Source organism: Temnothorax americanus, unplaced genomic scaffold, assembly GCF_048541705.1.
Source record: "Temnothorax americanus isolate GAGA-0224 unplaced genomic scaffold, ASM4854170v1 Scaffold96, whole genome shotgun sequence".
Lineage (NCBI taxonomy): Eukaryota > Metazoa > Arthropoda > Insecta > Hymenoptera > Formicidae > Temnothorax > Temnothorax americanus.
In genome coordinates, this window is record NW_027509819.1 from 1 (window position 1) to 62500 (window position 62500).

At 36.5% G+C, this 62500-nt stretch overlaps 3 protein-coding genes and 1 long non-coding RNA gene across 5 annotated transcripts in view; 3 read left to right on the forward strand and 1 right to left on the reverse strand.

Annotated features, from left to right (window-relative positions):
• The first annotated feature begins 12585 nt into the window (after window positions 1-12585).
• Window positions 12586-16754, forward strand: LOC143908457 (uncharacterized). Its single transcript, XM_077426122.1, has 3 exons — window positions 12586-15016; window positions 15187-15338; window positions 15476-16754. The coding sequence occupies exons 1-3, from the start codon at window positions 14969-14971 to the stop codon at window positions 15732-15734; spliced, it is 459 nt and encodes a 152-aa protein (XP_077282248.1). The 5' UTR covers window positions 12586-14968; the 3' UTR covers window positions 15735-16754.
• Window positions 16755-30126: 13372 nt separating this feature from the next.
• Window positions 30127-31182, forward strand: LOC143908458 (uncharacterized). Its single transcript, XM_077426124.1, has one exon. It carries the CDS (start codon window positions 30127-30129, stop codon window positions 31180-31182), a length of 1056 nt encoding a protein of 351 aa, XP_077282250.1.
• A 294-nt stretch (window positions 31183-31476) lies between these two features.
• Window positions 31477-32130, forward strand: LOC143908459 (uncharacterized). Its single transcript, XM_077426125.1, has one exon. The coding sequence runs from the start codon at window positions 31477-31479 to the stop codon at window positions 32128-32130; it is 654 nt and encodes a 217-aa protein (XP_077282251.1).
• Window positions 32131-56952: 24822 nt separating this feature from the next.
• LOC143908473 (uncharacterized) overlaps window positions 56953-62500 on the reverse strand; it is a 191786-nt gene continuing 186238 nt past the window's right edge. For both annotated transcript variants that reach the window (XR_013260153.1, XR_013260154.1), the window contains 2 exons: window positions 57221-57418; window positions 56953-57020 (listed from right to left, as the gene is read on the reverse strand). This is a non-coding gene — a long non-coding RNA (uncharacterized LOC143908473). The remainder of the gene's footprint in view (window positions 57021-57220; window positions 57419-62500) is intronic.

Genomic DNA, 62500 nt, shown 5'->3' on the forward strand with positions numbered 1-62500 from the left:
TTTTAACAGTTTTTTGACAAAATCTCTATATAAAATTACAATCCCCAATATAAATGTAACTTTTTGAGAAAAAAAAACGAAAAATTCCCTTCTTTCAAATTTTCCGCCAAAATTTTTTAAAAAAATGGAAATTTTTTTTTTAAATTTTATTTTTTCAAAAATTTTAATTTTTTCCCCCCAAAAAAATATATGTCAATTTTTTTTAGTTTTTAAAATTTAAAAAAATTTTCAATTCTCAAAAATAAAGGATTTGGGGAAAATTGATGAAAAAAAAAACCAAAAAAAACTTATTTTAAAAAAAAAACCAACAAAAGAGAAGAAATCTAAAAAAAAATTTTATTTTTAAAAAAATTAAAAATTAATTACAATAAAAAAGATCGCTATCTAAAATTTAATTGGGGAAAAGCTGCCCCCGAAAAAAAAAACAATTTTTCAAAATAGGGGAAAAAACCCCCAAAAAAATCTTTTCCCGTTTTTTAAATTTTGGCAATTTTCCCTAATCTTTTTATTTTCAGTTTTTTTTTTCTTTATATTTTCTTTAAAAATATATGTACAAATTCTCAGAAATTTCAAATGTTGTTAAACCCCGGGGACCCAAATTTCCAATCAAATTTTAATAAATTTATATAGGGAAAAATGGGGGTGGGAAAAAAAACTAAAAAAATATAATAGATTTTTAAAAAATAAATGGGCTTTATCAGTTTTTTTACCCCCTTTTAAAATTTTATAATATCGGGGGGTTCAAATTTTATGAAAGGATTCTCCGAAATTTAAAAGGCCCGGGGGGTTCTAATTATGTACGGTTTCCCCAAAATTTTTAAACCCCCGCCCAAAAAAATCGAGAAAAATAAACCAAATTTAAATTTAATTAAAATTAAAAAAAAAAGGGGTAAAAAAAACGGGAAAAAATATGATAAAAATTAGAAAATTAGATCGTATCCCCAATTATTGAGAAAGTTTTTTTTAGCGTAAAAAATGAACGGTTTTCTCCGAAATTTAAAACGCCCTTTAACTCGAGAACAAAAAACCCAAAATTTTTAATTAATTATATAGGAAAAGGGGGGTTTGGGAAAAAACTGAAAAAATATAATAGAATTAAAAAAAAAAAAATTTCGCTATCTCAAATAATGAAAAAGTTTTGCACCGATAAAACCCCTTTTTTTTATAAAATAAAAATTGCAAAAAAAATCTTCCCGGGTCGACCGTTTAAATTTAAAAAAATTTGGGGGAGGAAGGGACTTTCTATGAAAACTCTATTTGTGTGAAAAAATTTAAAACCCGGTATCAAAAAAAATTGTAGAAGGAGATGCGTGTACAAAAAATCCGTACCCCACCAACAACACAACACACACCACACCCCCCAACACATACATACATTTCGGCCCATTTTCCCTAAACGATTTTTCGACATTTTGAACTTTTCTAAACCTTTTTCCTTTAAAAATCCCGAAAAAAAATTTTTTTGCAATCACAAAGCTTCCTTATGGGGAAAAGAAAATTAGATTGAGAATGGGTTTTCTTTGAAACCAATGACAAAGGGTTTGGTTTAAAAGATAGGAATAAAAAAATTTATCTAAAAAATTTTGCAATTATACCCAGGGACAAAAAAAAAATTTTCCAGCCCTTGGGCCCTTTTTAACGGAAAAAAATTGAGGTAAAATTTTTTGTTTCCCAAAAAAAAAAAAAAAAATTTTTGAAAGGAAAGAAATTCTCGAAAAAAAAAAAAATTGTAAATTTTCTGAAAAAATTTAAATTTGAACCCGGGACATAGAGATAAAAGATCGTGTCACCCTACAAAAATTTTATTTATGGTAAAAAAAAATTTGGGAAAAGATCAGTAATGTCAAAAAAAAATTTTTGCCTTAAGGAAAAGTTAAAAAAAATAAAATTTAAAAATCCCAAAAAAAATTAAAGTGGGGAATTTTTTAAATGATTCATCCGTGGGGGACGATGGATATAGTTTTTTAAAGACAATGGGTTCGTCACCATCAAAATTGGGAAAGCAAGAAGGAAGCATTTATTTGGGCCCTGATTGGGCCCAATTTGGAGTTCCAACATTGTTTTTTACTTTACCCGGGCATGTTGAACAAAAAAAAATCCTGATTTATTAAAAAATTTTATAAAATTTAAAAAGAAAAAAAAAAACATCAGTATTCATGATGCAAAAATTTTGGGTTATGGCAGGGGAAAAATAATTTGATCAGAAAAAGGCTCCGGGTTTTAAGTGGTACGATATAAAAGAAGAAAGTTTCAATAGATTATGACGATATTCCCAAAATGAAACATGGTCCATTTGGGGGAAAAATTACGTTTGAAAGAATTACTTTCGGGAGGAAAAAGAAATTCCAAGCTAGAGGATCAGTTCTTTACGCAAAATCTTTTAATTGTAAAAAGGGTCCAAATTTATGATGAAAAAAATGAAAACAAAAATAAAAAAATTAAATAAAAAGTGGTTTTAAAAAAAAAATTATAATTTGGGTCACTACGATGATAAAAAACCCTTTAAAGTTTGAAAATACATCGACTAACCCCGGAACATGTTACAAAGGTGAAGAAAAAAACCATTTGTGTAGTTTTAATTTTCCGATGTTTTGTTAAAAAAAAATTTACGTTGTTTTTAAAACCCCCTTAAGAAAAAAGAGAAAACTAAACATTAAAAATCAATTTTAAAAAAAAAAAATTAAAAGTTTTGATCAAAAATTTTTCGAAAAAAAAAATACTAATCTCTTTCGAGGAAATGTTAAAAGGGTTAGAAATGCCGAAAGAGATTAATTAAGGCAATCAAAAAGCACTTAAAAAAACAAAAAATTTTTTTTAAAAAGAAAAAGCAACGAATTTTGCCATTAATGGTACCAAAAAGTGATATTAAACTTCTTGAATCAAATATGGATATACAATTTGTTTTAGACCCTATATTTTGTGCTTCGTTTTTGTTTAATTATTTAAAAAAGTCGATGCAGGTTTATCAAGTTTATTAAGGAAAAAATCAAAAGTTTTGGGAAAAAAGGGAAAAATTTAGATATTGAGGGAAGGGTTTAAAAAGTTTGCTAACTTTTTTATAAACGGTAATATAGTCTGCACAAGAAGCTGTTATCAGTTCTCGGTTTACCATTTTTCCATTTTTTTTTTTTTTTAGAAACTTTTATTTTTTAATAAACATTTCCTCCGCAAAAGAGCGTGTACGAAGTTGAAAAAAAAAAAAACTTTTAGAAAAAATTGGGCGATTTTTTCAACGGATATCATTACAAAAATTTTTTATCGAAAATTACGAGAATGGGAAAATTATTCAAAATTTAAAAAGAGTTTGTCTGGCCTGATTTTGGGGGCAAATTTAAAACCAAAAATTTTATAAAAAAAAAAGGTGATGCGATGATGAATATAGTAAAGAGAGTGTTTTTTAAACAACGAAAGAACTTAAAAATTATTAGATTTAATCGAAAAATTTGCAACAAGATGATATAATTATTTTAGAGAACAAGTTTATTATTTTTTCCAGGGAAAAAAATGAAAAAATTTTTTTGGATTTTGGGGAGACAAAAGATTGGACCCAAATTTTATATAGAAAAATTTAAAAAATAGAGGAGAATAGAAAGAAATACTCAATTATGGGAGATGCAGAAAAAAACGGGCATTAGTCAAGCAAAAAGTTTCAGAAAGATATTAAAAGAGAAAAAAGGTAGAATTTTTTAGGGAAAAACCAATGTAGAAAAGGGGAAAAGAGTAGATTTTTTTTACTAAAAACGGGTTTTTAACAAGTGGTTCAAATAAAAAAAAAAGGAAAAATTAAGCAGTCCATTTTAACCTTTTACAAAAGAAAAAATAATGAATAATTTCGGAATTAAATATAAAAAGGGGGAAATTTCCCAGCAGTTTTTACATTTTTTTTAAGACTGGAAAGTTCCCAATTTTGGGATTTATTTATAAGGGATCTGGGGTGGGGGAAAAAAACCCTGTTGATTAATGAAAATTACGGGGTATTGCTAAATTTTATTTTATGATATGCCTGGTAAAATTTAATAATAAAGGGGAAAGTGTTTTTATGTGCCCCCTTGGCAAAGAAGATTTTAAAAGGGGAGAGGAAACGTTACACAATTTTGTTTTGGGCCAAGTAACCCCAATATGGAGGACAAATCCCCAGACTTGTCAGAAGATGTGGCTAAATATACGAGGGGGTTTTTTTTGAATTAAAATTTTTAATTATAGTGAAAATTCGATGGTGGGGGGGGTGTACGATTTTTAAAGTAGAATTGTTTACACGATTAAGAAAAATAAGGGGTCAAAAAAAAAAAGTTTTGGTGGGGTTTTTTGTTTAGGGTTGGGAGATTTTTATAAATTACCCCCGGTTAGGGAAATCTTCGATATTTTCCCCCCCCCAAAATTTCTTTGCATTTTTAAGCGGTTTTTCAAAAAAAGTTTTTATGGAAAAAATTTAAATTATTTAAATTTAAGGGAAAATTTAATGAGAAAAAAAAGAGATAAAAATTTTATTAAAAAAAAAAGGCCCAACCTTAAAACAATTTGCAGGGGAAAAACAATTTTAAAAAAACCAATATTGATTAATAAGATAAAGGGGAAAAAAAAAAAAAAAAATTTTAAAAAAAAAAAAGGACATTCCCCAAAGATGCTATAAGATTATATGCTGAAAAACCCGCTGGGGGAAATTTTTATAAAAAAATTGAGGAAATTTAAAAGATGGAATCGTTTTTATAAATTTTAAAAGCAATAGACTCAGTTTTAGGTAAGGTAAATAGAAAAAAACGAGAAAAAAAAACTACTTAACCCATTTTTTAAAAAAAAAAAAAAAGAACAGAATGCAGTGGTTTAGATTCTAAAATCACATTAAAAAATTGGAACAACTATATGATAACCCAAAAATTAGATATTGCGATTTTTCCCGTTAATTTGGGGCCCGTGGAATTTTGAAATATAAACAAATTTAAAACCCCGGGGGGAAAGGTAGAACCAGTTAAAATATGGCTAGATTTTTTATAATGATAAAGGGTTGGGGGTGAAAACAAAAACGACCGTACTTAAAATATTGAGTGAAAATTTTTATAGAAATGTGGTTTTGTTCCTTTATCCCGAACTTTGTTTTAATATTGAATGTTTAAGAAAAGAATGGGGGTGGGTACCCAAAATTTTTAAAAGGAACAGTTTTCCCCCTTACACCCCTGAAACTTTAAAAAATTTTATTAAAAACCAAAAGGGCAAACTTATGAGAAAGATGGCCTTTTATTTTAGGAAATAATTATGTATGCGGATCCCTGTTTGGACCCTGCATAAGTAGAGTAACTTAAAATTTTTTTCAAAAAAAATTTATACATTTTTGGGTCATTTTTCACCCCCAAAAAACCCTCCCAGGGAAAAAAACTTTGGAATTGGAAAAAAAAAGACTTAAAAGAGGAAAATTTAGAATTAGCGTACTTTAAAAATTAAAAAAAGGAAAAAATTTCTAAAAAAAAAATATACCGAACGTACGATCTTTTAATTTTTAAAAATTACCAAATAAATTGTGAAAAAATGGTTTTTAAACAAGCCGACTTTTTTTTTTTGGAAACAAAAAAATAGCAAAAAATTTTAATTTTTCATTTTGGGAAAGGGTTAATGTTATTTTCCCCTTTAGATAATTATGTAATCGAACAACAAGAGGAATAATAGTTTTTTAAGAAAAGGAAATAAACGGGGAAAAGTTTTAAAGGCAATTCCCAAAAAAATGAAAAAATAAAAAGGGGCAAAAATCGAATATTTAATTTAAAATTGCCCCAACTGTAAAAGAAATACAAACATTACAGTTATAAAAACACCATCCCGTAAATAAAAAAAGTATTTACCCAGAATTAAAAAAAAAAAATTTTGAGGGGAAAACATTAGATAAATAAAAAGATTATAAAAGGGTGATTTTTTTTAAAAAAAGTTCGTATAATGAGGGGGGGATTTTTGGAAAACCATTTTTTAAAAAAAAATTAAAATTTTTAAAAAAAAGCGCTTTCAAAACCCATGTTTCAACCAAAAATTTAATACGCAAATCGATGTAAATTTTAAAATCTGAAACCCAAAAATTTAATTACAAGGTGGAGTATACCCAAACATTTTTTTCCCGACCATAAAAAACCAAATTTTTTTGGATTTAAAGAACAAAGTAAGAACCCAAAAAAAAGTGTAATACTTTTTTTAAAGAAAATTTTATTTCTAAAAAGAAAAATAATAAATTTTGAAAAAAAGTTAAAAAAAATTAAGTTCCCGGGGAAAATAGTGAAAAAAAATCCCAAAAGTGCAAAAAAAAATTAAAAATAATGATTTTTTTTAAAATAGTAATCTTTTTTATTTCCCTGCCCAAAAAAAATGAAGGAAAGGTTTTTAAAAAAAAAATTCCCTGGTTTAGATTTATCGAACCCTTTAAAATTTAAATTATGATGATAATGAAAGAATATTTCTACATTTTTTCGGTTATGTTTTTTTCTTTTTTAATGAATTTTTAAAAGGGAAAGGGAAACCCAAACTTTTCTTCCCATGTTCAAATTGTTGGAGGTCAACATTTGTGGAAACCCCTTGGGCCGTATTTACTATGGGGGTTTAATGCCTTTTAAATATGATAGTTTTTTTGATACTCCCTTCCCTTTTTAAAAATTTGACATTATTTTTTTTAAAAAAAATAATTTAAAAAAAGATACCTAATCTGGAACAAAATAAAATTAAAATTTTGAAAGTTAAACCCAAACAGCCAGATCTTGCATTATGTGGAATATTTGCGAGCATTTGCCCGTATCAATAGCCCTTTGGAGAATCCTTTAAAAAAAAAATTCAACAAAATGTCCAAAAAAGCGTAGACCTTGTTTTGGAATCATAAAAGAAAAAAAAATTATTACCTTTCCCCAAGAATAAAAAAACAAAAAATTAAATAATGAAAAAAATTTATATTGATATTTTCACTGTTTAAAAAAATTGAAATTAAAAAATTAAAAAAAAAAAAACTAAATTTAATGTTACAGAAAAAGAAAATAAAAAAAACAACAAAAAGGGAAATTTAAAAAAATTTAATAATATGGAATTAAAATTTCACCCAAAACAAAAAAAAGTACCCAAACCCTTAATTTAAATTATAATTAAAACAAAGAGACAAAAATAATTTAAAAAAGAAATAAATATTTTGATCACTAAAAAAATTTAAAAAAATTTAAAAAGATCCCCGGGGGTTCCCATGTTTTAGGGGGAAATTTTTAAATGGAATGTTTCCTAAGGTTTTAATTGAATTTGGGGAAAGGACATTTTCCCCTTGATTTAAAAAGTGGAAATTGAAATTGGACATTGTTTCCCCTTGAGTTTTAAGTGTGAATTAAAAATTGGACATTGCTTCCTTGAGTTTTAAAGTTGAAATTTTTAAACTTGGACCTTGTTCTTTGAGTTTTTAAAAGGAAATTTGAAATTGGCATTGTTCCAGGTTTTTAATGTCAATTAAAAAACTTGCACTTCTTTTTTTTTTAAGTTTTAAAGGTGCGAGAGAAATTGATTTGGGTTAGTTTTTAAGGGCAAGTATTTTTTTTTTTTTTTTTAGTGAATAAAATTTTATACGGCCTAAAAGTTGGGGTTCGGTAAAAACCTGCAATTGTTGTTTGGGGTTTTTAAGTGTTTATTTAAATTTCGCACAAAGTTTCTCTATGGGAACCCCAAAAAAAATATAAAAAATTACATTGAAAAAATTAAAGTTAATAGGGGGAAGTTTTGGCAAGGTTTCTATTTTAAACACTTAAAACCCAAAAGCTGTGGGGTTTTACTCGAAACACCCCTTTGGCCGATACAAAATTTTTAAAATTACTAAAAAAAAAAAAAATATACTTTCCCCAAAAAAATGAACCAAATGGATTTCCCCCCATTTCGAAATTAAAAAATTCTTTAAGGGAAAAACCCGGGGGGTCCCCAAGTTTCAATTTGCCCCACTTAATAACCAAAAGGGAAACAATGTCCAAGTTTTTAAAATTTCCCAATTTAAAAAACCTAAGGAAGAAAACCCAAAAGTTTAACTTCAATTTAAAACCTAAAAAACAAGTCCAATTTTATTTACACTTAAAAACTCTAAGGAAGCCCCCCTCCCAAAAAGGGGTTTTCAATTTGCACACTTAATAATTTTGGGGAAGCAATGTGCAGTTTCATTTGCACATTTTTTTTTTTTATTTTTTTCAAAAATCGGCAGTTCTCGCCGGAGTTCTGCAAAATTTCCTAAGTCCCAAAAATTTTTTTTTTTTTTTTTTTTCAAAAATCGGCAGTTCTCGCCGGAGTTCTGCAAAATTTCCTAAGTCCCAAAAAATATTTTTTTTTTTTTTCAAAAATCGGCAGTTCTCGCCGGAGTTCTGCAAAATTTCCTAAGTCCCAAAAAATATTTTTTTTTTTTTTTTTTCAAAAATCGGCAGTTCTCGCCGGAGTTCTGCAAAATTTCCTAAGTCCCAAAAAATATTTTTTTTTTTTTTCAAAAATCGGCAGTTCTCGCCGGAGTTCTGCAAAATTTCCTAAGTCCCAAAAAATATTTTTTTTTTTTTTTTCAAAAATCGGCAGTTCTCGCCGGAGTTCTGCAAAATTTCCTAAGTCTCAAAATTATTATTTTTTTTTTTTTTCAAAAATCGGCAGTTCTCGCCGGAGTTCTGCAAAATTTCCTAAGTCCCAAAAAATATTTTTTTTTTTTTTTTCAAAAATCGGCAGTTCTCGCCGGAGTTCTGCAAAATTTCCTAAGTCCCAAAAAATATTTTTTTTTTTTTTCAAAAATCGGCAGTTCTCGCCGGAGTTCTGCAAAATTTCCTAAGTCCCAAAAAATATTTTTTTTTTTTTTTAAAAATCGGCAGTTCTCGCCGGAGTTCTGCAAAATTTCCTAAGTCCCAAAAAATTTTTTTTTTTTTTTTCAAAAATCGGCAGTTCTCGCCGGAGTTCTGCAAAATTTCCTAAGTCCCAAAAAATATTTTTTTTTTTTTTTCAAAAATCGGCAGTTCTCGCCGGAGTTCTGCAAAATTTCCTAAGTCCCAAAAATTTTTTTTTTTTTTTTTTTTTAAATCGGCAGTTCTCGCCGGAGTTCTGCAAAATTTCCTAAGTCCCAAAAAATATATTTTTTTTTTTTTTCAAAAATCGGCAGTTCTCGCCGGAGTTCTGCAAAATTTCCTAAGTCCCAAAAAATATTTTTTTTTTTTTTTTTAAAAATCGGCAGTTCTCGCCGGAGTTCTGCAAAATTTCCTAAGTCCCAAAAATTTTTTTTTTTTTTTTTTTCAAAAATCGGCAGTTCTCGCCGGAGTTCTGCAAAATTTCCTAAGTCCCAAAAAATATTTTTTTTTTTTTTTTCAAAAATCGGCAGTTCTCGCCGGAGTTCTGCAAAATTTCCTAAGTCCCAAAAAATATTTTTTTTTTTTTTTTTTTCAAAAATCGGCAGTTCTCGCCGGAGTTCTGCAAAATTTCCTAAGTCCCAAAAAATATATTTTTTTTTTTTTCAAAAATCGGCAGTTCTCGCCGGAGTTCTGCAAAATTTCCTAAGTCCCAAAAATTTTTTTTTTCTTTTTTTTAAATCGGCAGTTCTCGCCGGAGTTCTGCAAAATTTCCTAAGTCCCAAAAATTTTTTTTTTTTTTTTTTTTTTAAATCGGCAGTTCTCGCCGGAGTTCTGCAAAATTTCCTAAGTCCCAAAAAATTTTTTTTTTTTTTTTTTAAAAATCGGCAGTTCTCGCCGGAGTTCTGCAAAATTTCCTAAGTCCCAAAAAATATATTTTTTTTTTTTTGAAAATCGGCAGTTCTCGCCGGAGTTCTGCAAAATTTCCTAAGTCCCAAAAAATATATTTTTTTTTTTTTGAAAATCGGCAGTTCTCGCCGGAGTTCTGCAAAATTTCCTAAGTCCCAAAAAATATATTTTTTTTTTTTCAAAATCGGCAGTTCTCGCCGGAGTTCTGCAAAATTTCCTAAGTCCCAAAAATTTTTTTTTTTTTTTTTTCAAAAATCGGCAGTTCTCGCCGGAGTTCTGCAAAATTTCCTAAGTCCCAAAAAATATATTTTTTTTTTTTTGAAAATCGGCAGTTCTCGCCGGAGTTCTGCAAAATTTCCTAAGTCCCAAAAAATATTTTTTTTTTTTTTCAAAAATCGGCAGTTCTCGCCGGAGTTCTGCAAAATTTCCTAAGTCCCAAAAAATTTTTTTTTTTTTTTTCAAAAATCGGCAGTTCTCGCCGGAGTTCTGCAAAATTTCCTAAGTCCCAAAAATTTTTTTTTTTTTTTTTCAAAAATCGGCAGTTCTCGCCGGAGTTCTGCAAAATTTCCTAAGTCCCAAAAATTTTTTTTTTTTTTTTTTCAAAAATCGGCAGTTCTCGCCGGAGTTCTGCAAAATTTCCTAAGTCCCAAAAAAAATTTTTTTTTTTTTTTCAAAAAGGGAAGTTCTGTCCGGAGTTCTGCAAAATTTCCTAAGTCCCAAAAAAAAATTTTTTTTTTTTTTTAAATCGGCAGTTCTCGCCGGAGTTCTGCAAAATTTCCTAAGTCCCAAAAAATATTTTTTTTTTTTTTTCAAAAATCGGCAGTTCTCGCCGGAGTTCTGCAAAATTTCCTAAGTCCCAAAAAATATTTTTTTTTTTTTTTTAAAAATCGGCAGTTCTCGCCGGAGTTCTGCAAAATTTCCTAAGTCCCAAAAATTTTTTTTTTTTTTTTTTCAAAAATCGGCAGTTCTCGCCGGAGTTCTGCAAAATTTCCTAAGTCCCAAAAAATATTTTTTTTTTTTTTTTTCAAAAATCGGCAGTTCTCGCCGGAGTTCTGCAAAATTTCCTAAGTCCCAAAAATATTTTTTTTTTTTTTTCAAAAATCGGCAGTTCTCGCCGGAGTTCTGCAAAATTTCCTAAGTCCCAAAAAATATTTTTTTTTTTTTTCAAAAATCGGCAGTTCTCGCCGGAGTTCTGCAAAATTTCCTAAGTCCCAAAAATTTTTTTTTTTTTTTTTTCAAAAATCGGCAGTTCTCGCCGGAGTTCTGCAAAATTTCCTAAGTCCCAAAAAATATTTTTTTTTTTTTTTTAAAAATCGGCAGTTCTCGCCGGAGTTCTGCAAAATTTCCTAAGTCCCAAAAAATTTTTTTTTTTTTTTTTTTTTTAATTTTTTTTTTTTTCAAAAATCGGCAATTCTCGCCGGAATTCTGCAAAATTTCCTAAGTCCCAAAAAAATATATATATATAAATTTTTTTTTTTTTTTTTTTTTCAAAAATTGGCAGTTCTCGCCGGAGTTCTGCAAAATTTCCTAAGTCCCAAAAAATATTTTTTTTTTTTTTTTTTTTTTTTTTTTTTTTCAAAAATCGGCAGTTTCCCTCGCCGGATTTCTAGCAAAATTTCCTAAGTCCCAAAAATATATATATATATTTTTTTTTTTTTTAAAATAATTCGGGCAGTTCTCGCCGGAGTCTGGCAAATTCCATCCGATCTTAGTCCCAAAAAAATATTTTTTTTCTTCTTTTTCAAAATCGCAAGTTTCTCGCCGGAGTTCTGCAAAATTTTCTAAGTCCCAAAAAATATTTTTTTTTTTTTTTTTTTTTTTTTTTCAAAAATCGGCAGTTCTCGCCGGAGTTCTGCAAAATTTCCTAAGTCCCAAAAATATTTTTTTTTTTTTTTTTTTTTAAATCGGCAGTTTTCGCCGGAGTTCTGCAAAATTTCCTAAGTCCCAAAAAATTTTTTTTTTTTTTTTTTTAAAAATCGGCAGTTCTCGCCGGAGTTCTGCAAAATTTCCTAAGTCCCAAAAAATATTTTTTTTTTTTTTTTTTTCAAAAATCGGCAGTTCTCGCCGGAGTTCTGCAAAATTTCCTAAGTCCCAAAAATTTTTTTTTTTTTTTTTTTCAAAAATCGGCAGTTCTCGCCGGAGTTCTGCAAAATTTCCTAAGTCCCAAAAAATATTTTTTTTTTTTTTTCAAAAATCGGCAGTTTTCGCCGGAGTTCTGCAAAATTTCCTAAGTCCCAAAAAATATTTTTTTTTTTTTTTTCAAAAATCGGCAGTTTTCGCCGGAGTTCTGCAAAATTTCCTAAGTCCCAAAAAATATATTTTTTTTTTTTTTCAAAAATCGGCAGTTCTCGCCGGAGTTCTGCAAAATTTCCTAAGTCCCAAAAAATTTTTTTTTTTTTTTTTCAAAATCGGCAGTTCTCGCCGGAGTTCTGCAAAATTTCCTAAGTCCCAAAAATTTTTTTTTTTTTTTTTTTTTCAAAAATCGGCAGTTCTCGCCGGAGTTCTGCAAAATTTCCTAAGTCCCAAAAAATATTTTTTTTTTTTTTTTTTTCAAAAATCGGCAGTTCTCGCCGGAGTTCTGCAAAATTTCCTAAGTCCCAAAAAATATATTTTTTTTTTTCAAAAATCGGCAGTTCTTGCCGGAGTTCTGAAAATTTCCTAAGTCCCAAAAAATTTTTTTTTTTTTTTCAAAATCGGCAGTTCTCGCCGGAGTTCTGCAAAATATTCTAAGTCCCAAAAAATATTTATTTTTTTCTTATTTTTTTTTTTCAAAAATCGGCAGTTCTCGCCGGAGTTCTGCAAAATTTCCTAAGTCCCAAAAAATTTTTTTTTTTTTTTTTTCAAAAATTGGCAATTTTCCCCGGGGGTTTTCCAAAATTTCATAAATCCCAAAAAATTTTTTTTTTTTTTTTTTTCAAAAATCGGCAGTTCTCGCCGGAGTTCTGCAAAATTTCCTAAGTACCAAAAAAATTTTTTTTTTTTTTTTTTTTCAAAAATCGGCAGTTCTCGCCGGAGTTCAGCAAAATTTCCTAAGCCCCAAAAAATATATTTTTTTTTTTTCAAAAATCGGCAATTCTCGCCGGAGTTCTGCAAAATTTCCTAAGTCCCAAAAAATATATATATATATTTTTTTTTTCAAAAATCGGCAGTTCTCGCCGGAGTTCTGCAAAATTTCCTAAGTCCCAAAAATTTTTTTTTTTTTTTTTTCAAAAATCGGCAGTTCTCGCCGGAGTTCTGCAAAATTTTCTAAGTCCCAAAAAATATTTTTTTTTTTTTTCAAAAATCGGCAGTTCTCGCCGGAGTTCTGCAAAATTTCCTAAGTCCCAAAAAATATTTTTTTTTTTTTTTTTTCAAAAATCGGCAGTTCTCGCCGGAGTTCTGCAAAATTTCCTAAGTCCCAAAAAATATATTTTTTTTTTTTTTTCAAAAATCGGCAGTTCTCGCCGGAGTTCTGCAAAATTTCCTAAGTCCCAAAAAATATTTTTTTTTTTTTTTTCAAAAATCGGCAGTTCTCGCCGGAGTTCTGCAAAATTTCCTAAGTCTCAAAATTTTTTTTTTTTTTTTTTTTCAAAAATCGGCAGTTTTCGCCGGAGTTCTGCAAAATTTCCTAAGTCCCAAAAATTTTTTTTTTTTTTTTTTTTTAAAAAATCGGCAGTTCTCGCCGGAGTTCTGCAAAATTTCCTAAGTCCCAAAATTTTTTTTTTTTTTTTTTTCAAAAATCGGCAGTTTTCGCCGGAGTTCTGCAAAATTTCCTAAGTCCCAAAAAATATTTTTTTTTTTTTTTTTTAAATCGGCAGTTCTCGCCGGAGTTCTGCAAAATTTCCTAAGTCCCAAAAAAAATATATATATTTTTTTTTTTTCAAAAATCGGCAGTTCTCGCCGGAGTTCTGCAAAATTTCCTAAGTCCCAAAAAATTTTTTTTTTTTTTTTTCAAAAATCGGCAGTTCTCGCCGGAGTTCTGCAAAATTTCCTAAGTCCCAAAAAGTATTTTTTTTTTTTCAAAAATCGGCAGTTCTCGCCGGAGTTCTGCAAAATTTCCTAAGTCCCAAAAAATATTTTTTTTTTTTTTTCAAAAATCGGCAGTTCTCGCCGGAGTTCTGCAAAATTTCCTAAGTCCCAAAAAAATATATATATATATTTTTTTTTTTTCAAAAATCGGCAGTTCTCGCCGGAGTTCTGCAAAATTTCCTAAGTCCCCAAAAAAATATATATATATTTTTTTTTTTCAAAAATCGGCAGTTCTCGCCGGAGTTCTGCAAAATTTCCTAAGTCCCAAAAAATATATTTTTTTTTTTTTTTTTTTCAAAAATCGGCAGTTCTCGCCGGAGTTCTGCAAAATTTCCTAAGTCCCAAAATTTTTTTTTTTTTTTTTTTTTTTTCAAAAATCGGCAGTTCTCGCCGGAGTTCTGCAAAATTTCCTAAGTCCCAAAAAAATTTTTTTTTTCTTTTTTTTCAAAAATCGGCAGTTCTCGCCGGAGTTCTGCAAAATTTCCTAAGTCCCAAAAAATATATATATATATGTTTTTTGTTTCAAAAATCGGCAGTTTTCGCCGGAGTTCTGCAAAATTTCATTGTCCCAAAAAGTATTTTTTTTTCTTTTTTTTATTTTATTTTATTTTTTTTTTTTTAATTTTTTTTTTTTTTTTTTTTTTTTTTTTTTTTTTTTTTTTTTTTTTTAATTTTTTTTTTTTTTTTTTTTTTTTTTTTCAAAAATCGGCAGTTCTCGCCGGAGTTCTGCAAAATTTCCTAAGTCCCAAAAAATTTTTTTTTTTTTTTTTTTCAAAAATCGGCAGTTTTCGCCGGAGTTCTGCAAAATTTCCTAAGTCCCCCCAAAAAAAAATATATATATATGTTTTTTTTTTCAAAAATCGGCAGTTCTTGCCGGAGTTCTGCAAAATTTCCTAAATCCCAAAAAATATATATATATATATTTTTTTTTTTTTCAAAAATCGGCAGTTCTCGCCGGAGTTCTGCAAAATTTCCTAAGTCCCAAAAAAAAAATATATATATATAATGCGTCAGACGAGATAATTGATATAACATGTGAAACAAGTAATCCTGTAACAGTAAATGATACAAACAATATCACATCTGAAACAACTACTCTTAATATAATTGTGGAACGTGCAAGTGATACTGAGATAATTGATACTGTACAGGTTGAAAATATTAAAATAATTGTTGATAAAGAAAAGGGACTTGTTCAGTCAGATGAAGAGGAACATATCGAGCAGAAAGAAAACAAACTTATAGAATTTGAAATGTGCGAAATTGATGATTTTCAGCTTGCCAATGCTATTCGTCATCTGGTACGTATTTATGTTTAGTATATTATTTAGAATACTTGTTGTGCCTTTTTGGAATTATAAAAAAATAATTAAATATTTTAAATATATTATGTTAAAGAAAATATATTTCTATTAATAAAAAAGCGTTTATTTGTGTAAAGATATTAAAACTAATTTTTTCTTTTATATAGGATCTGAAAACATTTTTAAAAGAAACTAGCACCGGCTATATCATTTTAAGCCACTATGAAACGCATGGTCAATTAAATGCAGTAATGCGTAGAAAATTAGCAGATGTAGTAATGACACATTTGCCAATTGCTATCACCAAGAAACCATATCCGTAAGTATAATACAAAGCACAAATATATACACATAAGTAAATAAAAACATATAAAATAATATAAAATAAATAAAACAAAATACTATAAAATAATATAAAGTAATACTTACTTATATTTATATTTGCTTATTATTTAGGCTTGAATTGAAAAATATGCACATTAGAGAGCTTGCTATAAAAGTAACTAATTATTTTAAAGAAAAACCTGAATTGTATTATGTGCCACCCTTACATGAAGGGCGACACCAAAAGATTTCAAAAGGAATATTTGTCGATCGATATCGCTACAATCGTAGAGATTATATAAAATCTGGATTAGTGGAAACAAACAAAAAATATCAAAAAAATAATAATATGTCGGGATTAACCGTGGAAATAAATACGGAATATAAGTGAACTATTACTATTGTTTTTGCTGTAATTATTACTATGGAAGACATGTAACGTAACATCAATATATTAACTATTTTTTTTTTGAAAAATAAATAAATAAAAGTTACTCTATACATAAGAAATATTTACTATAAAATGAAAAATACATATTATATGTGTAGGTTTAAAATTGTGCGAACCTCATCTGCAATGGTTAAAATATATTCAGGAACCATGGACCGATGTTGTTGAACATTGGGAGGCAAGTCGACTTGCTAGAATAATGGATACGACTACACACAAGGATAGAAATGTTCATCTCATTTTTACGAAATAGCCAATTTTAAAACATCCGCAGGGTTACAAATTGGTGAATATTTTAGCAGCAATATTTTTATTTCGAAAAGTTCGTAGAACCCATGTAACTAATCATTTTTAACAATTTTTACAGATCAAATCTGATTATACTGCACAATTTGGAAACATACTTTCTATATACAATGAATGGCCAGAGTTTTCACGAAAAATATATGCTCTCATGAAAATTGAAATTAAAGATAAAGTATATGAGGAACAATTAAACCAAATAAATGAAAATACATCAGAAGGTAACACGTAAAATTAACATTTTCTATTATTATTCAATCTAATTATTTTGCTATTATAATATAGATACATTTATTTCATAATTCCTCAATTTTTTTTAGAAGGAAGAAATATTAGACTCTTAAAACTATTGCCAGCATTATGTATCCCAACAATGAGAATTCGTAAAGGTACGAGAAGCATGAAACCTACAATAAGTGAATCATTAAATTCTTTTATTTTATCAGTAAATGTAAGTAATATTGTTATATCCTTTATATTTTATGTAAAACAATTTTATGTATGTAAAAATATAATTGCTGCAGTTGAGCTGAAAGATATATTTATTTCTTGTTATTCCAGAGTTTTGCAGATTTTGAACGTGATATTGAACGTCAAAGGAATAGAGCAGCTGCGTTAAATTTGACTCTGCAACCATTTATTATTTTCGTAGGACGTGACGCTGGCTCAGTTAACGCATACTACGTTTGCATCGATAAAACATTTAACAAAATTGAAAGTGCTCTTAAAGCTGTCGACGTATGCTACAAGTGCTTTTTTGTATTGCATGGGTGCTATCCTAAAGAATCTTAACAAATATGGCTTCTGATACAAAAATGTTTATATAATATGACAACTGAGCACGATGTATGCAATAACAAAGTTACATTTATCGAAATGGCTTTAAGGAAGATGTGAAGAGATTATTTCTTTATTTTTTTTTTTTTTAAATATTTTTATTTTACGAGAGATAATGATTTTGCGATAGAGAGATTATTTCTTTATTAATTTTTTTAAATATTTTTATTTTACGATAATGATTGATTGAAACACCCGACTCTGCTATGCGCTATAAAATTACTTTTATGTATAGATACGTTTTCCTTCGCGATTACGACAATCGTATTGATAATAAAAAATTGCTTTTTGCTACGATATTTTATCTACACGGTAAAATACTTTATTATCTTATAAGTAAATACATTTTTTAATTAAAAAAGTGGAGAATGCCAATGTTGGATTAAATTTTATATTACTCTTCACATTTTTGCAAGTTCAAAAAAAATTTTAATTTGCAAATATAGTATATTATTTCTTCAGAATAATTTATAGTATAACTAATTGCCGTCAAAATAAACTAAAAAGTTTATAAATTTAAAAAACTCATAAATCTAATTGTAAGTAAATATTACTATATGTAACAATAAACTAAATAACAATTTTACTTATCTTCTTATTTGTTATATGATACTCATAATCCAGCATCATTATTCATAGCTGTCTAATTAAATCAAGCCTTTATGATGTAGGTACTTATTACTTTAAATGTGTTAAAAACTTTGTAACAATATTCAGAATTTATTGACATTGATCTCTTATAAATAAGTAAATCAATAAAACATTGAAGACGCTTTCACCACGAAAGTTGGATTAATTCTCTGCCGACGATGCTCATAAAATGATTTCTATCTTTCTCAACCGGAGATCATGCAATATATCTAACCTTTTTTTTATTTCGAGCAACACATTTATTCTATGATATATTCAATAATAGCGTCATATGTCCACTCACATGGCTATAATATATCTCAGTACATGATTTAATCGTTAAAGCAAACTTATAAAAAATAAATTTAAAAACAAATTAAAATTTCTTCCTTAGAATATCTTTATTATAAAAGAAAAATTATAAAAATCTTAAAAAATTCATGAAACATCTGTGTATTAACATTGTAGATAATATATATATATATATATATATATATATATATATATATATATTAATACACAGATGTTTCACAGTTAATACACAGATGTTTCATGAATTTTTTAAGATTTTTTAACCCTTAACCGGAACGCGGGGTGTCAAACACCCCAAAACGAAGTTTATGGGCTGGTATCACAGTCTTCGATTAACGTGATTCTCCGATTAAACTCACTCTGCATCTCTTTCTAACTATCCCCCTAGAAAGAGACGAAGAGTGAGTTTAATCGGAGAATCTAGGGAGAATCACGTTAATCGGAGACTGTGATACCGGCCCTAGGCGTCTTTTTCGGTCGGTTAATCTATGAATTTTTGCATCACAGTGCCATCTGTCGTTAGTTCGGATCACCAATGACGCATTCCAATACGTTCCACCTGGCAGAAATCGTTAGTGCCTTTCCAAACACGATTTGAATCAGACGTGTCATGATTGCTGGGGTGCTGAACACCCCAAATGCAGGTTTCGTAATTTTCTATTGAAAAAAAGTTTTTTTATTTTCTATTTGTAGTGACTCGACGCTGTTGTATGAACGTAAGTATCCCATAAAAAGTTGAAATAATCAAAATAATAATCATAATAATCATAATAATTGATCATTATCATAATAATTGATCTTTATGTAAAGCAATAATTTTATACTTTAGGAAAATATAAAGACTTTCTATGAAAATCTTACAGTAAAATTGATTATATATTATCCCTGACTTAAAGATAAAATAAAAATGAGTTTTCTTATAAAAATCAAGATTTCAGTTCTAGAAAAAAGGGGCACAAACGATCATGAAAATAAATACCTTTTTTTAAATACCCACTACAATCATAATTTTTTTCGTAAAGTACTCTATTTCAAGAATATCATGTTAAATTTTTTTCAAAAAATATCTGTCATGGAGTCCAAAAACAACGACAGGGCGGTTGTCAATAAACAGCCCCCTAATGATGAAGCTCCACGATGACACTCAAGGGATTATATTCAGGAGATGAAAGACCAGGGACGTAACACTGCCCCCCTCCATCAAGATTGTCGTCCCGACAATCGAAAACAAGGAGCATCCATTGTTAATCCAAAGTTCTGTGCTCCGATGTCGACTTTATGATTCCCGCGAATATCCCTGTTCTACCCTGGGCTCTTGCCACAGGTTTACTGAACAATCCGCGATTCTGGATCTCGTCGTACATCCGCACAAATTGTCGATTCCAGGGCAACGACGAGTCTTTCTGCCCTACCCTGGGCTGCCGCCGCAAGTTACCGAGCGATTCCGTCAATTTGGACCTAATCGACTTCCAGAGTCCCTCGAAGACAAGTCCCGGTCTCCCTACGTCCTCCGGTTCAGACAAGGGGGGGGGGTATCCTCCGTGGACCCATCGTCCCTCATGGACTCCCCATGTCCCTGTCTCGGCATTTGCCCAAAGTCCCGCGGGAAAACCACGGATCAAAAAACCGCGGGCGAAACAGTCTTCTTAAAATAGAAGATACCCAACAAAATTTTATCCAACAAGGTGTGACTCGTCGTTCAGCCAATCCGCCATCTTCAGGAAAACGTTTTTCTCAAGGCAAACCTTGCGACCGCGCGCTTTGGGGGGCGAGGCCGGAAACGATCCGACGAGCATGCTCGACGGAGAGGATACCGACTGAGGGAACGAAGGCGACAATTGGCAACATGAGACACCCAAGCCGTAGTGACCTACAGAGGCAATGGGCCAGAGAACCACTCCGCGGACCTGACGAGTGTGCGATGTCAAATTTACCGACGGAATAAGGTCCCCGAAAAGAGCACTGACTTCGAGAACAAGATCGCCCAACGGTCTTACCAGGACCTGGGATACCCTCCCAGGGGGTCGGCGCCATCGTCCGGCGAACTCCCGGCGAAACACATTTTCGCCAGGGAATCAGCCATCCAACGGTCTTACCAGGACCTGGGATACCCTCCCAGGGGGTCGGCGCCATCGTCCGGCAAACTCCCGGCGAAACACATTTTCGCCAGGAACTCAGGTATCCAACGGCCCTACTAGGACCTGGGACACCCTCCCAGGGGGTCAGCGCCATTGTCCGGCAAACTCACGGCGAAACACATTTTCGCCAGGAACTCAGTCATCCAATGGTCTTACTAGGACCTGGGACACCCTCCCAGGGAGTCGGCGTCGAGGTCAGACAAGTTCCCCGGGAAACGCATCTTCCCCGGGAACAAACGACGTAATTCGTCGCGAGAGGTCCTGGGACACCCCCCAAGGGGGTCGACGTCGAGTTCCGGCGAAGATCCCCAGGAAACGCACCATCTACGGGAACAGTGGCCCGGAACGACGAGACCAGGTCCCGAGAAACCTCGCCAGAGGATCAACGTCAACGGCCGACGACATCGACGTCACCCGAACATCTTCTACAGGGAGAACACCCATATTCGTCATCGGGAGCATCTCCAAGGAGGTGCGCAAGGGTCGGCGCCGTGCGCGTCGAAATTTAATCGCGAGTGAAAACCTGGTGCAGCGGTGCCAAGGAGGGAAGGTTCTCGCACTGCGTTGCGCGTGGAAATTTCCACGGGAATCTTCTAGAACGGGCGTAAACGGGAGATGCGGAAAAGGGCACGCGAAAGGGTAGTGAAAATCATCGTCTTTTCGCGGGATCGCGCCAGATGTGCCGGCCGCGAACAATAGACAATCGAGAAAGTTCCGAGGAGTGGGAGCGCGCCGGCATAAGTGGGGAGCCCAAGCGAGAGCGACCGCTCGAGGCAGTCTCTCGGGTATAGCCGTGGCGAACACACGTATCACACTCTGTACGATCGGCATACGCGTTATACTTTACAACCGAGAACTCCCGCGTGCTATCGCGTTAAATTACTCGTCTTAACTAACAGCGAGGGGCAATTAATTGCCAAATACAATCGAGTGTAAGCAACAATACGCGAGTTGAAATTCGGATACTTGGTTAATTAACGGAAGTGCAATTATCGAGTATATAACAACCACGGGCATTGGGTCACGCGGATACAGAATATTGTGCGGACATTATTAATCATTGTATTTAACCACCGAATACTCGTTCGTTAAAACTGCGCACGAACATTGTATAATAGAGTGATGGTCATAGCCGAGTGCGTGATCATAGTTAACAATCGTGGGACATAGAGTCCTCCAATCGGAATAATTATCTGGAATAAAAGCATCGTGACGACTAAACAAATAAGCCGAAATACGCAAATCGAATAATTGTGCAACTTTATTGAAATAAAGCGACGTTCACACCGAGGCGAGAAACTCGCGTTGTGAGACACCTTTATGATATTGTGAAACGGCCTGTAATGTTGAAATGATGATCTGGAATTAAAGATTAATTAATTCTGAAACAAATTCTCCTGATTAATTATAAAAAATTATCGATACTTACCTTCTACTTACCTTGTCCTTCGACGATGATCCAACGTTGGCCAGCGGCAATCCGGTATGCGATGTAAAGCGAGGATCCGGGGAAGCAGAGCAGCAACAGAACAGCGATCCATCCGAGGCGGGAACCTGAAAGAAAAGAAGCGAATTAGTACATAATTAAAACATAATTATCGGGACTTACCCTTATCTGGTATGCGAGGTAAAGCGAGGATCCAGAGACGGGTAACGGCAACGGCGATCCATTCCGGGCGTCGATCTGCAACAAAACCATAAAATAATTATCACATAATTATTTTATAATTACTTACCTCTATCTGGTATGCGATGTAAAGCGAGGATCCAGGGATGAGAAGCAGCAACGGTGATCCATCAGGGACATCCTTCTGAAACAAATAAATCCTATTAGCGTCATGCAAATAATCGGGGCGTTGATGCAAACTTACCTTCTCGGTAGACTAAGGTAAAACCGAGTGGCGACCGTTTGATAGGAATATTATCCGCCGGAATCGGGCTCAACTCGTGCCGTCCGGTCACAACCTCTCCTTAGATCGGAAGTCTCCTAAGACGGAAAAATAAATTACGCAGTAACTACTTAATTTATTTACATTTAAATTAAAATATCCCTCCCGAATTTAAAAAAAAAATTTTTTCAATCTTTTTTATTAGTTTTCTAAACTTCTCTCGAGAAAAGGAGCTAATCTATCTGAATGTACAATTTTCCTCCTATGTCTAGACGATCTCTCTATACAAAACACCACGTCACTAAGTTTTTTCACTATCCGGAATGGACCTTCCCAACTTCCTTGTAACTTTGGAGTTTTTCCTTTAATTCTTCGAGGATTATAAAACCAAACTTTCTGTCCTACCTCAAAAAGAATTTTTCTGGCACCACGATCATAACGAAGCTTCATCTGAGAAGATTTCAGATTCATTTGCTCTCTAACTGAAAAATGGATTTCCTCTAATTTTTCCTTTAAATTTCTTATAAAATTCCTTTCCAAAAGTCCTTCTTCAGCAGATTCAGGATTTCCCCGTAAAAGATCCACCGGTAACCTAAGTTTCCTACCAAAATATAACTCCGCCGGAGTCACTCCAGTGGTTTCATGTTTTGAAGATCTGTAAGCTAATAGAAACATGGGAATCCACCGATCCCAGTCCTTTTGATCCACTAACGCGTATTTCGCCAAGAAATTTAAAATAGTCTAATGCTGACGTTCTACTTGTCCGTCAGATTGAAGATGAAGGGCGGTGGTTCTAGTCTTCTTTATCCCGAGTAATTTCATTAAATCTGAGAAAAGTTGTGATTCAAAGTTCTTCCCTTGATCGGTGTGAACTTCACTTGGAATTCCATGCCTTGAGATAAATTGATTAACAAAGACTTCAGCGACCGTTTTAGCTCTGATATTTTTAATAGGAAAAGCCTCCACCCATTTAGTGAAGTAATCTATCTGAAGTCCCAAAAGATAATGACGAAAAAACTTTATAGCATCTACTATCGCTAAAAGTTCCCGACGAGTAACACAATAGTTTCGTTCGGCTTTATTAAGCACACGACTAAAATAAGCAATTACTTTCTCTTCTCCATCTTGCTTCTGAGACAACACTGCACCGATTCCTATATTTGACGCGTCAGTATCCAATAAAAATTCTCCCTTTTTTCTCGGAAAAGAAAGAATTGGAGAAGAACATAATAAAAATTTTAACTTTTCAAAAGCTTTCTGACATTCATCTCCCCACACGTATTTAGTTTGACCCTCTGTTAACATGTAAAGGGGCTTAGCTAAAGAAGAAAATCCTCGAACAAATTTACGATAATAAGAACAAAATCCTAGAAAACTTCGTAATTGTTTTTTTGTGTGAGGTATTGGACAATCTTTGACAACGGAAATCTTATCGGGATACGTAACAACACCCTCCGCAGAAATCACATGACCCAAATATTTTAAGCTTTTACTAAATAACACACATTTCTTCGGGTTTATTTTTAAATTCGCTTCTCTTAATCGTAAAAATACTGTTCTAAGATTGTTTATCATTTCAATAAAACTTTTCCCAAAAATTATCACATCATCCAAATATACAAGGCAAATCTTTGATAATAAATTTTGTAAAACCTTTTCCATAAGGCGTTCAAATGTTGCAGGGGCGTTACACAAACCAAAGGGCATATTTGTAAATTGCCAAAGTCTTTTACCGATTGAAAAAGCCGTTTTCTCTTTGTCTTCGGGACGGATCTTAATTTGCCGATACCCACTTTTAAGATCAAGTGTGGAAAACCAAGAATTACCTGCTAGCTGGTCAAGAATATCATCAATTCGGGGAAGGGGATAAGAATCCTTAATAGTCACCTCGTTTAATTTTCTATAATCAACACAGAACCTTATAGAACCATCCTTCTTTTTAACCATGACAGCAGGAGAAACCCATGGACTATGTGACTCCTCAATTACTCCACGTGAACTCATATCTTCCAAAATCTTATCGACTTCTTCCCTCATTTGAATCGGAATCCTACGAGGAACCTGTTTTATAGGAGGAGAATCTCGAACAATCACAATATGTTCTACAACATTACAATTTCCTGCAATAATGTTTTCAGAAAATAAATCATCAAATTCATCAAAAAAATCAACAAAACTTTCTTTTTCTACTTCAGTTAAATATGGAGAATTCATTTCATAGAGTTCTTTCAAGGGGATCGGAATTTTTTTAAAAAAATCTTCAATTCTAGCTATTTCTTTTTCAAATATTGGACTTCCAAAAACCGATTCAAAGACTTTCTAAATTAACCATTTTAAAAAAATTTATTCCCAAAAGACATTCATCATTTATGTCTGCAATAAACATTGGAATTTCTAACGAGTATTTCCCTAGTTCAACTTTAATTTCTGCCCAAAATTCTACACAAACTTTTTCTCCGGTGGGATATCTCAAATTAACAAAGTTCTTACAAATCTTTCTCTTCTCTTTATCAACAAATTTGCTATTTATTATGGAAACATCGGAGTCCGTGTCGACCTTGAAAGAACACACTTTATTATCAACTTTTCCCTTGTAAATGAAGTAATCGTTATTCTTAATTCTATTAACATTTAAAACAATTTCCGAGAAATTTTTAACGGAAGCCAAACTCTCCCCAGCAAGCTCGGCTAAACCAAGTTTTTCTTTTCCGTAGGACATTCGTACCGGAAATGTCCGATTTTCCCACACGTCCAACATTCCCTTCGGCCGGCGCTAAATTTGCTGCTTGGCCAATTTCCTTTTCCGTTATTTTCTTTCTTATCTTTTTCATCCCGTTTGCCTTCTAATTTATTATCCTGCGCGCTCTTTTTTCCTATATTCAAAAATTTGTTATTAAAATTAACATTTCCTCTCTTTTTCTCGTAACCCTCCCCTTGAATTATTTTTATTGCTTTTGCCCTTTCAATTGCCAAACTCAAAGAGGTTATATTTTCCAATTGTAAAGTTCGTTTGACAAAACTATCATATATCGCCGAAATAAATTGCGCGCAGGCGATTTTATCTCGGATTTCGTGTGGGCACTCGGGATACGCAAAGCGAACCAATCTATCAAGTTCTGAACCTAATGTTGCCAAATCGTCCCCAAACTTTTGTTTCCGATTTGTAAATTGTACGTAATAATTTTGTGATAAGTGTCTTTTTCCAAAACGTAATTCAAGCTTTAATTTTAATTCATTAAATTCTAAATTGGACACGTCTTCTACCGTCTCTAATACCGAACGCGTTTTTCCTTTCAAACTCGAAACAAGTGCAATAGTCTTTGTCGCATCATCCCAACTATTTGCCCGTGCAATTAAATTAAACTGCGAGAAAAATTCACGAAGAGATACTGTCCCGTCATAAGTATCAGGTTTTAATTTGAATCCTAATATCGCGCAAAAACCATTCTCTCCCACATTTAAGTGCGCACCCGAATTTCCACACGTTTTATTAATAGAAGGACTTAGCTGTAGATTTTGTGGTCAAGAATAAATCTCCTTTAATGTTTGAAGTTCCTCGTCGTGACGACGCAGCATCGCCGCGATTTCATCCTCTCGACGTACCTGCTCCTGTCGCATCTCCCGCATTTCAAAAAGGAGAGTCCAAAGAGCTGTGGATTCCGTTACCGCCGGTTTTCCTACGACTTCCGGTAACAAGCCCGTTTGCTCACTTGACTCCTCGCTGCCAGTCGTTCGAGACGGAGCTTGTGAACGAGTAATCCTCGGGGAATGCATCATTTTTGATGTTCCGTTCCGCTGCGGTGATATGTTCCTTCGATCCCGGACGAGCCCCCAAAATGTTACGTCTTCCGGACGTTCTCTCACGAATCACTCGCACACCCTCACACTCCCGGAACGCGCCCGAAAAGAATAAAAGCTCTTAAGGTGGTACTGAGTTTTAATATGATAATCCAGTACAAAAGAACAATGCAATATAATATGTAATATCCGCAAATGCTCATTGACCTCGAAAGCGTCTGCACGATGCGACACCAGACCAAATCTGTCATGGAGTCCAAAAACAACGACAGGGCGGTTGTCAATAAACAGCCCCTTTAACGATGAAGCTCCACGATGACACTCAAGGGATGATATTCAGGAGATGAAAGACCAGGGACGTAACAATATATATATATACTAATATATAAAATCTTTACGGGTGGTGTATGTTTGAACGTTAATAACTTGAAAACTATTGGACCGAAATTTTATTACAAGTATATAAAATAGGGGTAGAATTTTCTGGAATGTGCTATAGAGCATGTATTTTTTCGTTACCGATTTTCTGGAAACCGATTTTTTTAATTTCTTTCATTCTTACGGGTAAAAGAATTAAAAATATCGGTGTCCAGAAAATAGATAACGAAAAACTATACACTCTATAGCACTTCTCGGAAAATTCTACCCTTATTTCATATACTTGTAGTAAAAATTCGGTCTAATAGTTTTTAAGTTATTAACGTTCAAACATACATCACCCGTACAAATTGGTAAGAATTAGAAAAATTAAAAGAAAACGTTATTAACTTAAAAACTATTGGACCGAATTTGTATTAAAATCATATAAAATAGGGGTAGAATTTTCCGGAAAGTGCTATAAAGTGTATAGTTTTCCTTTATCTTTCTGGAAACCGATTTTTTTAATTTTTTTAATTCTTACGAGTGGTGTATGTTTGAACGTTTTTAACTTAAAAACTATTGGACCGAATTTTTATTAAAACTTGTTCAAGATTCCGTTAACGTTGCGCCGTTCGATCAGATGGCAGCATCGATCGGGTAACGACGCTCGATCACCGCGGTAGCTCGCGCCCGCACGGGCGCGCTCATCGCCAACGTCTTCCTCACTTTTGTACAAATGGCCGCGCGGTGACTAGACGCATAACGTGTGCTCTGTACGGTTCGATCATTGACTTCGGTTAATCGCGCACATCGCAGTGCTCAAGCTGCTTTAGATCGTATCATAAACCATGTGAAATAGACAACACGACAGCTCAAGCTCACACGTGCGCAAGTGCCGACCGCAAGTGTCTCATCGGCTCACGGGCGGCTCACCACATGAGGAGGGCAATTGATATAATTGTCGCTTGCCTGCAACGATCATACAAAGACGTCTCTTTTATACACCGCTCATCGATTCTCAGGTCAGACTGTAACAACTTTGATACATTAAAGACGGCTCAGACTGTGGTCTAAATTACACAAAAAATAAAGTGAATAATTAGTGAACACCTTCCACGCGCGTCCTTCTCATCCCGCTCCCATCGTCGGGATTAATCAGCGATTTCGCGAACATTTGGTCCTTCGAGCCGGATGCGTGGAACCTAAAGTGTAGCTCGGACACATATCATGTGAACAGGGCATGCCTTTCACGACATGCCACGTGGACATTATCGCGCGCTTCCGCGAGTGAAGTACAGACATTCTCACGCGCGCTCGCAAGTGTTACGAAAACATGCTCACGCGCTCCCGCGAGTGAAAGTAGACTTTTTCACGTGCTCAATACATGACATTGTATAGACTCTCGATTTGCGTAGTGTTGCTCTACCGTGTTTCTCGAACGTTCTCGCCTCGTGCAGTAGTTCTCATACGTGTCTCGACACATCTCAGATCTCTCGTCGGGCGCAGCTCATTGACGTCTCATCATGCCGGATCCCGCTAAAACCGGGACGGGCGGCAAGACCCCGCCATTGCTCGAGCTGCCGGACGACAGGCGCACCTCAGATCGCCAGGCCTCACCGGTGCGTTTGTCTGCGGAACTCACGTTAAAGGTGCAGACACAAATGAACCACATCGCGACAGTGCGGAAAATCGGCGAGACGTTGCCATCGACTCCAGATGACACGTCAGTGGATGAGGTCCTGCAGATCTCGATCCAGCTCGAAGAAGTGCACAAGGCATTCCTCAAGGAACATGCCTATTTCGAGGTCTCATGGCCGGCGGCGCTCATCTCTCACGAGTATTTCTCAAAAAACGCCTTCGCCGTGGAGGCGGAAGAGTGTATGACGGCTCGTCGCGCTCTGGCAAAGCTCAAGGGCGCATTGGCGAAAAAGTTCGCTCCTCGACGGCTCATCAGGCGGCAGCTCAACCGGCACGCACCGATACATCAGACGGCTCAACGGAGTACCCGTGCGACTGCTGTAACGGCACGCACTTCGTGGTGATGTGCCCTAAATTCAGGGAGCTCTCACCGGACGATCGACAGAAACTAGTGATCTCACGGAGGCTGTGCTTTAACTGCCTCGGCCGTCACAACGTCCGCTCATGCAAGAGCTCACGGGGGTGCAAGAAGTGCACCCACCGACATCATACGACGCTGCATGAGGCACATCAGACCGACTCATCATCGACGCCTATCACCAGCTCTGCTGCGTCAGCTCAATAGGAAGATGGTGCAATCGTCGCTCATTTATCTTTGGCCCGCTCATTACACTCAACATTTCTAGCTACGGTCCTGGCTCAGATAAGCTCATCTGTTCATACTCAATGCGTATGGCCTTTCATTGATTCAGGTCCAGAACTTGCCTTTGTTTCAGAATCTCTCGTTCGCCAGCTCAACATCACTCGTCATCATTACGTTATTCTCATCACTGGAATTGGTGGCGGAAAGTCCACGCAAACTCGAGGAGTTGCATTACTCAAGCCCCGCTCACTTTGCTCAAGATCAGACGTCATTATTCAAGCTCACATTCTGCAGACGTTAACAAACATTCTGCCATCATTAAACGTTGCACCACAGGAATGGCCGCATCTCACCAAGTTAACCTTGGCTGATCCAGATTTTCTGACACCACGGCCAGTGGATATTATCATTGGAGCTGTCTCATATGGGCAGATCATCAAGCCCAACATCATCAAACAAGATACATGGATGCCAATTGCGCAGCTCTCAATTTTTGGATGGCTCGTTCTCAGACCTGTCGACACATCATCATCGGCATCTGCTACAGTGCATCATGCATCGGTTCAGGAGAGGGAAGATGCTCTCGACGAGTTACTGCCGAAATTTTGGACACAAGAAGAAGTGCCTACGAGCAACAATCTTGATCTTACTCCTAACAAACAAAATGTGAAAAACATTCAAGAGTACTGTCTCACGGAATTCAACAAGTCGATACACAGTTCGACTTCCACTAAAATCATCACCTGATACACTCGGCGACTCGTATCTCACCGCGCATCGATGTTTGAAAAGCTTACAAAGAAAATTCTCTCTAGATGACAACTATCGACGTCTGTATCACCAATTCATGACAGAATATCGAGATCTCAATCACATGAAGAAGGCTTCACCCGCTTCCAGTCAGCACACGCAATATTATTTGCCACATCACGGAATGCTTAAACCAGACAGCGCAACCACGAACGTACGTGTGGTATCCAATGGCTCAAGCGCATCTACATCTGGCCGCTCCCTTAATAATATCATGCACACGGGAGCCAAGTTGCATTTAGACGTCACCAATGTCTTGCTCTGGATTCGACAATTTCGGCATCTAGTTGCCACGGACATCACCAAAGAGTATAGGCAGATCAACGTGCATGAAGATGACTAAAATTTACAACGGACTCGCTGGATAGATGAACAACTCAATGAAGTGCCATATTACCTAACAACGGTCGATATGTTGATGACAATTCTGGAGGCGACAACACCTCTCAGCAAGTAGTAGAATTCAACACTGCTCAACGGACTTGTGCATGGCGGGCGGCTTCCCATTAGCAAGGTGGCATGCGACTTATCAAAACGTACTCACTGCGGTTCAAGCAGAAAAGGACCAGGACTCACAAACTACATTGACGATTGCGTAACCAAAAGACTCGGATTACGATGGCTTTCTCAAGAAAATTCATTCACATTCTCAACAAGGATCTCGTTGCATCCGATCATCTCACCAAACGCCTCGTTTTATCTGAAGTGGCTCAGATATTCGATCCACTAAGCTTTGCATCACCAGTCGTGATCAAGGCGAAGATGCTCTTGCAGGAGCTTTGGCTACATGAAGCTCCAATGGGATGAACCACTGCCATCCCAGCTCTCATCACGGTGGCTCATTATCAGAAAAGAACTCACAAGCTTGCAAGATCTCAATACCTCGGTGGTACAACTAAGGTAGCACCTCTCAAACTACATAGGGCCCCTCGTCAGTGGAATTTTACGGCTTTTCTGATGCTTCTCAACTGGCAATGGCTGCAGTCGTATTTATCACCGTCCACGACTCTAATGGCGCCACGATTTTATTGGTGTGCTCCAAAACCAAGGTAGCACCGCTCAAGCAGCTCACCATCCCGAGACTTGAACTCACCGCAGCACTGCTGCTCTCAAGGCTCATGCAATACGTTCAAGCCACCTTGAAGTTGAACGTCACAGCAACTCACCTGTGGACGGACTCTGTTGTGACACTCACGTGGATCAAATCTCATGCATCGCGCTGGAAGGATTTCGTGAGAAATCGAGTGTCTCAAATTCAAGAGCTCACTGCGAACGCACATTGGAAATACGTACCTGGTACGTCCAACCCAGCCGACTGCGCATCACGAGGATTAAATACTGCTCAACTCCAAAGCCACTCATTATGGTGGACGGGACCACCGTGGATACTCACCCCTGAAGCATGGCCATCACAACCCGCGCTTTCGGACGAATTGAGTGCGCATGAGGCTCGTCCAGGCACTGCGCTACATGCGGCTGCATCTCAACCGGGCTATAACTGGGATCTGATATATAGGTACTCAACTCTCAACAAGTTATTAAAAATAACAGCTCTTTGTTTCAGATTCATATCGCTTCTGGGAAGGCGCCGACGCACGCAACTGGACTTACACTCAGCTTTGGAGGAGGCCAGATTGTTCTGGATTAAGGCTACTCAAGCGGCATACTTTACGCACGAGATCAAGATGCTCACGGCCAACTCGAGACTACCAACTGCTCACGCATTCAGTCGATTGACTGCGTATATAGACGCTCAAGGGATCATCCGAGTTGGCGGCCGCCTCAACCAATCAGCACTAGCTCAAGACAGCAAACATCAGGCGATTTTGCCTTGCCACGCCCGGCTCTCAACCTTGATCATTTCACATGCCCATCTGCGTACCCTGCATGGAGGAACACAGCTGACATTGGCTCATGTCAGGCAAAGTTACTGGATCATCGGCGGACGGGCTCCGGTGAAGTCTCATATTCTGCGGTGTGTCGTGTGTGCTCGGCAGAGGGGGATCCGTGCTCATCAACTGATGGGCTAACTACCTCTCTCTCGGGTTACGCCGTCACGTCCGTTCACTCACACAGGAGTTGACTATGCCGGACCGCTCACCATCAAAACATGGAAAGGACGAGGTGCGAAGACATACAAGGGATGGATCTGTGTGTTCGTCTGCTTCTCCACCTCCGCAATTCACCTTGAAGTAGTCAGTGATTACTCATCAGAAGGATTCATCGCAGCCTTCTGAAGATTCTCAGCAAGAAGAGAAATTGCTCAGACCATATACTCGGACTGCGGGACAACATTCATTGGAGCAGACGCCGCGCTCAAGAAAATGTTCATCCAGAGTTCCCAAGAACATCAACGAATCGCTCAAATTCTACAACGTGATTGCACCAGATGGGAGTTCAACCCACCAGGCGCTCCACACATGGGGGGCAAGTGGGAGGCGGTGGTGAAATCGGTGAAGTTTCATCTGAGACGGACCATCGGGGAGACTTTACTCACGACGGAAGAACTCACAACGTTGCTTACGCAAATTGAGGCCATTCTCAACTCACGGCCTTTAGAACCGCTGAGTGACGACCCTGAAGACGTCTCTGCGCTCACACCAGGTCATTTGCTCATTGGAGGTCCACTCACTACCATACCCGAGCCATCTCTGATTGACCTAGCAACCTCACGACTATCTCGATGGCAGCTCATCCAGCAGCGTGTTCAACAATTTTGGGCACAATGGTCGGTTCATTATCTGCAACGCCAGCAGGCGATATCCAAGTGGCATCATTCTAACAACAACATCAAGGTGGGGTCCATCGTGCTGCTCACCGACGAACGCTCTCCACCGTGCAAATGGCCACTCGCCAGAGTAACAGCTTTGCACCCCGGCAAGGATGGACTCACCAGAGTGGTTACCCTCAAGACGGCCACCACGACACTCACTCGGCCAAGTGCCAAGCTTGCGATTCTACCCATCGCAACCGAATGAAGGATCAAAAGTAAGGAATCATCAACAAGGTTGCTGATGGCGGGCGGAATGTTCGAGATTCCGTTAACGTTGCGCCGTCCGATCAGATGGCAGCATCAATCGGGTAACGACGCTCGACACCCGCACGGGCGCGCTCATCGCCAACGTCTTCCTCACTTTTGTACAAATGGCCGCGCGGTGACTAAACGCATAACGTGTGCTCTGTACGGTTCGATCATTGACTTCGGTTAATCGCGCACATCGCAGTGCTCATGCTGCTTTAGATCGTATCATAAACCATGTGAAATAGACCGCTCATCAGCTCTGGTGCCTCAACACGACAGCTCAAGCTCACACGTGCGCAAGTGCCGACCGCAAGTGTCTCATCGGCTCACGGGCGACTCACCACATGAGGAGGGCAATTGATATAATTGTCGCTCGCCTGCAACGATCATACAAAGACGTCTCTTTTATACACCGCTCATCGATTCTCAGGTCAGACTGTAACAACTTCGATACATTAAAGACGGCTCAGACTGTGGTCTGAGTTACACAAAAATTAAAGTGAATAATTAGTGAACACTTTCCATGCGCGTCCTTCTCATCCCGCTCCCATCGTCGGGATTAATCAGCGATTTTGCGAACAAAACCATATAAAATAAAGGTAGAATTTTCTGGGGAGTGCTATAGAGTGTATAGTTTTTCGTTATCTACTTTTTGGAAACCGATTTTTTTTATTTTTTTAATTTTACGCAAAATAATTGATTGAATCTTAAAGAATTATATATGAAACAGGGGTAGAATTTTCCGGGGAGTGATATAAAGTGTATAATTTTTTGTTACCGATTTTTTTGGAAACTAGTACCGAAATTTTTTCAATTTTCAGGAATTAATTGACCGAATCTCAAAAAATTGAATTTTGTAATACAAAATGTATAATTCTTTGTTACCGATTTTTTTGAAAATTATTATCAGAAATTTGTTGAATTTTTTGGGAAATAATTGATCAAATCTTAAAGAATTGTAACAAAGGTAGAATTTCTATCAAAGTATTATAAACTGTATGGTTTTTTGTTACCGATCTTTCAAAAATTTTATTAATTTTTCGAGGATGGATTCAATTGCCACGATGCGTATTATTTTTTTTATAACAATTTATTTTTTTATGTAGGATGATCAAATCTTAAAGAATTGTATATAAAACAGAGGTAGAATATCTCGGGAAATGTTATAAACGGTGTTGTGCGGTTCCTCTTGGATCGCAGGGTCGGCACTGAGTCCTTTTGGATCCGCCAGGAGAAAGGAGTAACACTTGGCCAGTTTATTGAGTGAACAATGTTTAATAAAGTTAGTCTTTGAAATGATACAAATATCTTCTTATTTCACTGCCCTGACTTGCGGGCGTTCACAATATAATAGATTACGTTCGGTCGTGCGCGATTAGCCTAACGTTCTAGACTGCCCGCCGCTTCTCGGAAGGGCGGGCTTTTTATCTCTTCGCGTATTACTTCCGCGATGCTGACTTAGCTGTCAGCGCTTTTGCTTCCGGGTGAGCGACCTGGAAGCCGCTTGCGACACCCGGAATGCCACCTCAGGTGAGTTTGGCAATATTCGGGATGTGCGCTGACAACTATGTGTCGCAATTCGGGCACGGCGACTTCCGCCTCACAACATCCTTTCCCCCTGGGGAAAAGAAAAACTGAAATTCCAAATTGAAGTTTTTCGCATTTATTGACATATGTGTTAAAAGGAAATTTTTTTTTCTTTTTTGTTATTATTATTATTTTGTTATGATTTTCGTTGTGTGAGGAAGTCGCGTCACGTACTCTTGTTCGTTTTCCTTTTCGCTATCCATGTTATCGCGACTATGATCCCTGTTATTATTATGATTAGAGATAGGGATCCTACGGGTTACATTATGTATTTATTTGATAAGAAACCGGCTTGGCTGTCTTCTACTTCTTGATTTATCTCGTTTAGGTTTAGGCTTAATTTTGTTAGTTCCCCTGGGTTTTTGATTACCGGTTCTATTTTTAATTCTGTCGCTATTTCGTTGTTGATTTTGGTATCTGTAGTTACTTGTTTGAAGGTTAAATTGAATTGTGGTAGGTGCATTTGCACGTGCGTCGTGTGGTCTCGTTTTTTCGTTCGTAGAGTCAAGTCTGTCGTGGTTAGCTTGCAATTATCAGTTAATTTGATTCTTCGATTAATGTCGATTTTATGTTCTCCTTGATTGTTGCATTGAATAGTTATACTCTGTTTGTACGGTGTGGAAAACAACCATGCCTGTGGCTCCGCTAAGGTTATCCAGAATGTTACGGTTGAGAGAATGTGACGACGCTCGCAATTGTCTTCTTCCGTTCTTATATATATCTGCACCTCGCAGGGTGCATGCGACGTTATGAAGTATACCGGGTGGTTCGTGTTACATACAAACGTTGTGCCGGAGTCTTTACATTTATTCGAATCATCTTCTTTTAGTGTTACATAATTTCGGTTTTCTTTATCAATAGCTAGTAGGTCGTACGTAGTTTTCGGTATTACAAATATATTTTCACGGTCGTGTACCGGCAGGGGGTTTATTCTTATAATTTCGTACTTTGGATATGTGACAATAGGGAAGGTCAGGATTGTGTATACGTTGGGGTTCGTAGTAAGCATTTATTTCCATAAACTCCTGAATTTTATTCCAATTTTCGGTTTGTATTTTAAAAGAAAAGTGAGCTCCTTGGGTTAGGTGAGTTGTCGCTTCTCTCAATTCTTTTATAATATTTTTGAGGGGAAGTAGTCGTACGAGTACTATTCCGCTCTTAGAGTAGGTGAGGTACGCTAAAACGTCTTCTACATCGTTTATTAATTTGTTCATTATCGCAGTTATTGCTAACAGGTGTTCATCTATTTCCTCGCGGTGCGCTAAATTCGACACTCGTTCCTGTACTAGTCTGGTTACATTCACTAGCATGTTTTCGTTTTTGTTAATAGTTTGCTCTAGCGCTTCCATGTGTCCTAACGTCGCGTTTATAATTTTAATCTGACTTTTCGCCGCGTGTCGTATGACATTTTGTTGGTTTTGCATTAATTCTAGCTGTTCTTGTATGTGTTTCTCATCGTCGGCGTCCATCGTTCCAAATAATGTTTTACTTATGGTTCCTATCGCGTCTAACAGTCCGCGTCGGCTCGTCGGTACTTTGTAAATAGTTTGCAGTCGTATTATCAGTTGCGTCAGTTTTGTATTGTCGTCCTCGGTTATGCGGAGTATGTTATTACATATGAATCGGTTATCGTCCTTTACGCGATCGCATAAATTTTTTATTCGTCCGAGGTAACGTTGGAGCTGGTGGTATCTTATTGCAAACGCCGCTACCTCGATTCGGATAGCCAATTTCCATGTATTTTCTTGAAGTTGCATTGTCCCGATTTTCTCAAAATAAATTCCTGGTTCGTCGCTAAATGGCGTCACCTCGTACGGTGGCATCGGTTCGGATGACATTTCGTCCACTAGGTGAAAAATGATGATCGGTGTCCTGTAATAGGAATACTATCTTGGACTTGGTGTTAATTTTATCGCATTTTCTGCTGATTATGACTGTTAGCTTTTATATCATTTAGCGAATTGCTTTAGTTCGAGGCTGTTTCTCTGTCGCGTCACGTCTTATAATTTGCACGATTATGACTCCTCTCGAGCGGTTTGTACCCGTTAGAGGTGTCGTGACCCTGGAGGAACTCCAGGCTGTCGATGCGGGGGAGGAAACCACCCCTCCTGCACTGGTAGTGCCCGACTGGTCGGAACCTGGGGACTTTACTTACGCTCGTCCACGTTTCCGCGTCGGTCAGCACGACTTTTTGACGGGTCGTGATCGGCGTGGCCCGCCGGATACTATGGCATTGTTTCTGCTGTTGGCTGATCTCCGTTTCCGTTTGTTAACGGGTCGGGGGTATACTCTTTCCCGTGATGGTTAATTGTAAGTTTTATTAATTTATTTTACTGTTGTTATGCTACGTCTTTTGGTCCTTGGTCGGGTACTCGCCGACCTGCGTCGATTTTTTGCTGACGCTTCTTCGCTTCAGGTTGCTCTTCTTACTTTTTCTGCGCGATCTCGTGTCAGTCGCTAGCTACCTCTGCTCCGGTGCTTTTGAATACTCTTGTGCTGTGATTAGTTATGCGGTGCTTCTTGTGAGAGTTACTGTTCCTTGTGAGAGCACGGCTCCAATGGCGTAATCTGACGCGTCGGTAGTCACCAAGAACTCTTTGCTAAAGTCAGGGTAATTCAATACCGGGGCTGTCGTTAATTTTTCTTTAAGTAGATCAAACGCGTTCTGTTGTTCGATTGACCAATTAAATTTTTCTCCTTTCTTTGTGAGCTTTGTTAGAGGCTTGGCTATCTTTGAGAAATTTTCGATAAATTTTCTGTAGTATCCGGCTAACCCGATGAAAGATTGTATATCTTTCACTCTTCTCGGGGTCGGAAATTCTTTTACTGCTTGTAATTTAGACGGGTCTGGCGATATTCCGTTTTCGGATATCACATGCCCTAGGTAAATGACCTCTTTTCGTAAAAATGCGCACTTGTTCGGTTGTAACTTAAGATTGTATTTTCGTAGTCTGTGCAGTACTGCGATTAACCGCTTAATGTGCTCCGTCAGCGATGCTCCGTATATAACAATGTCATCGATATACACGAAACATTTTAGTCCTAACAGTCCGGCTAATACCGCATACATTAATCGCTGAAAGGCCGCTGGTGCATTTTTTAGACCGAATGGCATTCTGTTGTGCTCGAAATGTCCGTCTGGAGTCGAAAATGCCGTTTTCTGCTTATGTTCTTCTTGCATCGGGATTTGGTGATATCCCGAGGCTAAATCTAGTACAGAAAAGTATTTCGCATTGCCTAGCTGATCAAATATGTTTGTAATGTTTGGCATGGGGAAGGAGTCTCCCATGGTGAGATCGTTCATTTTTCTGAAGTCGATCACTACGCGAAATTTTATTCTGCCGAACGCGTCAGGTTTCTTGGCGACAACTACTATTGGCGCGTTCCACTGGCTTGTGCTCGGACGAATTATGCCGTCGTCCAGCGTTTTCCGTATTTGTTTTCTCACTTCGGCTTTATGTTTCTCGGGTAACCGGTATGGTTTTACATTTACTGGCGCACTATCGGGTCGTGTATTTATTTCGTGTTTTATTGCTGTAGTGGCGCTTAGTTTATCTCCGTCTAGGTAAAAAACGTCATAAAATTCATCGCAAATTTTTTTTACTGCCTTTTGCTCTTCAGTGTTTAGGTGATCGAGCTGTACTTGGTCGCGCATTTTCTTTTGTCGCTCTGTGACAGTCTCGTATTCTTCATTTGCCTGTAACGTGAGTACGCTCGCGGCGTCGTCCGCCGGCAGGTCTTCTAACGTTACGTGTGGAGTGAGGATCTCCACCGGCTTGTCCGTCACGTTCAATATGCTGACCGGGCAAGTAAATTCGACGGGTTTTACGAGGCAATGCCCGATGAAAATTCCGGGAGCAGGTTCACCGCTTTTCACTATGCCTACCCGGTTATGATCTGTGACGGCTTTTACAATGGTTTCACTGCGGGGAGGTAGCTTTATTTTTTGATACGGTCGTAGCTTGAACATGGCTTTGCCTATTTTCAACTGTTTCGACGTGTTTGAGATATCGGCTTTATGTTTAGTTAGGAAGTCGTTTCCTAATATTCCTTCGTATTCGATGGGGAAGTTATCTTTTACTACGTACATTGTGTGACGTATTTTCTTTTTTCCGAGATCTACGGTCGCTTTTATTTTTCCCAGCGTGTGAATTTGGTGTCCTGTTACGCCGATTAATGCCAGTTTCTCCTTTCGCACCATTGTTTTCCCTTTTAGGTTGCCTACTTTAATTTATGTCAGGGTTGCTCCGGAATCTAATAGAAGATTCATTTCTCCTTGTTTCGCTTCCTGTATAGGCAGTGTTATGATATCTAGCGGACCCTTCTTGCGTTTCTCCGTTACCTGGGACACTCGGTATGTCTCGGCGGCGCGTGCCTTATTTCTTTTCGGCTTCTCTTCCTCCTCGCTACTGCTGTCGGAGGGTGCGTCCTCGCTAGATTCGCTCGCTTTGGTTTTTCTTACTGTGCCTATCGGTGCTTTTTTCGCATTTTCCTGTTTCGGTCGGTGCGGTCGCTCGGATTTCGGCCGTCCGTTTAACGACCAGTATTCGTCGCGCTTGTGCCCTGCTTTCTTGCAGTAGGTACACTCGATTATGTTTATGCCACCGGGCTTATCCGCTCGCGGCAGCAGGAATTTATTAGCTTGCTGGCTCGTACGGCAATCTCGCCCGTAATGGCCGGTCTTACCACATTTGTAGCATTTCACGGTCGCGTTTCCCGCATTTCGCGCGTTCCCCTGATTAAATCTATTTCTGTTTACCGCTTGTCCGTTTCGCGGGGAAGGGCCTCTAACTTTTTCCTCGGCACTGGCGCCGGTTATTGCCTCCTGTAGGCTTGGATATCGCTGTGCTCGGACCAGCATCTTGATATCATCATGCAGCCCGATTTGAAAGTTATGCAGAGCTTGCATTTTAATATTTTCCAATATCGCCTTCTGCTGCTCTTGCGAGTGCCCTTGGCCTTCTTCTATGGCCTCATACAGTTCTCTCGCGAGCTTCTCGACTCGACGCCCGAATTCCTGCGCGCTTTCTCCCGCTTTTTGTTTTAGCGAGTTGAATTCTAGCTGCAGATGGGTCATGCCGCGTTTTCCGAGATATTCCGTTTCGAGTTCGCGTTTTAGCTGCTCGAAGTCGCGAATATCACGCGTGTCGAAGTCGGTCATTGCCTTGCCCTTGAACTTTGTGCACAAGATTGCTTCTAGTTCGTCCGGTTTCGTCCGCGGGCTGTATATTTTTCATCGCGTAAGTGCTTGCATTAATAAATTCGCGAACGCGTTCTCGGGATTCTCCGTTCATTTCGGGAATCATGTTACGGGCTTTCTTTAGGCTGAGGAACCCGAGATGGTGCCCTGGCTGACTACGGACGTCGCTGTGCGTTCGTCCGTAGGTCACGTCCAGCGGGCCCTGGCTGGTCCGTACGCGTCATTCTCGCGCATCGGGGCGGTCGTGAGTGGCGGATTCAATTTAACTCATGCGTTCCCGTATCTCGCGGATTGCGCGCAGGACTTCTACAGAGCGCTTGAACTCTGCGGCCTCTGTACGGTCCATGCGTTCCTGCATGTCGTACATCATGCGTAGGACATCGCTGAGCACGGAGCTCATTGCTCCGGGGCTTACCTGCGTCGGCTCGGGGGCTCGACCTTGGTCGCCTTCGGGCAGTTGCCCATTTTCCGCGGGTCTAAACCGCTCTATTTCCGCGTTAATTTGCGCCGGGGATATGTCCTCTCGCGGCGTGATGGTCGCGGTAGCTCGTGGCTGGCTCATTCTGTCGGCCCGGGGAGTATAATCCTCTTCCTCGGGGTCGAATATATCGCTGTCGTATGACGTCAGGGAGAATTCTCCTCTCCCTGCGTTTTCGCTCTGAGTATCAGCCGAGGTGTCCGATCGTGCGTCACCGTCGGCGTCGGTCGGTCGCTGCTTGTGTTGTCGACGCTATCTCGCGGGTTTCTGTTCGCGTCGCAAAGACTAGCGTCTAAGAATTCGAATTCGCGTTCTACGATGACGTTAGGATGTAGCTCGAGCACCGGCGACCTTGCGTCGTCGAGTTGCGCGTCTAAGTTTCTTCGCACGCGATCTAATTCGTCGTTCGCGAGTCGTGTAGCGCGAAAACGATTCCTGATACTATTTTCGATGGCTCGTTGCGCGCGCTCGCTTAACACAAATGACGCGTTGCTGACAGGGGGATGCCGGGACAAGTCGTCCGACATCTATCGGCGCTTATGCTTTATTGTCCTGAAACGCGAAAATCTTTCGGCGCTTCGCGGTTGTATTGCCTGCAATCGCGAAAATTTCTCTCGCAATCCGGTGTTCGCTATCGCGGGGTACGCACGCAGAGATATAACGTTTGCGTCGCGGCGCGTGCCGGTATCAGCTTACAATGGCGTGTTGACTTACAGTACCGCCGCGTAGTGCATCGTGACCGCTTTCTGCCGCGTCGAGTCTGGCAGGGCCGCTTCACTGTTTCTGCGTTGTCTGCTTTGCTGCGTCCTTGCTGCGCTGCTTCGCTGGCTCGCTGCATCCCTGCGTCGCTGCGTCGGGCTGGCGAATCCGTGCGGTAGGTCGGGGCCTCTCCGGTGTCGCTGATAGCACGCGGAGCTACTGCCGTCGTTTCACGCACTCGGGATCCGGCTGGCTTTTCCTCTCCGGGATATTTTATCACCGTCTAACGATCCGTTCCCTTCGCAGGCGCAATCTGGCAGGACGTCCTCCCGTCCGGTTGGCAGATTCCACCGCTGCCACCAATTGTTGTGCCGTTCCTCTTGGATCGCAGGGTCGGCACTGAGTTCTTTTGGATCCGCCGGGAGAAAGGAGTAACACTTGGCCAGTTTATTGAGTGAACAATGTTTAATAAAGTTATTCTTTGAAATGATACAGATATCTTCTTACTTCACTGCCCTGACTTGCGGGCGTTCACAATATAATAGATTACGTTCGGTCGTGCGCGATTAGCCTTACGTTCTAGACTGCTCGCCGCTTCTCGGAAGGGCGGGCTTTATATTTCTTCGCGTATTACTTCCGCGATGCTGACTTAGCTGTCAGCGCTTTTGCTTCCGGGTGAGCGACCTGGAAGCCGCTTGCGACACCCGGAATGCCACCTCAAGTGAGTTTGGCAATATTCGGGATGTGCGCTGACAGCTATGTGTTGCAATTCGGGCACGGCGACTTCCGCCTCACAACATCGGTATAGTTTTTCGTTACCGATCTTTCAAAAATTTTATTAATTTTTCGAAGAAAAAGAGAGAGAGAGAAAGAGAGAGAGACTATTTGCGTGTCTTATTACATATGTCCTCCGGGGCGAAGCCCGGGTAACCACAGCTAGTATATATACATATATATATATATGTAGGTCCAGAGGTATGTTTCGGGACTGTTTACGTTTTTTGAAATGTACAGTCCTGGAATATAACGCTATATATGTAATCAGATTCAAAAAACTGTCCCGAAAATTGCCGTAGGACATCAATTTTTTCCAGGACTGTACATTTCAAAAAACGTAAACAGTCCCGGAACATACCTCTGGACCTATGTTGTGTGATTACGTATGTTCGAATAACCGCGCGTATTAGAGTTGCGGCGCCACTACAGGCGCGACCAATGAGTAGCGTAGGGCAGCGTTCGTAGGTTGGTACCTCGCCGATTACCGCGCGGTAGAACAGAGACTTCCGGTAGGCTCACGAGCGAAGACACACGTCGTGCATGCTATTCCGAGATTGTACGCGCCAGCAAATAAAGAAAGTGTTTAGAAGCATCTTCTGGCCTTTATTACCAGCATCCTACACTACAACCTACATATATATATATATATATGTATATGAAGCCGAGCCCGAGGATTAATGAACAATACTATTGTTATTATATAATAATAAAAAAAAACTTTATTTTGTAATTTGAAAATAATTTCTTATTTTTTTAACTTTCTTAAAGTTCTTAAAAAATATGCGAATAATTTTAATAATTGTCAAAAAATTTTCCTAGTTTATATGTATTACATAACAACTCATTTGCCTAAAAAAATAAGAATGCAAAGAGTTAGAAAACTCGAACTTGAGACCTTCAGCATTCTAGCCGATCGTCTTACTCGCTCGTTCACGTTTACTATTAGAAAATTGCTTCTACCGGCTCAATAGATTACGCACACGGAAACTTTAAGCAATTTTATTTCATTAATTATTTTACATTGGCACAATAAGTTACTATTACTACGTTTACGCGAGCGTTACTTCTGTAGTAACTTACGATAATTCCTTCGCGTAAACAGGATTTTCCTTCGCGTAAACGGGATTTTGTAGTAACTTACGATAATTTACTTCGCGTAAACGAGTGATATATCGTAAAAGTTACTACAGAAAGTAACGCTTGCGTAAACGTAGTAAATGTCTTGTAAAATACATATAGTAAAATTAAAGGACAATTTTTTGCAATTACAGTTCTGTGTATTTTACTTTTACGAATAGATTACGTACATATTGTTGCTCAACGGAAACCGCGAGAAGGTGGTGGTCTCTTTCGTCATGAGATAATGTAAAAAATTTGTTTTTTTAATATTGCAATAATTTTAATATGTATAAATTAAAAAATATATAAGTAGATAAAACTCGTACTCTTAGATAAAACAAAAGCCAATAACCGAACAACAGGATTCTAAATATTATAGTTTAATATTCCGTCAAAATAACTGGGACGTTTCGTGCTTTACAGAGATTTTTTCAATCAATCAAATAAATCCCTCTAATTAACTGTAATACATCATAATAATCCCGTTACATAAAAAATCCGTCGAGAAATGAAATAAATTAAAAGGAAGTTTAACATCATAAGATTAACATTAATTAATAATTATAGCATTTTTATTATAGAATTTATCCTCTCTATTGATTTAAATTTTAAATCATAGCGGTCGTTTTTACTTTCTTAATATTAATAATTATAGTATATAAATTACATGGAGTTATTAAGAACCCACATCAAGTTGAAAGCCCAAAAAACCGATTAACAAATAGTCGAAATGTATGCGTGATAACTATAAATTTAATTAGATAGTTGGTAACAATTAAAACTTTAAAAATAATTATTCGTTTATTGACGAAAAAAATCGTGTTAGAAGGCTGTGAAGCGAACGGCCTTAATCATAAAAAAGTGGTAATTCTCAACAAAAAGTAGACTTACAGTCTTATAAACTCGAATTAGCATCAGCTAAATTCTCAAATTAACGATTAAAGGTTCTATGCTTCAGTTCCAAAAAGCAACTGAACGAGCAAGGACTCAGAAATATGTCAGTAAAGGTTGGAATCGTGGTGATAAATAAAGCTAGAGAAAGTAAGTTATTAATTTAATAATTATCTCTGGTGTGTGTAAAAATTTGACTGAAAATATAATGAAATTCTACTATCAACTGCCCCCTTTTCATTATTATACCATAGATATCATTATGAAAATTTTAGTTTTTAGTTAATTTCAGTTAAATTTAATAACTTTCTTGATATCTAATATTTTAACAAATTTGTCATTATTTTTCAACAATATAATTTAATTTTTCTTATATTTTACAATATTTACATTAAATTTTATAAAAAAAATTATGATTTATTTTAAAATATATTCAGTAATTTTTCAATAACTTTCATTTTATTTATCATCAATTTCATAATACTTTCAGCAAAAAATTTGCATCTAGGTCAATTGAGACAAAATTTTAGTAAAATTCCATTATATTCAGTAAAATATTTCCATCAGGGTAATAATAATAGTAATAGGACTCTCTAAGATTTAAAATCAATTTAATATAAGAACGCCATCAAGTCCGAGCTAGGATCTAGTTGTCAAAATGCAACCTCTAAGCTGGACCCCCCACCAGCGCAAATCAAGTTCGCACTAAGTAAAAAATTTAGTGCTATTTATGTGCTAATTAAGTGCCCTAGTCCAAATTTTGATGCTCGAACCGTTTAACAAGAAATCGCGTAAAAAAATGGGGGGTTCAGCTTGCCATTAAGCTGGATCCCCCCCCCCATATCAAAAAATGGTCTTACATAGAAAACAAGTACACTATAATTTAGTGCTAATTAAGTGCTAATTAATTGCTCTAAAATAACGATAAAATATTGACAGATTATAACATTTATTTAAATATACCACTATACATATATTGCACACAGTACCGTCGCGGTCGACACAAACACTGAAAAAATTTGCTGCATAAATATATTCGTTACTAAAATGATCGAAAAAATGTGTATATTATCAAAATATTCCCAAATCTGAGTTTATTTGTAACAGTGAAACAATTACGATAATTAACTTAGACCAGCCGTTGGCGCTGAGCACTAAGTTCCGTCACCTGATCGTCTACGAATTGCTTGCATGATTATAGTATTAAAATAATTCTCAGACATTGTACTTTAAAAGAAGATCACGATTTGAATTTAGTGCTAGCTGCATAGCGTTGAAATTAATTTATTAACTTATGAAGCGCGCGCGCAGCGTTCTATAATTCTTTGCAGAATCGTCAAAGAATTAGGTGCTTGCGTGATTATGCTCTCAAAATTATCCCGAGACATTGTACTTTAAGAAAATATCACGATTTGAATTTAGTGCTAGCTGCATAGCGTTGAAATTAATTTTTTAACTCATGTAGCGCGCGCGCGCAGCGCTCTGTGATTCGTTATAGAATCGTCAAAGAATTAGCTGCTTCCGTGTTTTTGGTCCCAAATTAATCCTGAGGCATTGTACTTTAAGAAAATATCACGATTCAAATTTAGTGCTAGCTGCATAGCGTTGAAATTAAATAATTTATCCATGGAGCGCGGCGCGCTTCGAATCATGATATTTTCTTAAAGTACAATCTCTCAGGATTATTTCGGCACCATGATCACAATCACGCGAGCATTTAATTTTTTGACGATTTTGTAACGAATTTACAGAGCGCTGTGCGCGCGCTGCATTGATTAATTAATTAATTTCAACGCTATATAGCTAGCACTAAATTCAAATCGTGATATTCTTTTAAAATACACACAATGTCTGAAAATTATTTTAATACTATAATCATGCGAGCAACTAATTCGTAGACGATCAGGTGACAGAACTTAGTATTCAGCGCCAATGGCTGGTCTAAGTTAATTATTGTAATTGTTTTTTACTGTTAGCAATAAACTCAGATTTGGGAATATTTTGATAATATATGTTTTCGATCATTTTAGTAACGAATACATTCATGCAGCAAGTTTTTTAAGTGTTTGTGTCGACCGCGACGGTACTGTGTTCAATATATAGTGGTATATTTAAATAAGTATTATAATCTGTCAATATTTTATCGTTATTTTAGAACACTTAAGGGGGTAGAGTCAAGTAAATGGCCGTTTTTTTCCGAACTTTTTTTAAACAAATGGAAAGATTTATTAAATCGGAACAAAGTACATCATAATATTCATGATTTAAGGTATATTATAAAATTTTTGTTATGTCGAATCAAAATGGCGGCGCTGCAGCTGCTTGAAGTCGGCTCCTCAAATTTGCGTCGTGCAACGCGCTCAGGTGCTCTAATTAACTGAAATAAATAACCAAAGTTTTTTTGTTAAAATGCGTTTATATGCTTTGCATGAATCTGAATTAAAAAAAAAATTAAAAATTAAAAATTCAGGATTATTTTGAAAAAAACGATACCTTTAACTTGTTCTTCAAAATGATCCTAAATTTTTATTTTTTGATTTTTTTTTTTTAATTGAGGTTCATGCAAACCATATGAACGCATTTTAACAAAAAAACTATGGTTTTTTTATTTTAGTTAATTAGAGCGATCTGAGCGTTGCACAGCGCAAATCCGAGAAAAGCAGCCGCTGCGCCGCCATTTTGAAATTTTTTGATATAAAAAAAATTTTATAATATACATTAAATTATGAATAGTATGATGTACTTTGTTCCGATTTAATAAATCTTTCCATGTGTTAAAAAAAAATCGGGAAAAAGACGGCGTTTACTTGACCTTCCCCCTTAAGTAGCACTTAATTAGTACTAAATTATAGTGTACTTGTTTTTTATGTAAGACCATTTTCTGATATAGGGGGGTTCAGCTTAATGGCAAGCTGGACCTCCCATTTTTTACGCCATTTTCTGCAAAACGGTTCGAGCACCAAAATTCGGACTAAGGCACTTAATTAGCACCTAAATAGCACTAAATTTTTTACCTAGTGCGAACTTGATTTGCGCTGGTGAAGGGTCCAGCTTAATAGAGGTCCATTTCTGCGCTCGCCGCAGTGACTACTGTCAAAATGCATTCTGCGCTTAGCGCTGTTTATAATGTGCAAATAAAATATACGCTTGCTCATCTATCTGAATTAGTGTCATCTTGTGCACTGTGTTCATACAAAAATTCGTACAAATGGAGTAAATTGCTACCTATATGTGCACATGGGTGCATTTATATTTTACTGTTTAGAATAGGTACAAAATATCTATATATTCTCTAATGGGTAGATATATGATTGCAACCCGTCTGTAATACAGCAGCGTGTTTATAATCCAGTAAGTAAATTAATAGTAAATTGTTGCCAATTTGGCATTAAACTCACTCACTTTCAAAGAACTTTGCCCATTTTTATAAGGGTTTTGGCCCCTCGCGTTTAGTAACGAGACTTAAAATAAAAGGTTATTGTTAAAGGATCAAAATATTTCTGTATAAACATAATCCTTTATTGTAAGTTAATACCGTTCAGAGATACATTCTTTGAAAAATTAGAAAAATGTACGAAATGGCTTTGTTTTATTCGATTTTTTGATGTCCTAGGCATCTGCCTGTGATTACGGATAATAAATTATTTTAACATATCAATTAAAGTATTTTATACAAATAAATTTGTACTACTGATCCAGCTAATTGCAAGTTTCTGGATGTGAGTCAGGGATATTCAAAATAATTGATTGTATCCATTACCACCATCTATCACCACGGAGAAATGTCCTGGATGCCGAGAAATCAAATGAAAGAATGCTATATAGTATATTTTTCAGAGAGTGTATATATCATCTCCAAACAATGTCGACTTAGAAGATTATAAAAATTAAAAAGTATAAGGCTCTCGTGATTAAATCGATTAAAGGAAAAGAGGCAGTAAGAGTCGGCGCGGAAAATAGGGCGCAAGTTATATATATTTCTTATCGTCAATACATAAAAAATAAAATAAAAAATTCGCGAACGTTTCGACCATTTTTTGTGGTCATCTTCAGCACAATAAATTAGAAACGTGTAAATTAGAAACTATATTTTAACGCGGTCATTGGGCTATTGTATACTCGCACGTTGCACATTCCTTTTTCCATGCGGTCATTCCGGTGTGTGTGCGCTACTCCATAGGCAAGCAACCTTGAGTCTCTCCCAAGTTGGAAGGCCAGGAGGACTATGCTGATGCATTTGGTACTTCATCAAGAGACACGGCAGTGTCTCGCGCCAAGTACACGCGGAGCGAGACCGACCGTGACTCTTTTACGCGACGCGACGGGTTGCGAGTAACCGAGATGTTGAGATCTCGATAACGAGTGAACGAATCAAGTTCTAAGTAGGCTTGATCGATAGCTTGGGGTCTAATTAGGGGGGGGTTTCTCTCATAATATTCCGCTACGTGCTCTACGAGCGGAGATATTGCGACGCAAAGTCCAAATGCGAAAATTTATTTTTAAGATACTCCTCTTCCTCCTAACGCCGACGTCTCAATATTATTATGATTATCAGAGAAACGTCCCTTTCACTTTTTCGACGCTGGCGGCGCAGGTATCGCCAGTTTCGATATCGCGCGCGTATTTCGAAATTAGGTCGATAGACTTATCGGTCAGGAGGAAGATTTCTATTTAGGTAAATTAGATATATATATAATAAATATTGAGTCAACGGAAAAGAAGGTTCTCTACGCTTGGCAGAAAGTGTCGCTAGAGAATTTTTAAGTCGATTCTTATGAATCAAGCTTGAATTTGATGTCTATGTATCCCAGGTTGCCGATGACGAGGTCCAGATAGTGCGCTTTATAGTTTTCGGTGTCCAGGTGTAATAATACGTTGAATTCGATGTCTACGTGTCCCAGGTTGCCGATGACGAGGTCCACATAGTGCGCTCCGTAGTTTTCGGTGTCTACGTGTATTAATATCTTGAATTCGATGTCCACGTGTCCCAGGTTGCCGATGACGGGATCCAAATAATGCGCTTCATAGTTTTCGGTGTCCAGGTGTAATCGTACGTTGAATGCGATGTCTAGGTGTCCTAGGTTGCCGATGACAAGGTCCACATAGTGCGCTCTGTAGTTTTCGGTGTCTACGTGTATTAATACCTTGAATTCGATGTTCACGTGTCCCAGGTTGCCGATGACGGAATTGAAATAGGGCGCTTCATAGTTTTCGGTGTCCAGGTGTAATCGTACGTTGAATTCGATGTCTAGGTGTCCCAGGTTGCCGATGACGAGGTCCACAGAGTGCGCTCCGTAGTTTTCGGTGTCTACGTGTGTTAATACCTTGAATTCGATGTCCACGTGTCCCAGGTTGCCGATGACGAGGTCCACATAGTGCGCTTCGTAGTTTTCGGTGTCCAGGTGTAATAATACGTTGAATGCGATGTCTACGTGTCCCAGGTTGCCGATGACAAGGTCCACATAGTGCGCTCCGTAGTTTTCGGTGTCTACGTGTATTAATATTTTGAATTCAATGTCCACGTATCCCAGGTTGACAATGATGGGATCCAGATAGTGCGCTTCATAGTTTCCGGTGTCCAGGTGTAATCGTACGTTGAATTTGATGTCTAGGTGTCCCAGGTTGCCGATGACGAGGTCCATATAGTGCGCTTCGTAGTTTTCGGTGTCCAGGTGTAATAATATGTTGAATTCAATGTTTAGGTGTCCCAGGTTGCCGATGACGAGGCCCACATATTGCGCTCCGTAGTTTTCGGTGTCTACGTGTATCAATACCTTGAAATTGATGTCTAGGTGTCCCAGGTTGCTGATGACGAGGTCCACATAGTGCGCTTCATAGTTTTTGGTGTCTAGGTGTATTAATAACTTTAAATCTGAATGGGTGCGTTCAGCCGATATTCCGCTAGCCTAGCAATCGTGAGCAGTCGCTCGTTTTTGCTCGTTTCCTCTCTTTTTAATCCAGTAGGTCAAAAGAGAGGAAACGAGCGAAAACGAGCAACTGTTCACGATTGCTAGGCTAGCGAAGTATCGGCTGAACGCACCCAATGTAGGACACGTAGATATCAAATTCGAGGTATTAATACATGTAGACACCGAAAACTACGAAGCGCACTATGTGGACCTTGTCATCGGCAACTTGGAACACGTGGCCATCGAATTCAAGGTATTAATACACCTGGACACCGAAAACTATAGAGCGCGCTATGTGGACCTCGTCATCGGCAACCTAGGACACCTAAACATTGAATTCAAGCTTGATTCATAAGAATCGACTTAAAATTTCCCTAGCGGCAGAATTAAAATTATGTCATGACATAATAAAAATCGCTGAATTAAAATTATGTCTAGACATAATAAAAATTGGATGAATTAAAATTATGTCTGACGTAAAAATAATTATCAAAAATATCGATACCTAAAGATATCGGTACATATACAGTTGCGAACAACATTCAGTAAGACACGCAAATAAAAATAAATAAAGAATTTTACAGTTAACGACTTAACATTAATCATGCTTTATTGCGATTATGTTTTATGTTGAAATTGAAAAATATATACAAGGTGTACAACTAAAAGGGTTACAGATTATTATTTAAAAAAAACTAAGCAAAATATTAACCCAAGCAGCATTTTGACGTCCGCCCGACGTTAAGATAAACACACTTAACGTTGGTATCCAACGTTTTCGCTACGTCGTTTCAACCCTCTTTTGCACTAATTTTTGGAATCAAATTTAGGTTGTACCAACGTTGGAATCCGACTTATATAAGTTAAATTAAGGTTACATTTTTTCCACCAGTTTTAACGTTGGTATGTAAACTTTGATTTTGTACACTCTGCTAGACCTGAGGTTATTTTTTCACAACGTACATTTTAGGTGTAGTTTTCGTGCTTCCATTCAAACCATATGACGGCATTGGTGTAATAAATGTATCATAATACGTACTTATCAATTTGGCACAAATAAAATGGCTTTATAGGAAAAATATAGTTTGCGCAGTCTTTGATACTATTGTAATTTTGCCATAAATACACGAACCCAGCACTGAAATTGTACAACAAAACTCACTTTATTGATAAATGTGGAAATGATAAGTCGAAATTAAACGAATCCTTTCTAAAATATTCCAATTTACTAAATATTCTAATAAATAACTAAAATTTTCCAAAGTGTAGATTTTAATTTTTTTTCGTCGAAATTACTTTTAAGATAAATATGTTGTCAAAACCTTAACAACAGATATTATATAAATGCTTTAAATTGTTAATAAAATGCGTTAAAAAATATAAATCTAAATATACTGGAAAATGGCGGATTATTTGCCTTCCTCTTTGAGGAATGAAAATGGCGAAGTCAGCGTTCCACACTATATCAAACTTTACGTAGTAAAAGGTGCGATAAATTCTACTAAAATTTGTCTTCTCGTATAAAATAATTAACTTTTTCAGACTTTTCCAAACTAAGTAGTATACCACTGTAGGCAAAATTGTACCTATATTGACTAAAAGTCTTAACAAGGTCGCCAAACTGACTTAACATGTCGATAAAGTATTAATTAGTTAAAAATTCTATACTAGATTTGCGAATGAGTCGTATATCTTAACCAAATCCGACCTATGCAATACCATCTATATGGTGATCTAGAGCATGGTTATGGCAGCCGTGCAGCCGAGCGAACGCGCTCTCGAGCTGTGAACCGCGCGGCGCGCGCGCGTTGTTTCCCGACGACGCGACGATAACCGCGTGAGATGAGATGGACCGGTTCGGCCGTGGATCGTCAACATTCGTCGCATAGTCCTCGTAGCTCACGCACGACGCCGCGAATTGCCGTCGACGATGCCCGCTTGACGCAGCAGTAATCTGCTCTACATTTTTTTAGGCAGAATTTGTTACCATTTCTCGCGATTTCTTAACGTCAGTCAGAAATGACCACAGGCGACGTTTCACAACGTTAGCGTTTTACAACGTTTGATAACAAAACGTTGGTTTACGTTGGGAATTACGTATTGAAGTCGCTCGAAAAGTGTAGTGCAGAGTATAACGTCAGGCGAACGTTAAATATCTTAACGTCGGGTAATAGGACTTAAACTGTTTCGAATTTGACGTTGGGAAAGTGATAAAAAAAGCACGTCGTAATTTTAACGTTTAGACAACGTCCAAAAAACGTTAGTAATTATAAGTGACATTTTATAACTTTCTTGAACCGCTTACAACGTTGTGATTAGTAGAAAAGTAGTCCTTAGTCGGAAAGTTAACCGAAAAATGCTGCTTGGGAAATTGTTGTTTTCTTTAAAAATAATAGTCCGTAACACTTTTAGCTTCATACCTTGTATTATATACGGTTTATAAGATTATAAGATATATTGTTTATAAGATTAAGATGCGTAACACTACAAAAAGACGTGATATCCGTACAAAATGACCTTTTTAAAAAAAAGGTAAAAAAGAGCGCCAAGTACACGCATAATAGTGTATATGTATTATGTTGTTGCCCTGTTATGTTGTTACCTCGAAAAAAACAAAGTGGTAGTATTATACCTCCAAATAGCTTTATCCTGTACATACTGTTTATATACAGTGCGTAATATACTACAAAAAGGCGTGATATCCGCACAAAATTACCTTTTTTAAAAATAGGTAAAAAAAGGCGCCAAGTACACGTATAGTAGTGTATATGTTGTTACCTAAAAAAAAGAAAATGGTAGTTTTATACCTCGAAAAAACCTAAGTAACAAGTGGTAGATCTTTATATCTCGAAAAATCTCGAAAAAATCTAAGCAGTAGTATCTTTATTTCCGAAAAATTATAACCCAAGTGATACACGTCACAAAATTATGTTACCTTATCAAAAAGAAGAGTCGCGCTTCAAGTGATCTATTACAATTACAAAAAAGAAATGATATCTCTTTAAATTAGAGCGCCAATTACAGAGAGAACATGTATATTGCCTCAAAAAATAATTGTTGCACTACTTTGAAAAATCTTTACATTGTGTCAATTAGAAAAGAATGTATAATAACAATTTTATAAAATTAAAAAATTTTATTTAAATTTAACAAGGGAATACAAGATATTTAAATACAAAGTTATTTACATGTGTATTTTTTAATGGCCACAAAGAATTACAGAGGTAACAGTACAAAATAAAAATATTTTATTAAAATACATAAATTTTTCTTGTAAAAAAACTTGGCGCTGCTAGACCTCGAAATTTTAAATAAATAAGGACAACAATAAATAAAAATAATTCAGAAAAGAATGCGATGGGAGTAATAATAAATGATTATCAGCGTGGATGTGGGAGTGAGTGATATGGGTGTGCGTGACGACGCGGACGGCGGATAATGCGGCTTATAATTAAGTATAAAATAAGTTTATTTATTTAAAATTTCGAGGTCTAGCAGCGCTAAGTTTTTTTACAAGAAAAATTTATGTATTTTAATAAAATATTTTTATTTTGTACTGTTACCTCTGTAATTCTTTGTGGCCATTAAAAAATACACATGTAAATAACTTTGTATTTAAATATTTTGTATTCCCTTGTTAAATTTAAATAAAATTTTTTAATCTTATAAAATTGTTATTATACATTCTTTTCTAATTGACACAATGTAAAGATTTTTCAAAGTAGTGCAACAATTATTTTTTGAGGCAATATACATGTTCTCTCTGTAATTGGCGCTCTAATTTAAAGAGATATCATTTCTTTTTTGTAATTGTAATAGATCACTTGAAGCGCGACTCTTCTTTTTGATAAGGTAACATAATTTTGTGACGTGTATCACTTGGGTTATAATTTTTCGGAAATAAAGATACTACTGCTTAGATTTTTTCGAGATTTTTCGAGATATAAAGATCTACCACTTGTTACTTAGGTTTTATCGAGGTATCTATATATATAAGTACCGTCTGTCTGTCTGTCTGTCTGTCTGTCTGTCTGTCTGTATGTACGCGAACTACTCATTCGTTAGTGGACCGAATTTTTACCAAAAGTATATAAAACAGGGGTAGAATTTCCCGGGGATGAAAATGTCGTGGCCATTTTTTTGCTACCAATTTTCTGGAAACCGATTTTTCTAATTCTTCTAATTTTTCGGGAAATAATTGACTAAATTTAAAAGAATTATATATGAAACAGGGGTAGAATTTCCCGGGGAGTGCCATAAAGTGTATAGTTTTTTGTTAGTTGGAATTACTATCGGGATAATTTAGCGAAGCCGATAATTAGCCGTGCGGAGCGTTTACGCGCGCGGTTACCGTGCACGAGAATTTCCGGAAATACGATCACGGGTCCCGGTTGTAGCCGGCGCAGCGAACGGTTACAGCCGAAAGGAGAATTATTGACGTCGCGATAATGCACCCGACGAATGACGGATCGACGGCTCTGCTGCACTAACGACGTCAATTCTAGACAAAAGATGTGATCCAATGTGTTATCCGTTGTTATATCCATATGGTAACGATGGATGGCATTCACAACTTAAATCATATAATCTTAAATATCCAGGATTTAAAGTAACTCAAATGGATTATTATGCTCACCTGTTGGCACCAAGAGTTGAATTTAGTCAATTTAAAAAGGCAGGAAAATTAAGATGTCAGTTTATACTTGATGCTTATATGAAAACTGAAGCAAATAGGCTTAATTATATTAAATTAAATCAACCTCAATTAAGAGCAGAACTTTATTCGGGATTAATGGATCACCTAGATAATCGAGCACAAAATGAAGGAATTAAAGCTGGTATACCTGTAATATTACCATCTTCATTTATGGGCAGTCCAAGAAATATGCAAGAAAGATATCAAGATGCCATGTCTCTGGTTAGAAAGTTTGGTAAACCTGATATTTTTCTTACGATGACTTGCAATCCTCAATGCCCCGAAATTAAAGATAATTTTGATGGATGTTTAATTGAATTTCGATCTGATTTGGTCGCTAAAACATTTAATTTGGATGTCAAAGAAGTTTTAAAAGATTTAACCCAAAATAATATTTTTGGAAATATTGTAGCTTATGCAGGTGTGATTGAATTTCAAAAAAGAGGACTTCCACATTTGCATTTACTTGCAATGTTGAGTGATGAAGATAAGCCCAGACTTCAAGAAGTCATTGACATGATGGTATGGGCTGAAATTCCTGACAAAGAAAGATATCCAGAACTTAATGTAAAAGTTTTGAGGCACATGATTCATGGTCCTTGTGGAGATCATTCTCAGAGATATCCTTGCACTGGGGATGATGGAAAATGTTCAAAAGGTTTTCCAAAAGAGTTTTGTGAAGAAACTAATGCTAATGTAAATGGATATCCTATGTATCAACGAAGGAATTTTAAGAAAAAATACATCGTCAGAGGAAAAGAAATTGATAATCGATGGGTAGTACCATATTCACCATATTTAATTATGAAATATGATCGACATATCAATTTGGAAATATGTTCATCAGTGAAGAGCGTAAAATACTTATATAAATATATTCATAAAAGATTTGATTGTGCTGCAATTGAAGTACAAGCACAAGATGGCACAAGGTTAATTAAAATAGATGAAGTTAATTCATACCTGGATGCAAGATATGTTAGTGCTCCAGAAGCAATGTGGAGACTGAACGGATATGATCTGTTCATGAAGTCTCACACAGTAATAAGACTGGCAGTTCATTTGCCTAATCGCCAAATGGTTTATTTCCGAGCGGGAAATGAAGAACAAGCTGCTCAAAGAGAGCTAACTCGAGATACCACGTTGACTGCATGGTTTAAATTAAATCAATCTGATGAAAATGCGGTGCACTTTCTTTACACAGATATTCTTTATCATTATATCTATGATAAAAAAGAAACTAAGTGGAAGCCACGCAAAAAGGGTGGTGATAAAATAATTTCAAGACTTTATACAGTAAGTATAAAAGATATTGAGAGATTTTATCTCCGTCTTCTTCTACTTCATGTAGTTGGAGCTAAATGTTTTGAAGATTTGAGAACTGTAAATGGAGTTCTTTATAAAACGTTTAAGGATGCAGCAATTGCAAAAAATTTGGTAGAAGCTGATGATCTTTGGGAAAAAACGCTGGAAGAAGCAACAGATTCCAAAATGCCCGTACAACTTCGAGAGCTATTTGCCTACATTTGCATCTATGGAACTCCAACAGATGTACTAACTCTTTGGAATAAATATAAAGATCACATGATTGAGGACTTTGTACACAACAATGTTGTCAATCCTGAAAATATGGCTTTAAACCATATACAAGAAATTCTGAAAAATAATGGAAGTAGCTGTGAGAACTTCCAATTGCCAAATCCAATTCCAGTGAATATTTACGTCACAGAATATAATGTAGATGAAGAAAGAAGACGTGGTGACTATTTATTATCAACATTAAATGTTGAACAAAGATACGTGTACGATATAGTTATGCGAGCGATTGACAATGAGAATGAACCTCAGCGGTTATTTTATATTGACGGGTTTGCAGGAAGTGGAAAAACCTATCTATTTAACACATTTCTGAGTGTTATTCGAGGAAAAAACGAAATGGTTATTCCATGTGCTTCAACTGGCATTGCAGCCACACTTCTAAAAGGAGGAAAAACTTATCATTCCCTGTTCAAACTTTCAATACCAATTGATGATGGAGCTAAATCTAATATAAGAGGAAACTCTCAAGCTGCACGAGAACTGATCTCTGCTAAACTCATTATATGGGATGAGGTGAGCATGACGGTTGGGCATGCCTTAACAGCAGTTGATAAACTCTTCAAGGATCTAATGAAGAATTCTAGACCATTTGGAGGAAAAGTTATTTTATTTGCAGGAGATTTCAGACAAAATCTCCCAGTAGTACCTCATGCACATAAAGCAGCCATAATTGAGTCAACTGTCAAATACAATCCTATATGGAGAAATGTAACTCAGGTTAAATTACAGCAAAATATGAGAACTGCGGATGAAAAAGAATTTGCAAATTGGCTAATGCAATTAGGAGATGGTAAATTGTCAAGTACAGATGGATTACATCTTGATACAATTGAAATCCCCCAGGATTTTATATCAAAAGAATCTATTATTACTGAGATTTTTGGTGATAGAATCACCATGGAACAGATTAGAGAAAATCCAGATCGAGCGATTCTTTGTCCTAAAAATGAAGATACTTTCAAAATTAATGACGAAATCCTTCGTTTAATGGAAGGAGAAGAAAAGGAATATCTATCAATTGACTCTATTGTAAGTGATGATCCACAAGAGCAATTGAATTATCCGACTGAGTTTTTAAATTCTATGACACCTTCTGGAATGCCAGTTCATCGACTTAAAATAAAAGTCAGTGTTACAATTATCTTATTAAGAAATTTAAATACTAAGAAAGGACTTTGCAATGGCACAAGATTTATTGTTACAGATTTGAAACATAATCTTATTTATGCGGAGGTTCTAACTGGTCCTGCTCGAGGCCAGATTGTCTTCATCCCAAAAATCGATTTCATTACAAATGACTCGGAAGTTCCATTCAAGCTTAAACGGAGACAGTTTCCTATTCGAGTATCATTTGCTATGACAATAAATAAATCTCAAGGACAAACTTTACAAAAAGTTGGGATTTATCTGCCACATCCTGTATTTGCTCATGGTCAACTCTATGTGGCATTTTCTAGAGCAACCAAAAAGGAAAATGTCAAAATTAAGATTAAGAAAATTAAGATAAAACATCTCATTGAAGAAAATCCAGAATCTTATACAAAAAATATCGTATACAAAGAAGTTTTATAAATTAAACAAATAAAAAATTGTATCAGAGCTAATAATATAGTGAGTCAGCGGGGGAATAGCTTTGAGGCCCGCGCGAAGCGCGGGCCGAAAAGCTAGTAATATATATATCAACAACCTATTCACCGTTCTCTGGATGGAATTGTAATACTGCTCTTGCGCTTCTTGACAGACATGCATACAACGTTGATAAGAAACGATATAAACGTTTTGTAGGATTGTGCAAAGTTTTGCTTGCATAGCACAACCACAAGCACAAGCGCAGAAATACTGACAGCCCCATCAAACGTACCAGCTTTAAATGGCAATCCTTGACCTATATCTAAAAATAAAATAATGTATTAATATGATATTATGGCTATGGTCAACGTAACACTACAAATGCTTCGAAGCATTCCTCTTCTCTTTTCTTTCAATGAAGAAAGAAGGAGAAGAAGAACGCTCCAGAGCATTTGTATCATGTTGACCGTAGCCTATATATCAAGATATATATATATATATATATATATATATATCAACAACCTGTTCACCGTTCTCTGGATAGAATTGTAACACTGCTCTTGCGCTTCTTGACAGACATGCATACAACGTTGATAAGAAACGATATAAACGTTTTGTAGGATTGTGCAAAGTTTTGCTTGCATAGCACAACCACAAGCGCAGAAATACTGACAGCCCCATCAAACGTACCAGCTTTAAATGGCAATCCTTGACCTATATCTAAAAATAAAATAATGTATTAATATGATATTATGGCTACGGTCAACGTGACACTACAAATGCTTCGAAGCATTCCTCTTCTCTTTTCTTTCAATGAAGAAAGAAGGAGAAGAAGAACGCTCCAGAGCATTTGTATCACGTTGACCGTAGCCTATACATCAAGATATATATATTGTTACCTAAAAAAAAGAAAATGGTAGTATTATACCTCGAAAAAACCTAAGTAACAAGTGGTAGATCTTTATATCTCGAAAAATCTCGAAAAAATCTAAGCAGTAGTATCTTTATTTCCGAAAAATTATAACCCAAGTGATACACGTCACAAAATTATGTTACCTTATCAAAAAGAAGAGTCGCGCTTCAAGTGATCTATTACAATTACAAAAAAGAAATGATATCTCTTTAAATTAGAGCGCCAATTACAGAGAGAACATGTATATTGCCTCAAAAAATAATTGTTGCACTACTTTGAAAAATCTTTACATTGTGTCAATTAGAAAAGAATGTATAATAACAATTTTATAAGATTAAAAAATTTTATTTAAATTTAACAAGGGAATACAAAATATTTAAATACAAAGTTATTTACATGTGTATTTTTTAATGGCCACAAAGAATTACAGAGGTAACAGTACAAAATAAAAATATTTTATTAAAATACATAAATTTTTCTTGTAAAAAAACTTAGCGCTGCTAGACCTCGAAATTTTAAATAAATAAACTTATTTTATACTTAATTATAAGCCGCATTATCCGCCGTCCGCGTCGTCACGCACACCCATATCACTCACTCCCACATCCACGCTGATAATCATTTATTATTACTCCCATCGCATTCTTTTCTGAATTATTTTTATTTATTGTTGTCCTTATTTATTTAAAATTTCGAGGTCTAGCAGCGCCAAGTTTTTTTACAAGAAAAATTTATGTATTTTAATAAAATATTTTTATTTTGTACTGTTACCTCTGTAATTCTTTGTGGCCATTAAAAAATACACATGTAAATAACTTTGTATTTAAATATCTTGTATTCCCTTGTTAAATTTAAATAAAATTTTTTAATCTTATAAAATTGTTATTATACATTCTTTTCTAATTGACACAATGTAAAGATTTTTCAAAGTAGTGCAACAATTATTTTTTGAGGCAATATACATGTTCTCTCTGTAATTGGCGCTCTAATTTAAAGAGATATCATTTCTTTTTTGTAATTGTAATAGATCACTTGAAGCGCGACTCTTCTTTTTGATAAGGTAACATAATTTTGTGACGTGTATCACTTGGGTTATAATTTTTCGGAAATAAAGATACTACTGCTTAGATTTTTTCGAGATTTTTCGAGATATAAAGATCTACCACTTGTTACTTAGGTTTTTTCGAGGTATAAAACTACCATTTTCTTTTTTTTAGGTAACAACATATACACTACTATACGTGTACTTGGCGCCTTTTTTTACCTTTTTTAAAAAAAGGTCAGTTAAACCAGAGTTTGTAGATAGTCAATAAATTTTATCGTCGTCTCTCACAAATAAAAGTAAAGAGGCAGATGTATATAGGTTAAATAGATTAAATTATATATATTTTTGCTTTTGAACATTCACGAATTTTAATGTTATCACCACACTGCATAAACATAACCCATATGTGGTATGAAAATTAATATTTTTCGGCATGTAATAATGCTTAACCATAAAACTCCTCGACATCTTTGTCATCTTTTCTACGAACTATTGGAATTATTATAATTTTACTATAAATGTCATACATATTGCAAGAAATTATCGTAAAAGATACATTTGCTGCTAATTTTCACACTTGTAAATTATTTGATGTGTAGAGTACGTATACATTATTTTCTGCCAAACATATCCTTTAATTTCATAAGTATCAATTTGTAATGAATTACACAAGATGTCAGTTATTTGTATTATCAAATCATGTTTTAATAATACAACATTATTAGGTTTGTTACTTTGTTTTTGTAAAAGTTTGGGTACGTTCCTCAAAAACGCCCTTTAAAGAGGTTGAAGCAGTTTGGTCAACTCTAGATTTTAGTTTGTAAAAAATATATATGATAGTATAGGATCTACCGCATGTGTGAGAATTATTTCAGATTTATTGACCATCCAGAAGCTGAGATATTAATTTCCAAAAATGCGTCGTTTTACATGGGGTTATATGGAGAAAGCGTTGACGGCGATGATTGATCCCAATTTTCTTTAATATCTAGTCTATATGTTTCGCTCAAAAAACGTGCCTACGCGTACAGTAAATTAATGCGAACATTTAGAACGCAAGAAAACACGTATATTAACACTAAAGGCGCAAATCTTAATATTTTTCAACAATTTTTTTGCAATATATTTAATATATATGTACTTTAAAGAAATAAAAAAACAATTTCATTAAATTTATTATTTCTCGCAAAAAAAAATTCACAAAAATAGCATTCTTTTTCCGGCCGTCACAGTGGTTTCCCCCCTTAAGTCTTTTCAGGTCCCTTCCTAGAATAGGGATCCGAGAGACTCCCAACCATGTCAGGATACAATAAATGCAATAACTATTTACTTTTATTTTTAGTTATTAATAATTCACCTAATTGTCTAAATACGACGTATAAGGTCTTATACGGTGCAGAAAACATGTTAAATAAAAAAGAAAAGTTCTCTAGGCCGATTTTTGTGGAAAATACACTTTAAAAATCAATGTTAATTGTGTAAACAGTTTAATACAAGGGAATTCAAATGTTTAAAGAGCCAGGGGCACGGGTTTCCGTTATCCGATCAAGATGAACTTTGGCAAGGATTATTTTTTTGTAAATTGGAAACATTTTGAGGAGTGCCGCAAAAAAAATTTTTTTGTCGAGTAAATAAGGACCACTCTATATATATATATATATATATATATATATATATATATATATATATAGTATAGATATATGTATATATATATATATATGTATATATCTATACTATATCTATACTATTATTATAAAGCAACAGGGTTTGTATTTTTTTTTGTCCGCTATGATCTCGGAAACCAATGGACCGAATTTTTACCAGACGTATATGAAATAGGGGTAGAATTTCCCGGGGAGTGTTATAGGGTGTATAGTTTTTTGTTACCGATCTTCTGGAAACCGGTTTTTCTAATTTTTTCAATTTTTTAGGAAATAATTGGCCGAATCTCAAAGAATTAAAGATCAAGCAGGGGCAGGATTTTTCGGGGAGTGCTATAAAGTGTATAATTTTTCGTTACCGATCTTTTTGGAAGCCGGTACGGAAATTTTTTCAATTTTTCGGGAATTTATTAACCGAATCTTAAAGAAGTAGTGGTAGAATTTTACGGGGAGTGCCATGATGTGTACAGTTTTTGTTACCGATCTTTTTGGAAACCGGTTTTTTTTTATTTTTCCAATTTTTAGGGAAATAATTGATTGAATCTCAAAAAATTATACATAAAAAAGGAGTATAGTTTCTCCCGGGGAGTGCTATAAAGTGTACTATTTTTTGTTACCGATCTTTTTGGAAACCGGTTTGGAATGACCGAATCTCAAAGAATTGTACATAAAGTAGGGGTTGAATTTCCCGGGAAGTGCCATAAAGTATATAATTTTTTGTTACTGATCTTTTAAAAACCAGTTTTTTTAATTTTTTCAAGATAAATAAACTATTAGCTCATGGTCATGGTCGTCATGGAAATATTAAAAAGACCGATATTAAGAGATCCAAAAACAAAAAATGTATATAAATACGGCAAGTCTAATAAAAAAAATAATAATGAAAAAATCAAAAAAATAAAAATCTAATAATTTTTTAAAGTAAATTTGCCCTAAATTTAACTTAATAAAGTAAAAGCTGTGAAAAATTATAAAATAAAGTAATTGAAAGTCCGGTCACGCAATAATTGAACTGGTTTTTTTGCAATTTCTTTAAAACTATGTTGTAAATTGATACAAGTTTTATTGCCATATTTTTGTTTGTTAAGATGATCTACTTGTGTGTAAAATATCATTATAGATTTAAGATTTAAAGTAATTCGTAATTTATTGCATATCCCCGCAGGGTTCGCAATATACCACCAATACTATCCTTCTCCTCTCACTTTAACCCTTTGGACCAACAGCTTAACGTCTCTTTCCGAAAGACGGAGCCCAGTTTTTTCCGCACAAGAGCCTATCTTGCACGGAGGGGCGCAACTATCGGAAAAACATACCATGCTTCATGACTCTAGTGGACTCGAACATAGTTTCTCAGATTACGAGTCTGGCGCTCTACTACTAGATCACACTGCCGCCCTAAAATATCATTATATTGGTAGCATTTTTTTTTATTTCTTTCTTACACTTCTCTCTGTAACGCCATAAGGTTACGTGTTAAAACTCGGATATTCAAAAATTGATAACTTTTTATCTAAATTGTGGATTAATCTGAGAGACTATATATTTAATTATCTAATTAAATTAATTGAATATGTTGTTTTGTATAATCAATCAATAATATCAATAATGCCTATATAGGTATATTATTAATAAAAGTAAGCATATGATTAAAAATATACAATATTTAATAATATATATATATATATGTGTGTGTGCGTGCGTGCGTGCGTGCGTGCGTGCGTGCGTGCGTGCGTGCGTGCGTGCGTGCGTGCGTGCGTGCGTGCGTGCGTGCGTGCGTGCGTGCGTGCGTGCGTGCGTGCGTGCGTGCGTGCGTGCGTGCGTGCGTGCGTGCGTGCGTGCGTGCGTGCGTGCGTGCGTGCGTGCGTGCGTGCGTGCGTGCGTGCGTGCGTGCGTGCGTGCGTGCGTGCGTGCGTGCGTGCGTGCGTGCGTGCGTGCGTGCGTGCGTGCGTGCGTGCGTGCGTGCGTGCGTGCGTGCGTGCGTGCGTGCGTGCGTGCGTGCGTGCGTGCGTGCGTGCGTGCGTGCGTGCGTGCGTGCGTGCGTGCGTGCGTGCGTGCGTGCGTGCGTGCGTGCGTGCGTGCGTGCGTGCGTGCGTGCGTGCGTGCGTGCGTGCGTGCGTGCGTGCGTGCGTGCGTGCGTGCGTGCGTGCGTGCGTGCGTGCGTGCGTGCGTGCGTGCGTGCG

Excerpts from the sequence above, each read along its gene's own strand:
- LOC143908457 (XM_077426122.1), top strand. The coding sequence starts at position 14,969 with ATGTGCGAAATTGATGATTTTCAGCTTGCCAATGCTATTCGTCATCTG. Across the intron at positions 15,017-15,186 it reads CCAATGCTATTCGTCATCTG|GATCTGAAAACATTTTTAAA; the intron begins GTACGTATTTAT and ends TCTTTTATATAG. Across the intron at positions 15,339-15,475 it reads ATCACCAAGAAACCATATCC|GCTTGAATTGAAAAATATGC; the intron begins GTAAGTATAATA and ends CTTATTATTTAG.
- LOC143908458 (XM_077426124.1), top strand. The coding sequence starts at position 30,127 with ATGGCTGCAGTCGTATTTATCACCGTCCACGACTCTAATGGCGCCACG.
- LOC143908459 (XM_077426125.1), top strand. The coding sequence starts at position 31,477 with ATGTTCATCCAGAGTTCCCAAGAACATCAACGAATCGCTCAAATTCTA.